This window comes from Micrasema longulum, unplaced genomic scaffold (assembly GCF_059751315.1).
Source record: "Micrasema longulum isolate JH-2025_06_02 unplaced genomic scaffold, ASM5975131v1 h1tg000894l, whole genome shotgun sequence".
Lineage (NCBI taxonomy): Eukaryota > Metazoa > Arthropoda > Insecta > Trichoptera > Brachycentridae > Micrasema > Micrasema longulum.
Window position 1 is genome coordinate 1 of NW_028278085.1, and position 59202 is coordinate 59202.

The 59202-nt window shown below is 33.9% G+C and overlaps 2 protein-coding genes across 2 annotated transcripts; one reads left to right on the forward strand and one right to left on the reverse strand.

Moving 5' to 3' along the window:
- Positions 1–8351: 8351 nt before the first annotated feature.
- Positions 8352–24743, forward strand: Pus10 (Pseudouridine synthase 10). Its single transcript, XM_088231586.1, has 9 exons — positions 8352–8631; positions 11026–11207; positions 11693–11802; positions 11940–12079; positions 15326–15555; positions 18072–18185; positions 21227–21442; positions 23101–23417; positions 24529–24743. Exons 1-9 carry the CDS (start codon positions 8515–8517, stop codon positions 24717–24719), a joined length of 1617 nt encoding a protein of 538 aa, XP_088087712.1. The 5' UTR covers positions 8352–8514; the 3' UTR covers positions 24720–24743.
- A 15178-nt stretch (positions 24744–39921) lies between these two features.
- On the reverse strand, positions 39922–58627 carry LOC148278321 (wee1-like protein kinase). Its single transcript, XM_088231582.1, has 11 exons — positions 58134–58627; positions 55034–55217; positions 53745–53868; positions 51573–51709; positions 49887–50104; positions 49572–49721; positions 47513–47712; positions 47262–47387; positions 44778–44905; positions 41342–41508; positions 39922–40583 (listed from the first exon to the last, which is right to left on the reverse strand). The coding sequence occupies exons 1-11, from the start codon at positions 58394–58396 to the stop codon at positions 40364–40366; spliced, it is 1917 nt and encodes a 638-aa protein (XP_088087708.1). The 5' UTR covers positions 58397–58627; the 3' UTR covers positions 39922–40363.
- Between the last annotated feature and the right edge of the window lie 575 nt (positions 58628–59202).

Below are 59202 nucleotides of genomic sequence, written 5' to 3' on the forward strand. Positions count from 1 at the left end.
AGATTCTTTAAACGAAACTTCCAGTAGCTACCGAAATTTAAACTTGTTCCAAGTAGCGTTTATTCAACGCTTTTCGCGCCGATGCGCGATGATGGACTTATTGTTAGGGATGCAACGTTCAGTTTTGCTAATAATCGAATATTTTATAACTGATTAATATTAACCGTTCTCTCCGGTCACGCAGACATTTTTCATCTCTCCCATACGAAATATAGAAATTCCTTATAAACAGTACGCCTTTTTAGTTAAACGATGTCAGTTGTTCATTATTATGGTTTGTACCTTCTACAACATTTTTATATACTTAAATGTATTTTTTTCTTTTTTTTTAAATTTATTTTGTTTAAAAATATATATATTTACTTTATTGTTATCACTAAATATATGCATTTTTTTAATATTTGCAACATCTAAATTCCAAACATTTCTCAAATTTTAAATTGCTTTTATTTTGATACCGGTAACCGGTACTGTGGAAAATTTATACTGACTGTTTTCACCATTTTAGTTTCTGTATATACTTTTTATTATGTAAAAAAAAACCCATGTAAATAAATAAAAAAAACAAATACATTTTTAGTTTATCCAAATTTTTGCAGACAAGAATTAACATAGGTGCGAAGGTTTTCAGTCAGTGTTATCAATATGTTTCTTTTTTGGCTGATACCGTGTGTGTTGACTTTGTTCCGACGTTTCGGCTATCATCGCAGGAGCTTTCTTCACACAGTTTACCCTGAAGATGTCTCTTGCAATGGTAGCCGAAACGTCAGAACAAATGCAACACACACGGTATCACAAAAAACACATATTAACGTATTACAACAGAGATAAATACCATTTTGGAGAAGATAATATAGAAGTCTAGACATCTAAAGAAGGTTAACAAATTACAACAGGGATGGAGAATACTTCCATATTCCCTTATTTAAATAAGGTAATATGGAAGTCTAGGCATTTACAGATCTGATGACCTGTCATTGGCTGGTTTAAGTGGCCACTTTACACACTGTGTAACATTCACCATTTTGCCTATTTTTGAATATCCATATTTCTTCAATTCTTCCATTTGTTGATTTTAGTGAAGTTAAAGAGCTGAAAGCATTATTGTTGTGAACATTTGGACAAAATCAAATATTGTAATGAGACCAACTGGTCCAAGTAGAAGTTTAAAAATTGAAAAATTGTTTTCAGGCGTTGCCTAGTATGTGAAATAATTCAGTCAGATGAATCTCTTTACAACTTATTAACTTATTCCTCTCCCCGATGGAGGCTGGAAATCATCGTTGCGATTTTTCCTTTGTTGACAGCTGCCCTGAACAAGGCCTGAGTGCTGCAATGGAACCAGTCGCGCAAGTTCTTAAGCAAAGAGATGCGCCTTCTACCTGCACTGCGTCTTCCTTCAATCCTTCTCTGTAGAATGACTTGTAAGATTTTATAGTTTTCGCCTCTCATCACATGCCCAAAGTACTCATTTTATTTTCTTTATAGTCTTCAGTACTTCTTTATCTTTTTCCATCCGTCGGAGAACATCATCGTTTCGGACTCTATCCACCCAGGAGATTTTTAATATCCTCCTGTAGCACCACATTTCAAAGGCTTCGATCCTCTTTGAAGTGTTTTAGGTGAGTGTCCACGTTTCGACGCCGTAAAAAAGTACTGAGAAGACGTAACATCGACCGATAATAATTTAATATAAATCAATGAGAAACTTCAGCCCTACGGGAAATTGGATACAAAAATGTTTTCTTACGCGGGGTAAAAATTAGAGCATTAAATTGTATTTCAAAGTATCTTGAAAATTTACGGAAAAAATAATAAAAAATATTTTGATAAAAACGCACTACTTTGAATGACGTCACTGGTTCATGTGAATCAACCTATGATCTGAGAGCTATGGAAGATTTCCGGTCTGCTTGTCGCTTCTGGACCAATGGGAAGAACTGAATGAGAATAAGCGGAAATGAACCTCTGATGTTACACGCGGAGTTATTTCAGAAATACAAAACTTTAAAAAATCGTAGCGCTGATAATACGACTTAGTTTAATAGTCTATTAACAAATAAAAAAAATTAAAAAACCACTGAACTTTGTCATTAGCTGGATAACAATCGAGAAGCCAATAATATATTAACAATCGAAGTATTCGAGTAAATATAATCGATTGGTTCTCAGCGCTGCTCTTTTGTTTGGTTCTGCTTTTAGGGAAATGAAGGACTTTAAACAAAAGGTCACAAACATATTATATTCCTAGAACTTCCGTCACAGTCCAGGTAATATCCCCGCGGAAATACGTTCGTCTAATATCTTTGTTTTATGTGTTCCAAGGCACTCTGAGGTTAAAGACTTCTATTTAAGTAGTTCTAAGGTCGAGAAAAGGGAGCAAGTATGTTCCTTACTCCGGTCAGATTTGGAATAAAGCGTAGATCGTTTTTGTTCTTGGGGGAAATAGACAAGGAGAAACTAGAAAAACTACGTTTCAACTAAAAATAAATCAGACTATTTTATTTTATTTATTTATTCATTCAAAATTACACTAGTTTAAATATCAATTATATTATTAAGGCTTTTTAGGCTATGCCCGTGTCAAGCCACAATAAATAACAATAAAAATTCATAGTAAAATTAATTAGATCAAATTATATTGACATAGAATAACAATCAAGGAAAAAAGATAAATGTAATAAATAATAAAATTCCAAAGAATACAATGCAAAAAAGATAATAGGAAATAATTTTAAAAATATAAATTATACAAATTAAGAATCACACATGGTCAAATATACAAAATAATAGTATCATTCACATCAACAAAATAATAGTAAAATACAGTAGTTAAAAAAAAACAAATAAGAGTATCATTGAAATCAACAGAAAAAGAATATATATTTTTATTTATTTATTTATTTAGTTCTATGTAACATAGTCTAATATATATTTACAACACAATATTTACATCTATACTTATTCTAACATTATTTATCACTAATATACACTTAGTATCCTAATTTATAATATTAACTGTTTCATATGTACATTTTCATTAATTAAATTCACTATTTACACTATAACTATATACTACCTAATATTTTTCGCATATATACTTTTTACATTTAATTTTAAATATATTTACATTAATTTCATTTTTTATGCTTTCTGGCATTTCTTCAAATAGTTTTATTCCCTCGTACATAAGGCAGTTCTGGGACATTGCTTTTGATTTCTTTTCCAGTCTTATATTTTTAGATCCTCTTGTTGCATAGTTATGAAAGAACTCATTATTTTTTAGTTTATTTTGAAAATATCTCGGAACTATTCCTTTAATAATTTTGTTTATTTCATTGGCAACATTGAATTTGATTCTTTGATCAATTGTCATAATATCTAGAAGTTGAATCATTTTCTGAACATTTGTTCGTCTCCCGCATCTTAATATTATCCTCATCGCTTTGTTTTGTATTATTTGGAGTCTCTTCAGATCTCCTTCATTACTTAAATATAAAATACTGGAGCAATAATCAATGTGGGGAACGATAATACTTTTAAATATCAGCAGAGAGGTTTTAATGTCTAATTTATATATAAAAACATAATGGAAATGATAATTGAGATATGTTTTCTAGAAACTCACTCAATACTTTAAAGAAATATTAGAAATAGGAGCAATAAATCATATGCCAAATAATAATACGTACTAAATAAATTATACAAAAATAAATAATGAGATATTAATCGATATTTCCTTTTTGAGAGATAAACGTTCATATATCGCGCCCACTAACGTAAGTATAATATTTATATTGTTAATAAATATTATTAAATATTTGTATCTAACCACTTAACGATTTTTCTATGTCTACCGGTTTCGAGACGTACCCGTCTCTTCGTCAGGACACCAACTAAACCAACATGCAAACCCACTATACACCTTCACCGAAGTTTTTGCACAAAAATAGCATGTTTGTTTAATTGGTGTCCTGACGATGAGACGGGAACGTCCCAAAACCGGTAGACATAGAAAAGTCGGTAAGTGGTTATACAGGGTGTTCTTTAAACCCTGTCACATCCAAAACGACGATGATCAGTATGGGCAAGAAGACATATTGGCATATTTTAAAAAATATTTAGAACGAAGAAAATTTGTTAAAATAAAATATTAAAAATAACAAATGGTTGCTTACTTCTGCAGGGGAGAAGCGAGGGGGCGCGGGCGCGTGGTTAACGGTGTGTCAGACTCCCCCTCCCCCCTCCTCGTTTCTCTCCTGCAGAAGTTAACAACCGTTCGCTTTTTTAAATATTTTTTAAATTTTATTCGTTCTAAAAATGTATTTTAATGTGCCAATATGTCTTCTTGCTCATACTGATCATCGTGGTTTCGGATGTGACAGGGTTTAAAGAACACCTTGTATACAAATATTTAAAAACATTTATTAAAATGTTTGACCACAAGGTTAATTATTTAAATATTAATAGTTAATAAGTTAAAAGTAACTTCAAAACGCCTAAGATTAGGCGTTTTTATTGTTAAACCTTACAATGAGTTCATTAGACTTTCCCTCACTAAACATCCAAAATTTACACATGATCCGAACGGGGGGACCAAACGACCCCAGCGCCTACTTGTATATGGCGTCAGGAGAATAAAGCGTCGGAAGTGTTTATGACCGTGCAATAATTTATTCATATTTTCGCGTACACATATTTTACTCATTCGTGTATTTTATTCATTTTTGTTAGTTTGCCGAATGCTTATGTACATAAAGTGAAATTGATCCTTGTGTTATTTTTTTGTTTAAATATATATTTTTTTAAAAAACTTTTTTAAAATTTAAAAACAAAAACAGGAAAATGCTTCTTTCTATTAATTTCTTCTTCTTCTTCCTAAGTGGAGCATGTGGACATCACAAGTTGCCTCCAGGAGACCCTATCCCCAGCCAGCACTCTCGCTTCTTCCCATGTCAATCCAGCGCCCCTTAATTCCGCCGAATAAAGTCTAAACATCGTCAGGACGGCGTGGTCCCGCAGGTTTAAAGAAGAGGCAACTAGGGTTTAGGTTCTCCTGAGGCATGCGCAGCACGTGTCCGAGCCAGGTCCACCGCCGTATCCTCAAGACGCTCGTTATAGGAGGCTGCTGCGTCCGTTCTCGGACTTCAATGTTAGTTATAAAAAAATATTATCACTATTAATTTCACGATTACAAAAAATAAACGGTAAATAGCTTTATTAATACTTGGTTATCGAATTAAAATCGGTCTATGGGGGATTCGAATCCCCCCCTTCGGTCCGGCTAGGTTAAAATAAATGTTGAATTAAATACGCAATTAAATAAAAGGCATAAATTTGGTAGGTAAGGTATCCAAAACAAAATACTTTTATTGGATTTAATTATACTTTTATTTTTTTAATATACAAGAGTGCACAATGTGTCACGTTTTGTTTTTCTAGGACATTATCAAACTAACTAACAAGACGAAGCGCGTCACATTTATACACTCTTATACAGGGTGTTTATTAAACCCTGTCACATCCGAAACCACGATGATCAATATGAGCAAGAAGACATATTGGCACATTAAAATATTTTTTTAGAACGAATAAAATTCTTAAAAATTAAATTTAAAAAAAAAATGTTGCTTACTTCTGCAGGAGAGAAACGAGGAGGAGGGGGAAGTATGATACACAGACAGCCGAGCTCCCCTTACTTCTCCCCTGCAGAAGTAAGCAACCATTTGTTTTTAAAAACTTTCTTTGGTCTAAATATTTTTTTAAAATGCTAATATGTCTTCTTGTCTATACTGATCATCGTGATTTTGGATGTGAAAGGATTTAGAGAACATCCTGTGTATTAAAAAAAAAAAGTAAAATTAAATCCAATAAAAGTATTTTATTTTGGATACCTTACCAAATTTTAACATGGAATTGCACCAATTATACGCGTACCGGTGTTATGGTAGGTATACATGAACCGGAGAAGTGACAAAAGGAAAAATCTAGGTGCCCCATATTAAGAAGTATCCGAATCACCCCGATATATGTTTCGCAATTTTAGGTAGTTTTTGTGTTCTGAGTTTTTTTAAATATTTGACCAGATCGGTTTATAAATTCTTTTTTAATTTCTGGAAGATTTTTTCTGTTTTTTTTTTTTTGTAAATTATTTATTTTAAACTGTGATTTTACGCATCAAATAATCAGCTTCGTAACATTAATACAAGCTACAAAAGTTTTGACCTAAAATGCAAAATTTTAATTCGAGCGAGTCAAACATGAACTTTCAACTTAAAATTAAAAATCTAAAAAATCAATTCCTTAGTTTTTTAAAAACTTAAAAACTGCGCTAGACTCTAAGCTTTTGTAATAATATAAATAAAAAAAAAATAATAGGCTGTTATTTGCTGAAATCAGCCTTCAAAGATACTGAGGTGGAAAATTCCTAACAATAATCATGTTAGAAAGTGTGTAAACAAACAAAAAATAACTGTTAGAGATAAAATGGCGACACAAGTAGCAGTAAACACAAGCTGAAAAGGACAGGAATTTTCCACCTTCCATTTTCCATTTTAAAAAGTTCAATAATCCGTAAGCACCATCCGTAATCATTAAGAATAGTCCAGAAACCGCGTGCGCGCATCAAACAGAAGGCGACTAAACTACTCTTAAAGGAGTAGTTTTACGTTTTGACTCCTTAGTTTCTTTGTAGACGTAGCTCAGTACGCAACTCCCGATTTGAATGAAACTATTCCGTGATGTGTCGTTTTAAAGTGTAGAAATACTGCTGGGATCATAAAGAAACAGGATGGGATCACATTTCATGTGTAAGTAGTAAATGCATAGTTAAGTAGGAAATGCATTACTTAAACAATGAATTATTTTTCCATCTGTCAGATTGTCAAAGAAATTTTTTTTTTAAATTTGTTAGTGTTGCCAGGGTAGTCAATTTTTTTACGCTACTTTACTCGTGTAATGAAATAACTAATGAAAATTAGACCTCTCGGATTAAACAACACCGTGGTGAACATTTGACCGACATTATCTTTAAAACATCAAATATTATTTGACATGACATAAAAATTTCCGTTTTAAGTCAAATAACATTTGTTTTATTCTTCAAGTTCAAAGTTCATTAATTAAATTACTCCTTATAATGACCCTTTATGTATCTACTATGTTGTGTCAATCAATGTTTCTGCGTGTACAATAAAATTTTAGAGAAATTAACAAATCGCTTTTTTTTTAAATAAAATTATCTTACATTTGTGTTATGATTATATTTTTCACGAGTTCACGCATGCGCGCGGTGAAAGTGGGGCAAAGGGAAAGGTTTTTTTAACACAGTCCGATGTATTCAAATATGATTCTACGCTCCTTCTGGACTATTCTGAATTAAATAATTATAGACCGTAGGGCTCGATGCTTCCAACCAACCAAAAAATAGACTGATGTAAGTTTGTCAAGGTTTTGTGAAAACGGTCAGTTTTTTATACTAGTTATACAGCTGATTATGTAATTGAAATTAACTTTACCATATAGTAAAGTTGATACAATAACATAGACGCACTAATATTTAGATTCGTGCAGTGTGCAAAACAGATATTATAAGCTTTACAAAAAAATTATAGAAGAGAACTTTGTTTTGGACGTGTAGAACGAATGAACAGCAAAATAATGTTCTTATTTTGCTGTACATACCCTTACGGGGAAACGGCGTGATATTCTGATTTCCGATAATTTTACGTGGTAATAGATATTTTTGCGAATCCGTGATGTTATTTTAATGGGTAGTTTTTCAACACAATATTTCATAATAATATTTGGGTGATTTGTACAGCGTCTTTTTTGTGAAAAATTACCTCAGGGGCGCTTTACAATTGTATACGTAAATTTATATTCTAACTAAGCTAATGTGACATATTGTATTTATTGATTTAAAATTGAGGGTATGATAAACTAAAGAAGAGAAATTTTAGTTTGGATCTGGACTGACTGGGACGGGACTGTCGATGATTCGTAAGTTTGAAGGCAATTAGTTCCAGGCAGAGAGGCCGGAAACGGCAAAAGCACAATTTCCGAATCTAGTGTTTGAGGAGCGCTGAATTTAAACAATCTTCCTCTGCCTGAATCAAATGCTGAGTCATCATCATGATATCATAGTCAATAGACTAGCCCCATAAGGGTAAGATTGTACCCCTAAAATATAATTTACTAAAACTTTGAATTGTATTTTAAAACGCATTTATTTTTACGATGAAGCCCATTACTCGTCAAATATGTAAAAGTGATGCTGAAATACGCGTTGCATTTATAATATTGTTATTTAAATACGATCGAGTACCTACCTAATCATCTCATTCTTTTTTAAACGCGCCCTTCATCGTGGGATGTCGGACGCGGACTTGATTATGTTTATGAACAGATTTCTACGTAAACGTCAAAAAGACGTCAAAGTCAAAAATCAAAATTACCTTAAATGAATATACAATTATTTTATTGTAACAGTTTTGTATATATGTTATAATCAAAATGATGGAAATAAACAAAATACTCTTAAGTATTGGCTGTTGTCACGCTTGTGTCCTGAGGTATATGGGATCAAAGAATTCAGAATTTTACGCCGACTCCGAAAATGCCTTTAAAAAGGTAAGGTTATGTTTGTATTTATAAAGCGTGCAATAATCAATCTTTCATGAAAGCATTCGAATGAAAGTATGAAGATTAGTTCAAATAATACTATTTATTTATAGCATATGTATTCAAATATTGTTACTCAATATTTCATCGATAAAATTATATATAATGTTTCTGGGCCGCAATTATGAACGGCTATCTTCATCGGTATGTACTGGGACGGTATAAACTAATATCGATATTTATGTATGAAAGTGTGTATATTTGTATGAAAATTCAAAGTATCTTCGTCGGTAACCGGTAATTGAACATGTTTAGAAAAAAAATTGTAAACATGTTCTATTTTTTACACAGGAAACTTAATTTTACTTTGTATATAAAATTAAAGATAAATTTTAACTTCCCATCGGAATACATACCCTGGTTGCGCCCAGGCGGATAAAGAAAATACAGTTACGTCTGTAAAATAAAACCTGAATCCTAGACTAGTGTTTTGACTGTAAGTACAGCAGTTCACAATTTTGAAACAATGAGATATTGGTGTTATTGGTCAATTCTGTGTTCTGCTAAAAACAGCCAGGCTGCTTTTACACAAAAAAACTGTAATAATCACCTTCTGAAAATGGTGTCAATCACAAAAACCGCATTCTCGTATCAGTAAAAATTAATGTATGCATTATTTATCATTTGTCAAAGTAAAAATTATTCCAACTGTTGTTTAGATTTGATTATTCACTCTTTTCATAAAGGTGATATTATCTCAGTTTTACTTTTCTGTGGCTGGCTGATTTCTGCATAGCTATTTTCAATTATCATACAAATATACACATTTTCATACATAAATATCGATTTTATTTTATACTGTGTCGATTATTATCATTATTATGGATAACTTATATAGCGTCATTTTCATAATAAAATACCTCAAGGGCGCTTTACATAGTGATTCTATTGTTAAATTAATTTAATTGAAACTTTTAAATTTGTAATTTAATTAAAACAATTTATTTTGTTGTCACATGCTACGGATTTATTCAAATGATTTAGAGAACAAGTGGGTTTTAAGTTTTTTCCGAAACATCACTTCACTTTCACAGCCTCGTACCTCTGCTGGGAGAGCATTCCATGCCATAGGGCCTGTGACCGCAAATGTGCGTTCACTAAATTTAGTGCGCTGACCCAGAACTAGCACCTGAAGCGTAAGGCTGATCACCTTATCTTCTTGTAACATGTCAGCATCGTTGGGTGCAGACAGGGGTATGATATGATGATGATGCATCGTAAAATTATTGTCCTGCTGAATTACAAGCATACTATTTATCAACAGATTCTTTTTCATATCAGATACCTACATTAATAATTTTAATCAAATATTTGTGTTTACATATTTTAAGTAATAAATTCACACCCCGCGAATAATAGCGTCACAATGCAAAAACTAATTTTTACATCAGGGCAGATAACTACACACCAGTGGCGAATGGTGATTTTATTTACAGGTAAGCTATAAAAAAATATTATATATTTGTACCTACATAGGAGGTACATAATATAATGTAAGTAATATATACTATTAATTGATATTTTTCTGTGGTTCTGTGTGATACAACAACTCTCATGCATGAAATCAACTCAAACAATGTAACTTCGTGATATATTATATTATATAGATATATTATCCATTACTGTTATATATAATTCATTAAAAATAAATAAAAAATACCACTATGAATTCAGTCGATATTACGTATTCAATTGAAATGTCAACTGGCCGCGTTGTTCTAGTAATTAATAGTGCTTAAAACGGCCGCATGGAGTGCTATATGTCCTGCAATATGACGCATGAAAGTAATTATGGTCCTATGTAAAAAGTACCATCTCAAAGAAAAATAGTCCTTAAGAAACAATGTTTGAAATACTGTTTTCCAAATCAAGAATCTTCAAATAATTTGTGTAATCTGCAAGTTTAATCTAGGAGAAAAAACCTGCACTGGGGTAAATACATTCAAAATATAGTATACTTATTTGTATGAAAAAATAAGCTGGAATAATCGGATAGTTTCTTGGCTCACGCAGGCGCTGGGCGCGCTTTATTAAAATTTATATTTATATTAGGATAAAAATACAAACGGTGGAAATGATTTAAAATAAATGGTAATTATTTGTTTGTTTTTCTGTAAATAAAGTTACAATAAAACATTATTATAGTTAGTCAAATATAATGCTAAGCTGTGCATAATCGCTTCTACACACGGTTCGCCCCTGCCACACACCCGCACTCTCAGTAAAATATAGTGACATGTGCCAATTTGTGTTCATTCTCGGACTGTGACACACGCTGACAAGTTAAGATACACCAGATGATGATGATTCCTGGTTATTTCAAATTAGTAATTTTTATTTTAGTTCGACGCAAGCGGCGACGATGACGTCGAAGCCGAGAGTAGTCAAGGTTGTGATGATGAGGAAACAGGTCCCGAACCAAAGCGCCGGAAGGCCAACCCTTGTGTTTGCTGCCTCGGACTGCTTCAGAAGAACACCTGGCCGGATATGTTGCAAGTCATCAAACAGATTGTCGAAGAAAAAAAGTATGAAATTAAATTTTATCTACGCAAGTGTCAGATTTGCTTTGGCAAAAAAACCCAGAGAGAACTTAAAATACACTTTGATGGACAGTATTCAAATCCGTTCATTAAATTGCTTTAAGATATCTATCTGACCTTATTCTTGCAGAAAGGGGTCAGTGCTAGTTCTTGCCCAGGTCTCTAAAGAGCCTGGCTGCTGTGCGGAGGGCGAGTGTTCTCATATTGCTTAATTTCCTTCTCTAATACCAAGTCCTTAAAATGGTGGAATATTCAGTAGGGGGCAAGTGCTCTCACATGCTCGGGTTCAACCAATGCTCCACTAAGGAAGCGGCTTCTTTTGCAACATAAACCATCACATTCACATAGAATGTGTATAGTAGTGGCGAGCAGTGATTTTTTTTTGGTAATCTGCAAAAAGTTATCATTTTTTAGGTTAACATCATTTATACCTTGGAGTTTAATATCCTTGATTTATACATAATTTGCAGTTACGACAGTGACAAGTTTGCTTGCGCTCTGACGTCCCCAACTTGTATATTCCTAAGGGAACACTCCATCAATTTGTTTTTGGAAGAAAGATTACCAAAATGGAAACCAGGTATATATTTTTGAACTCACCTTTTCATTAAATATTTATTTTCTCATCATGTCTTAACCTGTAATCTGGTGATCTTGGATTTGTGAAATGATACACAGTCATGTATGGTTTAATCTTATTTTGAACTGAAATTCTAGATAACATAACTTCACTCAAGGAGGCTTGGAAATGGTCCTTCGGTGTGAAGATGGCAGAAGCTATAAACAAGACAATGGACTCTGGAGCCGTCTGCCAGTACATGATCAAAGCTAACATGACTTATGATCAAGATAATGAAGTAATTTCATTCATTTAATTACCATTTAAATTTATTTCAACAGAGAAGGAAAACATTTTTGAGAAGGGAATATTTTATTTTATTTTATTTTATTTCATTGGAAAGCCAACAGACATTTATACATTTATAAGAATCAATTATACCATAAATACATATCATAAAGTCCAATTAGAGGCTTCCACATAATATTGTTATTGTAAATGTTGTCACATCAAAATTATACATAACATAAAATAACTAATCATACAAAACTTATAATATTACTAGAAATGTAAATGAATATTGGTCACACAGTTGCACAGTTGAATATGGAAGTCTAGGCATTTACAGGGCCTATGTCCTGTCATTGGCTGGTTTAAGTGGCCACTTTACACACTAACATTCAACAACAACAACAAACCATCACGCCCTTTCTCCGTAGGGGTAGGCAGAGAGGATAGAATCGAATCGGGTTGTGGTCCCGTGGCTAGTGTTGCGGACTCACGGACCAGAGGCCCGAGGTTCAAAGCCCACTCTACCCCAACTTGATTTCCATTTTCTAATAATGAGTTATTTACTCGTTGAAAATGGCCACCAAAATCGAAATATTTGTGTAAATTTTAAGAACGCTAATATTTCTTTTTTTTTTTTAAAAAGCCATCTTCAAGTATTTGATGGACTCGATCGTGCCATGTCTTTCTCGGTCTTCCTCGTTTTCTGCATCCATCAACATTCGCATTGTAAATATTTTTAGCCGTTCTTTTGTTGTCCATTTGCGGTACATGTCCAAACCAATGCAGAACTCCTGTCTTTATTTTGTTGATAATTCTTATCTCAGCCTTACATAATGTACAGCTATCGTACATAGTTTTACCACACATTCGCCTGAGAGATCGCATTTCGACAGCATTCAGCCTACTTTCATCCCTGTTTTACCAAATCCATACTTTGCACTCATACATCAGGGTCGGGACCAGGACTCTATTGTGAACTGCTAATTTTACCTCTTGCAAAAAACATTTCGTGGGTATACTGGCAAAAAACATTAACTCGAAAATATGCGAATTTGACTTAATGATGCAGTTTTGTAAAGTTTTTTTTTTTTTTTTTTATTTATTTATTTATTTAGTTCTATGTATTTACATAGTCTAATATATATTTACAACACAATATTTACATCTATACTTATTCTAACATTATTTATCACTATTATACACTTAAAATCCTAATTTATAATATTCACTGTTTCATATGTACATTTTCATTAATTATATTCACTATTTACACTATTTACTACCTAATATTTTTCACATATATACTTTTTACATTTAATTTTAAATATATTTACATTAATTTCATTTTTTATGCTTTCTGGCATTTCTTCAAACAGTTTTATTCCCTTGTACATAAGGCAGTTCTGGGACATTGCTTTTGATTTTTTTTCCAGTCTTATATTTTTAGATCCTCTTGTTGCATAGTTATGAAAGAACTCATTATTTTTTAGTTTATCTCGAAAATATCTCGGAACTATTCCTTTAATAATTTTGTTTATTTCATTGGCAACATTGAATTTGATTCTTTGATCAATTGTCATGATATCTAGAAGTTGAATCATTTTCTTAACATTTGTTCGTCTTCCACATCTTAATATTATCCTCATCGCTTTGTTTTGTATTATTTGGAGTCTTTTTAGATCTCCTTCATTACTTAAATATAAAATACTGGAGCAATAATCAATGTGGGGAACGATAATACTTTTAAATATCAGCAGAGAGGTTTTAATGTCTAATTTATTCCTTATCCTTCCTAACAGGGATACCTTCTTTGCGATTTTCTTACTCGTATAGTCTGCATTTTTTGAAAAAGATAATTTAGAGTCAATCCAAACTCCTAGATATTTTATGCTTTCAACATTCTCAAGAACTTCTCCATCTAATTCAACACTGTGATCACTGTTAAAACAGCGTTTCTTACCCATTATCATACATTTTGTTTTTCCTACATTTAGTTTTAGCTTATTTGCTTTAAGCCATTTGGAGACTGTTTTTAATTCTGCATTTATTTTCCTTATTGCTGAATCATATTCGTTATCAGCTACATAAATTAAGGTATCATCTGCAAAAAGTCGAACTTGGCAATCAGACAATTTTAAAGCTTTACAAACTGGCAAAATACACTAAGCCATATTAAATTTTATATATCTGTAGTTTTCAAAATAAATTTAAGGTTAAGTCGCATACTGGGTATTTTATTCAGGCTAAAAGCTTTAAATAACTTAATATTTACTTAATTCAAAATTAAGAAACTGAAAAATTAAAAACATGTTCTTAAGTGAGAACTTAACATCGTACTATATTTAAATAAGAAATAAAAGAGTAAAATTGGAACAAAACATAAATTTAAATTTATTTCAACAGAGAGGGAAAACATTTTTAAGAAGAGAATATGGAAGTCTAGGCATTTACAGGGCTTATGACCTGTCATTGGCTGGTTTAAGTGGCCACTTTACACACGGTGTAACATTCACCATTCTGCCCATGTTTGAACATCCACATTTCCTCAACTCTTCCATCTGTTGACTTTTGTTTAGTAACAGAGCTGAAACCAATATGAATAACTTCCTAGGGAGGAAATCCAGCCAGTCTGCAAGCATTTGGACATACTCAAACATCGTCAAAACTTAGATGCTTGATTTCTCAAAACAGGGATTTGAGAGTTAAAGCTTTTTGTCAGTATATCCACGATTTATTTGCCAATGTTGATTTAAGTGCACCGTTCACTCTACCCTCCTTTCAATCTTTCTCAGTCATTCCATCCCTCGCTAACATACTTCCCAGATACACAAATTCCTCTGACTGTTTTAGTATAACCCCATTCACAGTGATTTCACATTTAGTCATACTTTCATTTCTTTCAAAAACCATCACATTCGATTTATTGAAATTCGTCAGCAAAATCACTTCCCTTATTTTTTTTCTTTTTTAAAAAGTAATGTTTAGGTTATCAATTTTTCATTTCATTTATATGGTTTTAGTAAAAAAATTACACCGTTGAATTACCAATATGAATATAATTTTGACGCTGACTTAATAAAATTTGACACACACATAGTTGTGTTTGTCTAGTCTAAACTTATTTCTGAAAGTGCAGTGATCTTCCCGGGGTTAAATTTAAAGGAGGTAGCGTTTAACTTCGATTAATAACCTCTGAAATGGCGGTTATTGTTCATAGTGAATATTTTAAGTAGTATTTTAATTTTCTTTCCAGGAACTGGAGTCTCTCCGTCTCATGTGTCCCAAGATATTCGAGCAGCGAGAGCGCGCGCACAGAAAGTTCCGCGGAGAGGCATTCACCCGCAAGGGCGTGGAGGGCATGATAGGGTCTGTCTCCTCGGAGGTGTTCCGCCAGCACTTCTCCTGTCCCCCGGCGATACCAATATCCACTGCGCAATGTATCGGAGTTGAATGCTTACACCAGCCGATATACTTAGCCGGAAGGTGATTAATCTTTAAAATAGTAACAAGATTTTATGAATCGGTTGAAATATTTTGTTATTAAATAATTAATGCTTATTGGGAAGAGAAAAAGCATTTTATCAAAAATCAGAGATAAATCACCAATACAATAGAAAGTTTAGCAGTGTCGCATTTTGCGGAGTATGCGGTTAAAGAGTAATCCTAATATGTATTTTTATCTCACACTCTTTACGTCTCACTCTCGATAATACAGGTATATCTGGCAGCGAGAGAGACAATTTCACGTATCACACCCGCAAAGAGCACAGTTTCTAGTACTACTCCCAAATGCCAGTTAGTAGCTATCTGACTTTCGTCAGGGGCGGTTCCTTCGCCCGCGCTGCGAGCATGAACTTATGGTTTTTTCATGCTTTTAGCAATAAGCCCTAAAGAAATAATTACTCACTGTACATACTCACTCTTTAAACAAAATTCCTCAGTTGAGAGCTTGATGATTGAGCATATATTTTTTTATTAATCACAAGGTTATGAAACTGTAAGTTTTATGACATTATTCCCTTTTTCTAAATCAGTATGTTGGCCTCGTGGTGTAGTGGTCAGCGTGTTTGCCTACCACGCAAGAGGTCTTGGGTTTAATTCCCGACATGGTTGACATGATGTATTTATTTAAAAAAAGTGTATTTATACTAAAATATTTCATTGTCCCCTGGGCCGCGATTATAAAGGCTATCTTCATCGGTACATACTGAGACCGTATACTTACTTCTGTATCATTTGATCAAATCCAACCAATGAATGATCCCGAAAATTTAGTTCGCTTTCTTTACTTAATTGAAATTTTAAATAGTTCTCATTTATATTTTAAATAGGCTTCTGTAATAAAAAATGAACACTTCAAAGCGATTATTAACTCCAACAAATCCCAATTCAAGCAAAAAATGCTCGCTTGAACATGATTTTTATATGACTTTTGACAATTACCAAGACGGTATGCTTAACGATCGTCTGCATTTATCTATCGAGCGATTACAAAGCCAGTTTCTTTAACGGTTTAATGCCTCTACACGTGCACTCAGGAAAATAGTAAAACAGATGTGAAACATAAGACTGATCATCTTACCTTCATGTAACAAATATGATCAAGATACGCTGCGATTGGTGTACCAATGCAGTGTCTTATGCACCATTAGGTGCGGAAAGGGAATGGCGATGATGAGCTATTGAAACACATTAAAAATTGTACGTGGCCGAAATTGTTTGATAAGATGTTTTGGTCATATTGTCTGCTTAGAGGTAAAACTCATTATTTGCATAAATCATGTTTCTGAGATAATGAGGCTCAAAATATTTTTGTACATTTTCTTAAATATTTTAATTGTTTTATTTATGAATAAAAAAAAAATTTTTGGCAGATGTGGGAAATATTTGTCTTTAGATCTTTGTTAATGTTAACCTTATTTTAGTTTTGTTTTTGCTTTAAAATTTAAAATTATAATTAATGAATTTTACCTGTCAGGAAAAAAAGTGACCTTTGTCAATTAATGATATTGATTATTGAATGGTCAATGGCCCACTAGATAACTTATCCCTGTAGCTTTTTCTTTCTATCGCGCTGATATTTGAGAGAAAGCGATATACCCCCGCTCATCCCCACTTACCCCCCACCTGAAAGATGACGTTTAGTGGGCCATTGTCGGGAGGAAGCAATAGATACATCTTAAACCATTGACAAGTAAAATTCATTAAGTCATTTAGTGACTTTTACCTGCAAAATTTATATTGATTTCAACAAGTAAAAATCATAATTAATTTCAACAAGTAAAAATCATAATTAATTTTACTTTGCACAAAAATTGGAAATAATGTAATTAATGATTTTTGTGTGATTTTATTTTATTGTATGGCCGCTTTAGGCAGATAATGACTTTTACATATCATAGATTGAATGTAGATAATTAATTTTGTACGCTCAACTTATATTTGCTCAATATTGCAAATAATGAGTTTTACCTCTAAGAGTTTTAGTCCCAACACTTATGTATGGAAGTGAAACATGGAACTGGCAGAGGAAGGATGAAAGCCGAGTGAATGCGGTTGAAATGCGATCTCTTCGACGAATGTGTGGGAAATCAATGTATGACAGGGTTACGAATGATGAAATCAGGCGAGAGTGTAAATCTGAGTCAAGTATAATTGATAAGATTAAGAAAGGGTCCCTGAGATGGTTTGGTCACATAGAACGAATGGACGACGAAAGAATGGTAAAACAAGTATATATGGCGAAAATGAACAATAACGTGAGAGGAGGACGACCGAGGAAGACGTGGCATGATCAGATAAACCAAAATCTTAAGTCTGGTTGTGTCAGAAGCAGACAGAACCGAAGGGCATGTATGACAAGATGTATGAATGTGGAAGAAGCTGGGAATGTATGCCAGGATAGACGTGTGTGGCAGTCCTGGCAGAAATGGCGTGATGGTAGTAGTAGTAATAGTAGTACCTCTAAGCAGACGGTATGATGTAATTATTATTTCCAGATATTGCAAGTTCTCCCGAGAGTTGTGTCAGACCCCGTGGATCCTGGATGGAAAGAGAATGATGGAATCATCCGTGCAGGATATTATATTCAAGCCGGTAGCAGAACTCTACAAGTTAGTGCATAATGTACTTTTACCACGCAATTACCAAATTTAAGATATTGGTATTATTTTTTATGCGAATTTTACATTTAAGTCCCATATTACTAGTGTTGTAGATAAATCTAGTAAGATGCTTGGATTTATACTTTGAAACTCTGGATATATCAATACTACTACTGCAATTCGCACATTGTACGATACACTAGTCCGCAGCATACTATAGGTAGAATCAGTCGCGTGCACAGAGTTTTCAACTCGGGTAGGCAGTAGAAAAAAAGTATGTTTTATTTAGTATAAGTACCTAATCAATCTTACCAAGCAGTTTCCTTCACTAGTCACATTAGTTTGAATCACTATGCTGTAGGTAGTTAATATTGAAATTACCTAAGCTACATCAAATATCCAAATAAATGCTAAATTTATATGATATATTTCTTATTTTTAATATAATTTATATAATATATTGCTACAAAATCCTTCTTTCGAATATTTTTATATCTTCATTTATCACGGTTGCTACACTCGAAATTAAATCATTTTGGGCTCTGTTTGATATTCTCGTAAATGCACTACTAGATAATTGCAAGTGATTTTCCAAGATACCGACATATTTAGCTAGCAAATCAATAAGTTCCAAAAAATTACCTTTTTCATTTATTTTTTTTAAATGAACGCGAAACAAAAATACTCTCGATTGTATAATTTTATAACAGAAACCAATTTGAGGTTATTTATTCGACATGACTGTTTTTTATTAAATAATAATCGAAAAAAACGCTAGATGTCAGTAACGTATTCGTTTGTTCTTTCTAAAACAATGTACCTACCAACTTTCAAAAAGCACTGCCTACTAGCTTACACATACACGCGTAATTACAACTAAAATAAAACCCACACATACACATATCGTTTCCGCATCGCGTTATGCTCATATGGAAAAAAAGGCATTTGTAGTTCATGCTTCTCCCGACCCAGGCCGATAGCGGCGCGCTGATCGATACAATATATTACTTAACCGAATTATCTCTGGCGCGTTTTTCAAATTTTAAACATAGTTGCTAATATTTTTTACATTATTTTTTGCTGTTATTTTAATGAAATTCTAGTAGGGTAGGCACTGCTTATATGCCTTTATGGAACGCACGCCACTGGGTAGAATACTGTTCCATCCTTTGTGACCCCTTTGAATAAAACCACGTCCTTGAAATAGAGGAGGTTCAAAAGTAATTTTTACAATACTTATATCTTAAAGAAAATAATAATTATCCATCATTACTTCTAGCACGGATGCTGGATTACAACACCCTCAAATCTCACCATAAAATTTTCCTTGAGAAACATTTCTATAAGCTGATTTCTGGAAGTATATATAAGCCAAATATACTGAAAGAGATCAGTTTGTATGTTCCCAATAATTATACTAGAGCGAGATCTCACACACTGCTTTACACACCCAGAAGCACGCACACTAATGCAAGTCAGAATTCACTCATTAATAGGGCGATTCTGGGGATAATATTAATCTATTTTTCTGTACATATCGGCAGTTTAGCAGCTATCTGCTTTCTATTCATTAATTTCTAACTTATATTTACTGTCTGCATTACTTAATGAGTTAAACATCCCGTACCTCTATCACAACACGGGCTATCTCTTCGTTCTAGTAACGAGAGAACCCTTTTAATACCCTTTCATCGCTCTAATTTTCTTGCCTCCTCTTTCACAGTAATAGCTGCTCGACTGTGGAAAATAATCTACCCACTAATGTTAGAAATGCCCCTTCTTTATTTACATTTAAGTCAAGATTGAAATGTCACTATCTAAATAATTAAGTTGTTCCTTTATCTCTCTTATTTCTTTCCAATCCCCTCTTCTCTCTTCATAGAGTAGTGTTAATTTTTTTATTTTGTTAATCTTTGTTTTTAATTTTGTATAAAATTGTAAGATTCAATATGTCCATGTACTTGTAATTTTCTCAAATTGAATGGTTTGGGTAGGTAGGAAGATATTGCCTTGTTATGTTGATGTTAGAGAGATCGCCCCCTACCTAATAGCCCATTACTTTAAAGACCTGGGGTGCTATTCTGTAACGCTCTCGCAGCCATAGAAAATACTTTATCTCGTGTATTTTGTATGTAAATATTTTATTTTATTTTATTTGGGAAACCATCAGTTCCACATACATATTTATAATAAACAAACAAACAGATATAGTGTACAAACTCAGAACTAATAACAGATTTCCACAAAGTATACAAAGTTAGTAAAGAAAATATATTACATATTAAATAAATACATATAAGTTTATACATATAAAAATGTTATTTTCATGTACTCGTCAATATTTTTCAATAATCAAAGATTCATTTTTTATTTTTTAAAAACAGTAAGTTATTGTAAATTGGATGGGATTAGGACAAGGATGCTTGAAGAGAGGATAAGGAGGGGAAGGGAGATGTACATATTTATTATTATAATGTCTACCAAGTTACATAATGCATTTTAAGTGTAAATTTTAAATCTGACAGAGTGATGTTTGTGTAATCTATATCTTTAAATTTTGTATTGTACACTGAAAAAGTCCTACGAAAAAAAGCATTTTTAACATACGATGTTTTACTTATTGGTACATGAAACAGGTGGTACCGTCTACAAATCCTGGCTGGCACATGTATTGTTATTAAACTAAGTAGTTCTGTACAGTCAACTATTCCTGTCAAAGTGCACAGACTCTGCGGTATTGTAGAGAAGTGATTCCATGGTAGGTGGAGGCAGTGAGAGTTGATATATAAGAAATACCGGTTTTGTATTTTAGATACTTTATAAATGCGAGATAAATGGTTTTTCTACGGCTGCGAGAGCGTTTGGAATACCAGCCCTGGGTTTGGAGTGAGAAAACTAACTTACAGGGACCCATCACAATAGATCTATTCATGTCATATAGCTTCGACTCCATCTACAAGAATAATACTTTTGTTATTTTTCACTTATTTTTTATTTTTTTAAATAATGTTAAAAGCCTCTTATTGTTGTCATAATGCACAATATTTCAGAATACCTATAGAGGAGGCGACGACCAGGCTCAAGTTCCTTTCATCGGGTCGCGAAGACGTCGATGTTCGCTGTCTCGGACTGGGACGACCATTCGCCGTGGAGATAGCGGACCCTAAAGGGGCCAGGCTGGACTCGGGCTGCCTGAGGGCCCTGACTAGAGTCATGAACAGTGACAAATCTACCATACAAGTCAGAGACCTTCAAATAGTCTCCAAGTAAATATTTTTTTACTAGTCAAGGATATAATATTGTCGTTGCGCCAGCAATATAATATATTGAGTAAAAATTTTAGGAGATAATTTAAACAACGTACCTTTTACAATATTTGAGTTTGTCCAAATGTTTGTAGACAAAATACTGGATTTCACCCCCTCAGGAGTCATTCAGATTAACAAATTACAACAGGGTCCAAGAAGAAGTTTAAAAATTGGAAAATTGTTCTCAGGCGTTGCCTAGTATGTGAAATAATTCATTCAGATGAATCTCTTCACAACAATAAAGGTTTCAACTCTTTAACTTCACTAAAACCAACAAATGGAATAATTGAAGAAATATGGATGTTCAAACAACCGAGAGGGAAAACATTTTTGAGAAGGGAATATGACCTGTCATTGGCTGGTTTAAGTGGCCACTTTAAACACTGTGTAACATTCACCATTCTGCCTATGTTTGACCATCCACATTTCCTCAACTCTTCCATCTGTTGACTTTTGTGAAATGAGGAAATGTGGATGTCTGATTTCATATATTTATGTTGATTTATATGCCAAGCATTGTATAAAAAAAATGTATTGACTTGCCAGATACAAATGATTTTTTGTGTGTCAATATAAATCACTCCTCATATGTTACTACAAAGTTATGTCGGCAAAAGTGACTGTCATTCTAATAAAGCTATATTTTAAGGACTATAACTCATGCTCAAACTCTCAGCATAAGAATAATTACCTCTCTCTAGTCCAAGAATCCACGCTACTTTTCGAAGCGAGCGATCTTGGACTGATTCAATGTGCTTTATGTGATCCACACATAATGGAATGGTTTTATTTGACTTTTTCATGCAAACTCTTTTGTCCATTTTGACAAAAATCCAACAGTTATTCAAATTCAAACTTTATTTATTTATTTATGCTTTATTAAATCTTAAGAACTAATATAAACTTTTAATAACAATACATTTTTTTTAATCAAAATTTCTCAATTACATATTTTTTCAAATAAATTTTAAATATTTCAATTTTTTCTATTTCCTTTATTTCTTCAGGTAACTCATTGTACAGCTTCAATCCCTGTGATCAATCCAATGAGTTTTGAGATTCTGTTTTTTTCCTCATTGGTAATCTTATCTTTTTTTTACCCCTTGTTTCATATGTATGACATAGTTGGTTAAATTTTATTATTGTTTTTATTTTATTCATCGCCTTAATTATTTTATGTATAAAAATTGCCACATTATATTTAATTTGTTGCTTTACTGTGAGCGAGCCAATTTCTTTGTGCATTCTTTCTACATTAGAATATATAATTTTGTTTAGTATAATCCTCATTGCCTTATTTTGAAGAATTTGTATATTTTGAATTTCTCCTTCATTACATAAAAAAAGAATGAAGAACAGTAATTTATGTGTGGACATATTATTATTTTATATATAAGAACACTACTCTTTACATCTACATATTACATTTCGCAATCTTCCCATAATTTATTTTTTTTGTTACATATTGAGAATGTGTTTTGAATGCAATTTTTTTTCATGTTTTATGCAACTAACTGACCCTAAGTTCGACAGATCATGCTTGGCACTGAACTAAAAAACTTTCTGAAAAAACAAATATATACCCGCTGTCATTATTCTAACAAAAATTGTTGCAGGGAAGAACTGTCCGTCCTGAAAAAGGGAGAAGAAACCAAAACCAAGACATACCTCGCCCTCTGCGTCAAACTAGAACCGGAAATAACCGAAAACGTCGATTCAAAGTCCCAAAATGGCGCCAGTGCAAATGGCGGCGATGTCCAATCATACGTCAGCCGAATCACGCAAGAGGACCTGGACAAAATGGACACCTTTACTAATGATGAGACCGGAGGCATTAAAATCAAACAAAAGACCCCACTCAGGGTTTTACACCGAAGACCCTTGCTGCTTAGAGAAAGGAAGATATTGAAGGTTGAAGCAAACTTTGTTAAAGGTAAAAACATGTTTTTTACAAAGGAATTACTGTGATATTGGTACCAAAATAGGATTGAAGTAACAAATAAATAATAAAATTAATATTTGAAGCACTCACTTTGCGATTTTCCATTTTAAATAATTGAAATACGTATTTAGTCTGTAAAATCACTCAAATAAATTTTATATACCGACCAGTTTCAGAACACTGCCCCTTTCTCAAGGCGTAAAAATAAATTAAAACTAAACATTTACAGGGCTTATGACCTGTCTTACAGTTCAGTTCAGTGCCGAAAATCAGCGTTTATTATAGTAAATAATACAATATGTTATGTTGGCAAAACAGTGAAAAAGGGTACAATTAATTAAAATTAGATACAAGTACAATTATGTAACATTAAATTTAAATTAAATTATAAGCAAACATGTTAGATAATGTCTCTCCTCACTAGGTGTGGTAAATACCTGTTTTGAGGTAGGCAGCATTTATTTATTTTTATATAATACAGCATATTTAGTTTTCGTAATGTGTAGGGATAATAGGCTGGTTTTAGTGGCCCCTTTACACACTGTTACATTTGGCATTCTGCTTATGTTTAAGCATCCGCATTTCTCAGCTCCTCTATCTGTTGAATATTGTGAAGTAAAATAGTGGCTGACTGAACTATTTCACCTACCAAAATTAGTAATACGCATTAGACTCCCGTCTGATGGCAAAACGATGCATCTATAGTTGCATCGTTTTGCCGTAATACGACTCAAAATATTCTACTCTCTGAGATCTGTCTTATGGTAATTATGATTATTTTTTATAAAGCTTCCTAGCCAATTGGCCACTTGGTGTAACTATGGAAAAGTTCTGATTTAATTGCCATAAAACATTTTAAAAGCGATTATCTCAGTTCGACCTTTTTTGAGATGCATCGTTGTGCCATAAAACAGGAGTAGTGTTTCCCTCCACTGAAATCTTCCATTCCATTCCATCTTCATCAAAGACGAAAGATTCATTCCATTAGTAAAGACAAAATTGTAAGGTCAGGGAAACCAGACCTTACAATTTTAATACAGTTTTTTTTTTAGTTGTTTTATATCTTTTCCAATTATATAATTCCATTATTTGATTTTTTCAGATAAGCCAAACCTTTTTACTGTGGAGTTGACAACCGAAGCGGGAACTTACATTAAAGAATTTGTCCACGGCGATTTCGGCAGAACCACGCCGAGTTTGACCAACATTCTGGGATTTAAAGTGGACATACTGGCTCTCGATGTTCAGTCAGTAAATTTAGACTGGCCTAAGAAAATCGAATACATGACGTGACTTGAATAAATACTTTTCTCAGAACAATGTTTGTCATTTGAGGAAATGCGCATTAGGAATACAAAACCTGTGGTTTCCTCTGAAAACTTAACTCCTGGGCCCGTATTACAAACAAACAACAAACCATTTTTCCGTAGGGATAGGCAGAGAGGACAGAATGCCACATCACCCTGTCTTTACATACAGACCTCGCTTCCTCTACACTCATACATCTTCTCATGAATGCACGCCGATCATTCCTACTCTTGACATGTCCATCTTCAAGAATTTGATGGACTCGATCGTGCCATGTCTTTTCAATTCAATTAATTTATTTTAAATATAACATATTCATTACAAACATATATTCAATACGTATGTATAATAATAAAAAAGAAAAAAAAATACAGGAAAGAGACTCGTGTCAAAGTAGTAGGAGAATCCTGCTCCGGAAAACCCCTTCGGATACATGGAACAGATCAATATCCAGAGCGATGTTGTTCAGCATAGCGGTAGCCCTTCCAACAGGCATAACCATTGGCAGGTTAGTCCTGAATATCGGAATATGAAACAATCTATGCTGACGCTGTCTTAGGTAATTATCAATTATCAGGAACATACAAACCAATGCTCATCATAATATCAGAATTATCGATCATACCGCGCAACAATCGATAACAATGTGTAGTCAAATACACATTCCTTCTAGTCTCTAAACTGTTGTAGCCGAGCATACCCCGGAGAAACTCGGTCAGGTAGAGCCGAGGATAATACCCGCACTCTCTCATGTAGAGATATCTCAGAAACTTCTTTTGGATTTTCTCTATCATAAGAGAGTACCTCAGTTCCCCCCAAATCATCGAGCCACTCTCGAGTCTACTTCGCACCGAGGAGTTGTAAAGAGTTCTCAGTACGCGGGTATTTTCGAAACCCCTGGCAGTATGCAGAACAAATCCTAACATCTTCAATGCATTACCACTGATTGTCTCTATGTGTTCATGACATGTCAGAGTGCTCACAAATCTAACGCCCAGATCCTTAACATTCGATGTTCGTTCTTTCTCGGTCTTCCTCGTTTTCTGCATCCATCAACATTCGCATCGTAGATCCTTTTGGCCGTTCTTTCGCTGTCCATTCACTCTACATGTCCAAACCAACACAGCACCCCTTTCTCAATTCTGTCGATAATGCTTGTCTCAGCATTACATACTGCACGGATCTTGGCATTTGTGCACGTAAATAGATTTACTACACAGAGATTGCATTTTGACAGCATTTGACCTACTTTCATCCCTGTTTTTCCAGTCAAGGCTATTATAGGTAAGGCCAAATAATACTGTAACTAGCATATACAAAAATTAAGAAAATAGCACTTTCAAAATGTGTGAGGGTAAATGGGTCATTCACATCATGGTTTAACATTCTTTAAGGAGTCAAACAGGGACGTGTAATATCACCATGGTTGTTCAACATATACATCGATAACTGTATGAAAGAACTGAAAGATTTAAGAATGGGAGCAAAAATGAGTGGTATAACTGTTAACTATTTTCTATATGCGGATGATGCCGTGCTTCTTGCTAGCAGCAAAGGAGACCCGCAATTCTTTGTAACAAAAGTCTACGATGTATGCAAGAAAAGCGATTTGCTTATGAATGTTGATAAATCGAAAGTGATGGTTTTCGAAAGGGATGAAAATATAACTAAATGTGAGATCAGGATGAACGGAGATATTGTGAATCAGGTAGAAGAGTATGTGTATCTGGGAAGTATGTTTACTAGGGATGGAAAGACTGAGAAGGATATTGAGAGGAGGGTGAGTGCCGGGAACAGGGTGAACTGTACACTGAAATCTACTTTGGCAAACAAATGTTTATCGCAGGAGGCAAAACTAGCAGTTCACAATGAAGTTCTGGTGCTAACTCTAATTAATGTATGGGAGCAAAGTATGGAATTGGAAAAAACAATGACGAAAGTAGGTTAAATGCTGTCGAAATGCGATCCTTCAGGCGAATGTGTGGTAAAATGATGTATGATATGTGCACAAATGTCGAGATCCGTGAACTATGTAATGCTGAGACATGCATTATCAACAGAATCAATAAAGGGGTGATGCGTCAGTTTGGACATGTAGAGCGAATGGACAGCGAAAGAACGGCTTAAAGGATTTACGATGCAAATGTTGATGGATGCAGAAAACGAGGAAGACCGAGAAAGACATGGCACGATTAAGTCCATCAAATACTTGAAGATCAACATGTCAAGAGTGGGAATAATCGGCGTGTCCACGAGAAGATGTATGAATGTAGAGGAAGCCAGGTCTGTATGCAAAGACGGAGTGATATGGCGTTATATCCTCTCTGCCTACGGCGTGATGGTTTGTTTGTTTATATTTTTTTAAAAAAACAAATATTTTTATTTAGTTAACTTTATTTGCCAATAAATAAATATGTTGTAATACCACCTATTGTAGCTTCAGTAACACATGCATTTCACATAACATTTTATAAAAGTCAACTGTCAGAAGACATAATACATCAATTTTGCTCAAGGAATCTAGATCTGGCTGTTTTCTACAAAATGTATATTTAAGTTGTGTGGTCAGCCAGACTATAACAATGATTAAAACTGGTCAGATACATAATTTAATTATGTTTTGTGTTATAAAAAAAACAATGTATGCATTAATTATTATTTATCAAAGTAAAAAAACATTCTAACGGTTGTGTAGATTGGACTATTCACCCATTTCACAAAAGTGCTATTATCTTAGTTTTACTTTTCTATGGCTGGCTGCTTTATGCCCAATTATGTTCAATTTTAACTCCTGTATCCTCAATACAACGTTATTTGAATTTATGAAATGATTAGCGAGCTCTGAAAATCATTACTATTTAAACATGTCGCATTTTTAGGACGAAAACCACAACTAAAAAAATCAACTTTTTGGGAAACTGCAAAAGAAGAATGTAAATTGCGACGCCTTCGTATTCTTTCATATTTTTCAAAGTAAGCCCCAAATTTTGAGTTGAAAATTACACCAAAGGCATTCAGCTATGAAAAAGTAGCGTAATAAAAATAAATTATTAAAAGACATTTATTTAATGAGTCATTATTAGATTAAAAAAAACAAACAAATGCACTTTGATAATTAAGATGACATAATTTTTATTTTCGGATCAGGTCACCAAAGACATGTTTTTATTTATTCACGAAATGAAATAAACTTAAATAAGTCACTAAGATTATTGGTAAGTCGGTACGAAACAATCACAAAGCTAAATTGGTCGTTATATTTTTAAAAATAAAGTAAAGTTGCCATTTGTATCGGAATAAAATTTACTCAACCAGCTTTCGGTCACTATATGTTTGTCTGCATTGCATCCTTCACACAGCAGTACAAACACATACACTAATAGCATCGCTTCCGTACACGGAACCTAAATTCTCCGAGTAACAAAGAGACCGATGTAACGGTTTTGTCCTTTTCCCACCCGAATGTTGCATTTTTTTTTATGTAGAAAGATGGATAATGTTCATTGAAGTCGTTTTATGATCTTAACTCATTTTAAGGTTTTTTTGAGTCAAGTCATTTTCTACTTTTATGCTAATTTTAAAGTTAAGCCACATTCTCCCAATATACCTCGATGGACACTTGTTGGTTGTTTTTTTGTGTACTACGTTGAAAGTGTATTTGAGTATTTTCATGTTATTGTAGTGAGTGTCCTGATGAAGAGACAGGTACATGCCATTAGTCGTGTTATTTTTTTTACATACATTAATGTAAATTAAATTAGTATTTAGCATAGTGGGGCGATTGTGGATTAAAAAAAACATTTGCTTGTAAATAAAACGATGTAGGTACATATTTTTTTATTTAATAAAAAACTGTTAGGTGGATGTCCTCGTAACTCGAAATGCATCACAAAATAGTTGTTTTTTGAACTTTTTAGTTCAAAAACGTTACATTATTATAGATAATTCACCCATAGAATTCAAATTTTAATATTTTTATCTGTTTGTTTAGTAATCAATTAACTTAGCGCTAGTATTTTTACGTTTTTAAATCAACAAACTTAAAAAATATCAATTTCACAGCATAATTTCACTAAAATCTACTTAAGCCTAGGGAGTATACAATGGAATGATGAAAAGATTTTAACATGTTAAAAAGAAAATTAAACAAATTATTATAATGCTATGACGTATATTAGTTACATTTAATACTATACATTATTTATATAATAATAATTATGATAATTTTGGAACATTGATATGGTTAGTTTTAAAAAAAAAAACATGATTAAATAAAGAGGATTTAAATGCCGTACAAGACAATTATTGTATTTTTTTAAATAAAAAAATATAAAATCACTCCGCTATTTACAAAATCACAACCCTCTGTTTCTTACAGAATTTTGTAGAGAAAAGTGAACATTATGTGTAGGGGAGGTTTTCTGAATACATTCAGTTGATTTATTTAACTTATGCACCGGAACCCCTTTACACGGAAAACGGTCAGAGATTCAGCAAACAGATTCACAATGCAGAATGCAAAACTGAACTCTGAAGAGATATTTATTTAGTGTCAAAATCACAAATGCAAAACTGAATTCTGAACAAATATTTATCAAGTGCCAAATTCAAACAGTCTGCGATTCTGAACAGATTCACAGTGCAGAATGCAAAACTGAATTCTGGACAGATATTTATCAAGTGCCAAAATCAATCAGTCCGTGATTCTGAACAGATTCACAGTGCAGACTGCAAAACTGAACTCTGAACAGATATTTATTGAGTGCCAAAATCGTGAATGCAAAACTGGATTCTGACTGGTCTTCTGGCATAACTTAAGTTCATTTAAAAATACTGTCATCTTAAACATAACATATGAAAAAAGGATGTATCTTTTACTAATTCCAAAAAAATGCCAACATAAAAAAGAGCTTAAACTCCACTAAACATGATTTTAATCAATATTTTGTTATTCAACAACCTACAAAATTCTTATAAATATTACATTAAAAATAAAACACTTACAAGTGACATTTTACGCACTATCAATATTGGTTTTGTTGACTAAATTCTTTCGAAGAAATGCTAAATTTTTTGGTGCATACAATGTTTTAATTAACAAGCCTTATTTGAGAAAATTCAGAATTTTCATAATACAACTTTTGCTTCAATAACATCAAAACTGAATTCTGAACAGATATTTATTTAGTGTCAAAATCACAAATGCAAAACTGAATTCTGAACAGGTATTTATTTACAGTGCAGATATTACAAATCTGTACCAAATTTAGTCCGCCTTGCAGTCTGTGAGGTCTGAGGTTCGATTCCCGCCGCGTTTGTCATGGAATATTGATTCAAAAAGATGTTTTTACACTGCAATGTTTTATGGTCCCTGGACTTACATCCGAAGCATAAGACAGATCATCTTGTGCCCTATAGGGCACAAGATGCGCACTGAGCACTGAATAATTTAAAAAATTGCTATTGGTGACATCAATGTCGGCACAAGCAGAAAACCTGAATTTATGTGTACCTGTAGAAAAATCCAAATAAGATAACTTGTCTGATTACATAATAAGCTAACAGGGGAATGAACCAATTGTCACCTAATCTTTTAGTTTGTCACCAAAGTATGACAAAATAGAGATGCGGTGTGTTTATTATATTCTGACTGATTTTAAAACTACTTGAATATGAATCAATTATATTATATAGTATCAGTCATGGCATTTATTTGCAATATGAATTCAATCGCTTTCTAGAAAGGGCATATGTGACATAAATAAAACAGGCAGCTAAGTAGAATCCTACCGACATCAATAAAGCATATAGCTCTTTTATGACGGGACTACATCGGAGCGCGCGCAAACTGGTTGGGAATGGTAGTGGAGGAAGTCGGCTAACGAATGCCGGATCTCAGTCTTCTCTGGCCATCCGGAGAGTGAGGACAGGCGTTTCCGCAGAAGTAGTTTCGGTACCTTGTACAAAAGTCAAAATGCAGCGCTCGATAGAGCAAAGGATGGCGATTAGTTTTGCGTCGCGGAAACTGTTCAAATGATCAAGACAGCCTTAAAAGAAGATGCTCTGTGGATTGGCAAAAGGTCGGCGTCCCTTCGCCCTAAGAAGGCCAGGATGAGCAGGTCCAAAATCAAGACGACGCTCATTGCGTTTATTCCCAGATATTTAATGTAGTCGAGTTTGTACCACCTGGTACAACTGCGAAAACTAAATTTTACATCAAAGTGCCATCTTCAGTGTTATGTAGAAAAAATTATGTGTTTTTCTGAGTAGTTTGTAATGTGCCATTTTGTTGCTTGTTGTATATAGTGTAGAGAACCATGTTGAGTTCTCTGTTTGTGTTATTTGGGCGCCGTAAATGATTTGTTTCTGAAAAAATTAAATCGTCGTGATATCACAAACCGTGGAGATTTAGGATTAAAATGGACCGAATTACACCCCACATAAAAACTTTGCAACCTACAAGCCCAAGGATCGCACTAATTCTCTTTCGAGTAGTAATGTAACATATTATTTATTTATGAAAATTAAATAAAAATAGTATATATTGCATACGTGCATTTTACATTTTCTGAATTTGTTAGGTAAATAAATAATTGGTACGGGTTGGCGTGCAGATTCTTAAATCATTTCAACCCCACTTCAGTGGGGCATGGTACAAATAAGATTAGGGGTAGACTGTCAGCTATAAGTTACAGGGGAATCCTTCAGTATTTTGGACACCGCCAGGAGAGAACCGGACAGCCTCGAAAAGCTCGGAGTGGAGGGAAGAAAATCCGGAGCTTGCTCACCTACCGTTGGAGCGACTTAATAAAATCTACACTGGGGTCTTTTTTCAGTGACTGATGCTCTTGACGACATGGAGACAGACCACAAAAAATGTATAAGAGAGAAAGTGATTTATTCAAACCTGCAAAATAGATGCCTAGAAAGTAATTAATTATTTTTCAATCATTACTCAATTTAAGTTCAAACTTCCTGTTTACAAAAAATTTTACATACTTAAAATATTGTCTATTCCGGGGTTTCTCAAACAATGTTTCGTGGAACACCAGCGGTGCTATTCTGAACCGCCCTCGCGGCCGTAGAAAACACTTTATCCTCACATATTTTCTATGTAAATACGCAAAATAAAAGTTTTTTCTGCGGCCGCAAGAGGGTTTAGAATATAACCCCAGTGTTCCACGCAACCTGAGTAGGTGCTCCGCAAAAAATTGGAGCAGTTCTATAGAAACATCTCTTATGCAATATTTTCCCAAAATTAGTAAGGATGACTCCAGGGTTCAGAATCCATTTTCTGTGACAGACAACAAAGGCTGAAGCGCGAGTGATAGTGAGATTTAATCAGTGACTCGAAAGTGAGTAATATGAAACAAAAATACAAAGATTTAATAACATCAGGACGAGTTTGTTAAAAGAGTACACCGACATGTCAAAACAAGCTATCGCTGTTTTACTTTAGTTTTCTAGAACTTACGTACGCAAAGTGGGATTTTCTTATTTTGATGCATCAAAGTCAAAGTGCAGAAATAGGCTCGATGCCACAAAAGATATATGTAAGAATTCAACTCATCGAGTGTGTGATATCAGAAAGATTTGCAATTTAAAAACTCAAAATCATCCAGTCATCACGAGTTTTATTCACTCATATTATTGTGTGAATTGTTATAATTACTAAAGAAATGTTTTGATAACATTTTTTATTTTTACAATAAATGTTTTCTTGCGCGCGGTAAAAATTGGAGTATTAAATTGTACGGCAAAGTTTCCTGTAAATGTACGAAAAAATAATTAAAAAAACATTTTGATGAAAACAAACTACTTTGAACGACGTCACTGGTTCATAAGAATCAATCAATGATGAGAGAGTTATGGAAGCTCTCCAGTTTGCTTGCCGTGAGTGGACCAATGGGCGGAACTGATCGAAAATAAGCGGAAGAGAACTTCTGACGTCACATGCGGAGTTATTTCAGAAACACAAAACTTTAAAAATCATAGCGCTGGTAATACGATATATAAAAATTGAAAACAAAATTTTTGGCTAAGTTTAATAGGCTATTAACAAACATTTTTTTTTTAAACCACCGAACTTTCTCATTAGTTAACCTAAAAATAAGCTAAGCGCTCCATTAAAATTTTCAGATTTGCAAAGTGATAAAAAAACCTTGGGAAACCCTGGTCCATTCAATAACATTTGCATTGGTTTAAAAAATATTCGCACACAACAGATGAATTTTTAAGGCACTTTTTGATGTAATTATTTTTATTAGCAAACTTCATAGGATTTTGAATTAAACTTAACATGGATTTAACTTTTAAAACATAGAATTTAATACTAGAGTACTCAAATAGAGACTATTTACAAAAATAAGACATTATTAAATAGAAATAGTATTTCAAACTTATCCTACATTTTAGTTATATTGAAGATCACCAGAAAATCCTTAAATATGTATTTATTTTTAATATGTAGATAATTTAAATTTAAAATACATTATTTTAGTCATTGGAAGCAGTTTACAAATAAGCTTGAAAGGGACCCGATTGGGAAAAAAATGTCTGGAATCAAAACACGATAACCCTCTACGCCACGAGGCTATCACTACTGGAAAATTAAGATTTTTTGATATATATGTATTTTAATTAATTTATTAAAAATTAAACAAAAGATTTTTACGTTTTTTTTTTCTATTCTCTTTGTGGTTTTGGATAAATGTTTTTTTATGTATTTAAAATTAGCATATTTGAGAATTATTATTACTGATTTTTAAGTGCTACAATTATTTATAAAATAAATTAAAATGCTATAATTGATGGTGCAAATTAAAATAGGGATAAAATTAGTGGATTTTACTACAATTTAGCAAATAACAAACTAAATTCACACAAATTACACTCAAATTAGTGGATGTTATGCACTTAACATGTAGCTTTTGAATTAGTGGATTTAAATCATAAATTAGTATATATTAACACTAAAATATGTTGATTTTATACACTTAATAAGTGGATTCCAGCACCTAAAATATTAGCTTTCCAGCACTGAAAATAGTGGCTTTCTGGCACTTAAATTAGTGGATTTTAAAAACCACAAATTAGTAGATATTAAACAATCAAATTAATAGATTTCCTACGCTTAAAAAAGTGGCTTTTCAACACTTAAAATAGCGTCTATCCAGAACTTAAATTAGCGGGTTGTTTTAAAAAATAATTTAATTTATGGGTTGTATTGTACTAAATTACTGCTTTAATACTCAAATTGGTGACGTAAAAAACACTTATTAGTGAGTTTAAACACTAAAATTAGTAGGCAAAAAAATATGGTGGTACGTACGTAAAGCAAAAAACAAATATTTTTAACAAATGGTTTTTACAGCAGCAAAATTAATGCTTTTGAAGTACATACCTACTGAATTTCGTAGCCATAAAAATGTTTCAGGGGGTACATTTAAATAGTTTGTGGTTAAATTTGAGTTAAAAAGTGTTAATATAGGGGTTGTAAATATTATTTTAAAGGTTTCTGTTTTTGAAATTACTAATATTAATCTTTTAGTATTAAAATTAGTAAATTGCAAAACAGAAAAAAAAGATATGTTGAAATTTGTGGTCTTTTATAGCATGTTCGTTTTGTCGGTTATAATATTAGTTCTGATTTAATACAGAATTTTCTAGCAAGCCGTGGCATAAAATTAATAATTGCGCAGTAATGAAATTGTAAAATTATAATGCTTACAAAATACTAAATTAGTATTTGTAAACAGAAAAATAAGTCAACTAAAAAAAAAACATTTTAATAATTCCAAAGCAGGACGTAATTCAATTTGCATATAATATTTTTATATGTATGTTAAATGATTATCATTTCATGTGACAGAATTGCTTACAGATATTTTAATTAGATTCACTATTATTTATTGACAGTAATAATTATTCTCGATGGAATTTCATTAATGTCTCAGAATTTCTATTCATTTTCAATTTTATTTGGCATTTCAAACAAGCACCACGAAGCGCACACAGCACTCAGCTAACCTATAATCAATATACCAGAGTAAGAACTTCACACGCGCGCAAAATTGCAATCGCACCGTTGCGATGGCAAGAAATACAAACGGAGCCTACTTCCCAAATATACCTTAAAAACTGAATATTAGGCCTATAACTTAAAAACCGGAATTTGACACTAGATACCAACACTTTTGTATGTGCTGTAGCAAATCATCGACATGCGTGTCATTTTGAAGCTCTATTCATAAGCTGTCAAAATCAGTCAGCAGTGCAATTTGATTTGCTTGTTATATTTCATCATATTTTTTTCAATCATAAAAAAATTTGAAAATAGGCAAAAAAAACAGTTTTCCAGTAACTTTTTTGCAAAGAAAACTGCAGTCAAAAGTCATCGTTTGCTCGTGGAATTGTATGGCAAACGTGCTCTTGCGAAATCAATGCTGTGAGTGGTTTCAACGCTTTAAAAGTGGCGATTTTGATATCAAGACAAAGAGCGGCCTGGACAGCCGAAAAAGTTTGAATATGAAGACCAGAAGGGAGTTGTGTATTGTGAGCTTCCAAAACCGGGAGAAACCATTACTGGAGAGCTGTAGCGACAACAATCGGTTAGTTTAAAGAGAGAATTGAAGGAAAAACGGCCAGAGCGGGAGACCAGACACAAGACATTGATTTTCCAACATGACAATGCTCGACCACGTGTTGCTCAACCCGTTAAAAGATATTCGGAAAATAGCGGATGGGAAGTTCTCGCTCACCCGTCATATAGTCCAGACTCGGCGCCTTCTGATTTCCATTTGTTTCGGTCGATGCAGAATGCACATTCCGGAATACGCTTCACTTCAGTCGGAGGCATAAAAAATTGACTTGATTCGTTCTTTGATTCAAAATATGACCGGTTTTTTTGGGATGGCACCACAAATTGGGGAGATGTTGTAACTTCCGATGGACAATACTTTGAATAACAGAATTGCACAAGATTTTCTTTGTTAAATGCTCAAATTTCCAAAAAAAAATCCGGTTTTTAAGTTATGGACCTTATATACATATTCTTGATTATAGATCATTTTTATTACACAGATTTTTTTATTTTACTTGAAAGAAATGATTCTTAATAACTCAAAAACCTTGAGTCCAAAACGGACCCATCTGGTCCCGAGTGACCCAATATAGTCCACTGTACTGCGAGAAGAAAAGCACAAAAAACCACAGATTTATATGAGGATAACATACCTATATTTTACATATACAATTCTATATAAAAATCTATGAAATTTAAAAGATTCTAAAGAAAACACGCTTAAAAATAAATGCTACAAAATATTCTGTATACATTTTTATAATCGTGGATGGCTGTTTCGGACGCTGTCAAAATGCGATCACGCGTTTTGAAATAAGAAAAGGGGCGAAACAGCTATCACGAATGTTAAAAAATATATATTTACAAATGTCTCATACAATACTTTTGAGGAAGAAAAAGAAAAAGTTATATATACACGTAAATGAATAAATATCACAAGTTTTAATATTTTCTTTCCGACAGTATTTTAAAAAATTCGGTGATTTTTAAAATTCTTTTCATCAAGATAATGCCAATCAAAATAGAGCAGCATATTTTTTGTTGAAACGCTCTTTGCAAAATTGCGCATTATGTATCTTAACAGAAATGACAGGTTATAAGCCCTGTAAATGCCTAGACTTCTATAATAGATTAAACATCTGTTGAATATTTAAAATTGTTACAACAGAGAGGGAAAACATTTGTTCTACATGTCCAAACTAGCGCAGAGCTCCTTTCTTGCTTTTGTCGATAATGCTCGTCTCAGCCTTACGTAATGTACAGATCTCAACATTTGTGCATCTATCGTACGTAGTTTTATCACACATTTCTGAGAGATCGCATTTCGACAGCATTCAGCCTACTTGCATCCCTGTGTTTCCGAGTCCACACTTCGCTCCCATACATCAGTCGGGAATCCATTGTGAACTGCTAATTTTGTCTCTTACGACAAACATTCATTTGCCAAGGTTGATTCACGTGCACCGTTCACTCTGTTCCCGGCACTCACCCTCCTTTCAATATCTTTCTCGGTCATTCCATCCCTAGTAAACATACTTCTTAGATACACAAATTCCTCTACTTGTTTTAGTATAACTCCATTCAGTGATTTCACATTTAGTCACACTTTCATTTCTTTTAAAAACAATCACATTCAATTTATCGACATTCATCAGCAAATCGCTTCCCTCGCATACATCGTAGTTCCTCTTTGTTGTTAGCAAGAAGCACAGCATCATCAGCATACAAGAGTAGTCTCAATGGGTCCAAAAATGGACTAGATTTGTTTCAGAAAAGTTAAAATGTGCCGACAACTAACTTTTGTTTAAATAGATTTATGGTGATTGGTCAAAATTTTTGCGGACAAGGCCGGATTCCGCTCCCTACGAAAGTATCAAGAATGACATATATCGCAACAGAGAGGGAAAACACAAAGGGAATATGGAAGTCGGGGCATTTACAGGGGTTATGACCTGGCATTGGCTGATTTAAGTGGCCACTTAACACGTCGTGTAACATTCACCATTCTGCCTACGTTTAAACATCCATATATCTTAAATTCTTTTGAATTAAAGAGCTAATTCTCTTCTGGAAATTGTTCTTCATCGCGGTCGTAATATGATCTATCAATAATATTCCATATTGTGATGGCAACTACGCGAACTTTTGTACGTTAAAAAACATCAACTTATTAAAGACATGCGATTGTTTTTATTTTAAGGACCCTTATTTATAAATTTAAGGCTAAATTCTCCGTGTCGTAATCGACAGAAAACAGTTCTGCGTGTGTAAAAGAACCAGAATCCTGGACGAGAGCTTTCGCCTCGTAGTGTAGTGATCGGCGCGTCCGCTTCCCGAGCTCAAGGTCCCGGGTCGACATGAAATTTTGATTGAAAGGTGATTCTTCGCCGCAATATTTCATTTTCCTCTACTGGCGCCTGAAGCGTAAGGCTGATCGCCTTGCCTTCTATGCAACAAAAGTGATCCAAATACGCTGCAATAGGAATATTAATTAAGCATGACAAATGCCGATTCCATCAACATCATTTCCTTTCCACGCCTAACGGTGTATAGGGCACTATATTGGTGCACCAATAGCGGCGTATCTCGATCGTTTTTGTAACATGAATGTAAGATGATCAGGCATACGCTTCAAGTACCAGTCAAAACTGAAATATTCCAATTCCATTAAAACTGTGGCTTGAATCTAGATGGGCCAATGTCAGATTTCATCATTTTTTGTCACCAGTTTGTAGAGGATCGATGTCAATTAAATTATATTGAACTATTTTATACACACATGCATGTGTTGTAATGTTTTTTCTAAATATTTATCATCAAAGACGTCAAGCAGTTCATTATGGTAAATAATTACCGTCCCGTAACATTAGAATTTACAACATTGGCCTTTGTAGATCCGAGCCACAGAAATATTTCATTTCAACTGTGTCGGAAATCGATCCCGAGAACTCTCAGGTCAGGCAAACGTGCTGACCGTTACACTTTTAAACTATTAAATAGGCTATCCCGAAAAGTTTTAATGAAGACGTTTTTACATCGACCGATTAATACACGGATGCGCCCTGAGCCCCCAAAAATGATGACACTTAACTGGTGCCCAAATGCTCGGTGACGCACAATGCGTATTCAGTCGTTCTTCGACCGCCCGCCGGATGTGACCTTTAGAATCAAACCAAAATGCCTGCTTGTGTCATGTAAAAACCTCCCGGATAAATATTGTAAAAATAATTATGTCATTTTTCATTGGTAATTATTTTTTCATGAGTGATTAACAAAGCTTAAAATAATTAATATTCCAATGAAAATATTTTTTTTGAAAATGTCAAACCATGCCTAGAGGCGCGATTGTGAAGCTCTTCTTACTTACAGGGGTGCATTGATACGAATACATTTTAAAAATATAACAAATGGGAATGAATATTATTTTAAAATAAAAATGGGAATCCTCCAATTTTTGGCAGCTAAAAATAAACGAACTCAGTAACTATGGGAATGTTTTCGTGTCGCTACTTTTAAAAGTAGGGCGCTTTACTCTAAAGGGCGCGGCGCGTCTATGTATTAATTGATCTATGCGTTTTTGACACGTCGTTGGCTGATGAACTCACAAAGTACAGATTCAAGGTAGAGACTGTGTCACTATGTTTCTCTCTTGCCAGACGGCGGTTTCAGATTACATAATGGACTCGGTGATTTTTTGGTGCAAGTGTTGATAAATATCATCAGATACTGCAATACCGCGTAACTATCAAATGAATTTTTGGGAATAGGATCTCAGAATGCATTCTGTTTATACATACAATCTGTGTACAATCTACTTCCATTGTCCTTAAGGACAATTAGTAAGTACTCTCAATATAAAATTGCTATTAAGAAATGGACAGTGGAGGTGGGTTGTGCACGGATCGATGAGTGGATCGAGCCAAATAGGTAAAAAAGTGTTTCCTGATTATGAAATTTTGTAGGCAAGTTTAAATTAATTTACAATGTTTTTTATGATTATTTTAGTTTATTTTGCTTATTATGTTTACGATGATAATTATAGTCCTTAAAATATAGCTTGATTAGAATGACAGCTGTCAAAGTAATTTCATTAGTGATGGGAAATTACTGATCACTAATCAAATCGATTTTATCAGCTATTTCGTGCAATCATGAAACTCTGTTTCCAAAAATTGATATAAAAACGCAAAAACAAGCCTATTATAGTGTGTTTCACACAATTATTCAACAAAAAATGAGACATTTATACTTTTTTCATGAACAACATCAAATGAATTATTTTTTTATTCGATCAATTTAAATTGATCAATTTGTCCCATCTCTAATGTTTTTGCAAAATGATGTAACCTTGTAAGAAAGTCGTTAATAATTAGGTTTATTTTATTTTTTTTAGTTTTAATGCTGATTTTGTATATTTATGATTATTTATATGCCAAGCATTGTATTAAAAAAAAAAATAAACACGCCAGATACGAATGATTTTTTGTGTGGCAATATAAATAACTCCTTTGACGTTACTACAAAGTTATGTCGTCACTTTTTCTGACAAATGTCATTCTAATCAAGCTATATTTTAAGGACTATAGGTTAATTAGATTAATTAAGTTTTTATTTTTTTATTATGTTAACTATGTTAAATAACCAATTTAAGGCATGTTTCATTATACTTATAGGACACCCAGTGAGGGAAAAATATTTTGTATAAAAAAAATTATACAAAATTGTAAAAGTATAAATAAATAAATATATGATTTTAACCAACCAAAAATAGCGCAGGATTATCAGAAAAACTATCATTATTGAGAGTAAAAATAGCAATTTAAAAACTAGCGGCTATTATTTCCTATAAGGAATTTATTTCTGTAAAATATTATTGTAAAAAAAACAGGCTACGCGGTATTGAAGTTTAACGGATGATATAGAACGTAATGACATGGAGTCACTCTACCATAAATCTGCACTTAACTTAGTTAGTCTGCGTAGCTGCCACCGATCTTATTTGTACAGAAAACCCCGCGATTCTCTGTCCGTGCTCGTGTGGACTTTTCTAGAACTGCACGTTGCTGGCGGAGCGGCCGAACTTGAACGAGCGCGTCTGCCTGCGGAAGGGGAAGGAGGGGCGATGCGCGGCGTCCAGCGCAACCTTGGGGCTCTTCTGCGAGCCGGGGCGGCCCTTGAAGGCCCGCCCCGAGCCGGCCAGGGTGAGGATCTGCTCCTTGCCGGTGCCCAGCGCGAGGGTCACGTTGGGGGCGATGGATTTTATGCACCTGGAAAAGCAACACAGACGTTTGAGATTTTTGCCAAATTTCATTATTTACATTTTGAAAAATTTATTGATCTTATTCTTGTTTCAATATCCGTTTATTTTTAGTTCTCAATGGGAATCGAACCCGGAACTTTCCGTTTGTGAGTCAAGCATCATGACCACTACACCAGGGAGACAGACTATCGTGCGAAAAAAGCGTCAGACTTTCTTTTGCATTTTTTTGTGTTTAAAAATCAATATTAGCATTTTTATAATTTACCCAAATATTTCAATTTTGATGGCCATTTTCAACGAGTTGTAAATAACTCACTATTAGAAAATGGAAATCAAGTTGGGGTAAAGTCGGGCCTCTGATCTGTGAGTCCGCAACACTAGCCACGGGACAACAACCCGATTTGATATTATGAAGGTTATTTAAGGCTTCCAGGTTTGAAAAAAATTAAAATATGTATAACTAACTCACGTATCAAATGATATACTTTTGTACTTATGACAAAAAAAATTGTTTTAGATTATTGACATTTAAAATTGTCATTTATACTTTGTAATGAAAAAAAATGCTCGCTTGCATGAGTGAATCCGAAGAAAGACATGTCTTAGATGAGAAATAATAGGTATGTATGAGATTTTTTTATTAATTAAATAAAAAACTATAATTGGCTGTTTTGTAAAACTGCTACATGTCGCTAAGAAACGTTTGGCTTTCCACTGTCGATGTGTAAAGAGAACCATATGTATTTATAATAATCCTTGTCGAACCTTGAGGCCTCCTGCAGCTGGTTCTCCAGCATCTCGTACTTAAACTTGAAGGCGTCCAGCTCCCTGCGCAGCTGGGCGTTGGTCTTCTGCCGCTCGGGACAGAGCAGTTGGTTCCTCAGGAGCTGCGAGGCGCTCGGCCGGTTGGAGGGTATAGGGTCGATCATCCTCTGCAAGAGAAACGTGTAAAATACAATTTTATATTCCCTGCTGGATTCGGGACAGCAGTGCCACCCGGCACCTCAAGCAAGCATGGTAGGCATATTCCAACATCCACATTTTATTTATTATTTTATTTGAAAAATAAATGATAATAATAATATTATGAACTAAAATGGTTATCTGTAAGAAGGAGACTTAAATTTAATATGTTGATATTTATATATAAATTTTTTCACGATAAATTACCAAAATATTTTAAGGATAAAGTTGTCTTAAACAAAAATTGTCATGAATATGCTACTAGACAAAAGGATAAAATAAGACTACCATTATTGAAAAGAGCTGAGTCGCAAAATTGTTTGATGTATAAGGGTTTAAAAATGTATGATGAGATGCCTGAATGTATGAAGAATGAAAAGTGTCTGAAAGAATTTAAAAATAAATTTATAAGTTACTGTAAGGAAATGTAAATATATATAGATGATGTAAATGTACATAATAGTTTATATTAGTTTTAATATAAGCTAACTTAAGAAATAAATAAAATAAAAAAATTAAAATTAAAATTTTTAACCCATACGGATTATTACATTAATTTTTAAAAAATAGTATATAATTTTTTATTTCTACTCTGTTTTTGATAATAATATTTTTACATCTTTTGAAAAGTTTGTCAGAGTCTTGTTTAGTTTTGTCTGGTAGTTTATTGCATAATTTCAGTCCCTGATTTATTAGTCTCGATTGTCCTTGTCTCATTTTGGAATGTTGTATGTGATACCTGGTCTCCATATTATGATGTTCACATCAAGAATATTGAATCAGTTCAGCATCGATTTTTGAGAAAGATAGGCTGGAGGTTGGGCTTATCCAGAGACCAATATACGTATAATGAGTAAGAAAAAGTTAGAGAACTCACAAATCTAGGAAATGAGGATCTATAGTCTTTAAAATTTAGCTTGATTAAAATGACAGCTGCCAAACTAATGTCAATAGTGATGGGAAATTACTGATCGCTGATCATGTACTGATCAAATCGATTTTATCAGATTTTTCATGCAAACATGAAACTCTGTTTCCGAAAATTGATATAAAAACGCAAAAACAAGCCTACTATAGTGTGTCTAAGACAATTATTCACCAAAAAATGAGACAATTATACTTTTTTCATGAACAACATCAAATGAATTATTTTTTTATTCGATGTCCCATTTATTTAAAATAAAACACTTTGTAAATTTACTTAAGTTTTTAATACATTTTTTTTTTTGCACCACAACAGGCCAGGAGACCTAATTACAGTGGTGAATTACATCACAGAGCACCCAGGCTTGAGAAAAATCACATTTTAATTTTTGAGTTCTCACCGGGAATCGAACCCGGAACCTTCCGTGCGTGAGTCAAGCGTCTTTACCACTACACCACGGAGGCCGCCATTAAAACACGTCTAGTTTCGGGTAATAAGTAATATAAAGTTTAGTTTATATTTACACCTGTGGATGGGTAATACTGATTACCCGAAACTAGTCGTGTTTTAATGTATTAAACTCTTGTGTGGTAAATTTACAAAGTGTTTTATTTTAAATAAATTCAAAATGTTTTTCCACAAAGTAAATAAATGCTGAAACTATAAATAATATAATTTGTCCCATATCTAACGTTTTTGCAAAATTATGTAACCTTGTAAGAACGTCATTGATAATTAGGTTTATTTTAGTTTTAAAGCTGATTTTATACATTTATGTTGATTTATATGTCAAGCATTGTATTAAAAAAATAAATGAACATGCCAGATACTAATGATTTTTCGTGTGTCAATATAAATCACTCCTTATACTACAACTGTCATTCTAATCAAGCTATATTTCAAGGGCTACAGAGCACATCTATTCTGTGATAAGTCACAGCGACTTATCACAATAAGTAGTATCTTCCATGATTGGATTGGAGTGGATTCTGGGCTTACTGCTATGCAGATGATACACAGATTTATTTTTATTGCAAACCAGGCGAGAGAAGTATGCTTGTCAATTTAATTGATGGATGCATTGAGAAAATAGGAAACTGGATGGCTGAAAACAGACTAACATTAAACCTATCAAAAACTGAACAACTATGGGTGGCTTCAGCCAGACAGAATTTGATCCAGGATACGGCCCTACACAATGTAGGGAGTACCACTTTACCCACCGTTAAACTACTGGGAGTTTTACTCAATTCTGACCTTTCTCTTGACGCTCAAATTAGTAGAACGATAAGTTCATGCTTTTACCAGCTGAGACAGATTAAATGCATACGCAAAAATTTGCCAGTTGATGCCGCCCGTCAATTAATAAATGCGTTTGTAGTGTCTAGAGTCGATTATTGTAATGGTATCTATGCAGGTCTACCAATGAACAAAATGACTCGCCTACAATCTGTATCGAATGCTGCAGCGAGACTTATTTTCCGAATCTCTAAGTTCAGTCATATCACTCCACTACTTCGGGAACTACACTGGCTACGTTTTCCACAGAGGGTGGAATACAAACTCTGTTGGCTTATGTATAAGTCACTGCACAACTCTGCTCCGAAATATCTAAGGGAACTATGCTTTCCAGATGAACTAGCTGACAGGCGTCTCACGCTTAGATCAGCTACGTCTACGGCGAGAGGAAAAGTTATTATACCTCTGCGCAAACGGCGCACTAAATTTAGTGAACGCATTTGCGGTCGCAGGCCCTATGGCATGGAGTGCTCTCCCAGCAGAGGTGCGAGGCTGTGAGAGTGAAGTGATGTTTCGGAAAAAACTTAAAACCCACTTGTTCTCTATAAATCATATGAATAAATCCGTAGCATGTGACAACAAAATAAATTGTTTTAATTAAATTACAAATTGAAAAGCTTCAATTAAATTTATATCTTTATATAATCACTATGTAAAGCGCCCTTGAGGTATTATATTACGAAAATGGCGCTATATAAGTTATCCATAATAATAATAATAATAATAATAGTACAGGTATTAGGGACAATAAATAACAGGACATAAAATGGCGTGACCTCTTCAAGTGAAACGGAAGGTCTACTGATGTCTATCAATAATTCGGCTTCTCTTGAATGAGTTTTTTGTGGTTGTTTCTTCATTGAGTTCCTATAAAGGTCCACGCTGATATTCCCTCCAGTTTCTCAACACTACTCGGATAAAAATAGTCGGAAAACAAAATCTACGCTAAATTATAAGCGAGAGAAGGTCAATAATACTGCAACCCCCAGATAAACAATTTTTAAAAAGTCCTACCTTGATGAGTTGGTTCAGCTCCCGGCTGACTCCGGGAAGATCCGAAATGTTCCCGTTGCGGATCTGGTGCCACTGTTCTCCGTTTTTAGGAAGAGGGCCACCACCGCCGGCCTCATATATCGTCAGTCCTGAGACAATCAACCCCCATCATTGCATAATTTATTTTATATTGTATTAGTCACTTTTATTCGTGTAATAATTAAAGACACGAGTGGATGATGGTGTTATGTAGCAAATTTTAAACGATGTACTTTTTACATAAATGATGATTTTATGTACAACCCTTTCATATAAAGCCAACTATACCACTAAAAAGTAGCAGAAAACTGATTTTGAGAACGAATGAAGGTGTTATTTTATCAATTTTAATTTTAATTCCTAATTTTAACTTTTAATTTTAACTTTTAATTTAAGCTTTAAACTTTAATTTTAATTTAAACTTTTAATTTTAACTTTTACTTTTGATTTCAACTCTTAATTTATACTTATTCATACATATGTACATCTACTACCTGCATCTAATTAATTATTGTTGGTTGTGAATTTTTACATAGAAATTTAAATGTTCATGGAAGCAGAGAGAGAGGGGATGAAAGTAGAGTTGGAGCCATACAATGTCTTCTCCCTTTTACTACTACTACTACTACTACCATCACGCCATTTCCCCGTATGGGTAGGCAGAGAGAATGGACCGCCACACACGTCTATCCTGGCATACACTCCTAGCCTCTTCCACATTCATACATCTTGTCATACATGCCCTTCGGTTCTGTCTGCTTTTGACATGACCAGACTTAAGATTTTGGTTTATCTGATCATGCCACGTCTTCCTTGGTCGTCCTCGTCTAACGTTGCCGTTCATTTTTGCCATATATACTTGTTTTACCATTCTCTCGTCGTCCATTCGTTCTACGTGACCAAACCATCTCAGAGACCCTTTCTTAATCTTATCAATTATACTTGTCTCAGATTTACACTCTCGCCTGATTTCATCATTCGTAACCCTGTCATACATTGATTTCCCACACATTCGTCTAAGAGATCGCATTTCAACCGCGTTCACTCGGCTTTCATCCTTCCTCTGCCAGTTCCATGTTTCACTTCCATACATAAGTGTTGGGACTAAAACTCCGTTGTGCACTGCCAGTTTAGCTTCGATTGCCATATTTTTATTATTTAATATTCATTATTTACTTTTTTAGAATTCAATTATTTTTCCCCTCTCCTCCTGCATTCATAATAAATTAGTGTGAAATCTGTAATTGGTCTTACTTTTTTAAATTGTTTTTTTGTACCTTGTTTTATATAAAGACTGTATGATTTCCTTTATAAATAAATAAATAATAGGGAAATATCACGTACTACAAATATACTGTTAAAAACATGTAAAATGGATTTAGAAAAATTCATTGTATTTTCAAAATCATTATGGATATTGTGGAGAAATGTTATCGTACATAATTTTTTCAAAATGAAATTGTAAAAAAATGTCTAAACGCGACATGTTTGGCTTTGACAATTTGCAATTTGCTTTGACTTCGAAGGGATGCCAATCTGAGAAATTAAAGATGTACTTGATTTGAAAATTATTTTAAAAAATATATTTTAAAAAATTCATTAGGATTTTTTTAAAGTTCACCATGAGGAACGTTCCTCTGAAGTTTCGCAGTCTGGCCCTGAAGCACTGTGTATATATAAAATATATATATATATATTGTAACTACATAGTTTAGGTCCGTAAATAAATAAATAAAGTAATGGCGACTGCAATTATATTTTTAGATAACAAAATATTTTATATTTTCAATATCACCAAAGTCCCGATGACGTTCTTAGTCTGTTCTGCTGTTAACCCTCCCTCCTCGGTGATGTATAGCTAGTAGTACACATTGCGTCTAATAACTATAATATATTTTTAAATATAATAAATATTGGGTTTAGATTTTCAGTATTCCCAATATACATTTACGTATCGACTGAAATAATTTGTTATTATATAATAAGTACTTATTAGGCACAAAAAAGCATTTTATCGGAAATCTGGAATAAATTACAAATATCATCAAAAGTATAAGTCACGTAGTCCAGTACTATATAGGTACTCAGTAACTCTCGGGAAGTTGACGCGGGTGCACGTTTCGCCCGAGTCGTCAGTGATACCCAGTGGTTTTTTCATGTTTTCAGCAGTTTGATTTGAAATATTATCATTTTTCAATTAAATTGTGGTTTATTAAAGCCATTCCCTATAAATATTTTATTTTTCCCTTTTTAAATCTCTTATTTTATTAATGTGTAGTGACTACACAGCACCGTAACTCGAGGGTGTTTTTAGGACAGTAAAGCTAGGGTTTCCTAAGGCTAGGTGTTGATAACACATTGTTTTCCTAGGAAACCACTTTCTAGTCACCGTTCACTACGGCCGTTAAGATACAAGTACCGCTGTCCAAGGAAACCCTAGCTTTAGGTAAAGGTTAAGCAACTCACCGAGTGCGAATATGTCGGCCTTGCTAAGATTGCTGAGGTCTTCCTGCAGCACCTCATTGGAGAGGTATCGGCAGTCTCCCTCCTCATGCCGTGGTAAAGACATGCAGGTCACGTGCCCCAAGTCACCTTCGAAAATTAAAAATATTTATCAATGAACAATCGAATGTTTGTATTGTCATGTGCAAACATTTTTTTAATGGAATTTTGAGCAGTGCAAAATTTCGCCGCTGAGAACGGGCGGGGCGACTTACCGATTTTGTAGACGATACCGGGACTGGGCGGCGATTCGTCATCGTCGAATCTGTCATCAATCGCGTCGTAGTTGGTCTCCCCGCGTCGCACTCTTTCCAACACGTCCCCCGACGAGTCCGGGGCCCCCCCTGGCTCGTGGGACAGGAATATGTTGCCCGGCTTGATGTCCATGTGGACCAGAGATTTAGAGTGGATATACCTGGGAATTATCAAATGTATGTTAAACACGTTGCAGACACTTTTTTCTCCATCCATCCATCCATTATGGATACGTGGTGTAGCTTTCTTATTTTAAAAAATATTTTACTACCAATTAGTGACCGACGGAAACAAGATTTTCAGCCAAAACTGAATTTTGGCTTCAGTTCTAATTTTGGCCAAAATCGAAATTTATTTAAATAAGTTAAGTTCCTTCAAAACGCCCAAAATAAGGCATGTTTATTGTTAAAACTTACGAGTTCGTTACAATAAGTGTTTTATAAAATACACAATAAATAAATTGATATTGAATAAATAAATTGGCTGAGCCGAAACCTGAAAAAAAAAGCGGGCCGCCGATGCTGGGCATTTTATGTACTTACACAGTCCCACTCCTCGCCTTATGGTTTTCAAAAATATTACAACTTGCCCACCACATACCGCACACCGCATCTGAGGACATAAGTCTCCTTGGCGGTGCCCGCATACACGGAAAATTTGCTCGTTGTCAAACGAGAAAAGCTGCCCGAAGGAGCTCTCTGAAATCTGGTAGCCTTAGCATCTTTGTGCTGAAAGAAAGTAATCCAGAAGTACATAATATGTACTTCATTGGATTGAGAAGAGAGGGAAGTGAATTCTTCACTGACTGGGATTAAATTGATTGGACATGATCAATTCGCCGAAATAATTACTGAACTTTTTAAAAGCTTTGAAATTCTTTTTAGAAGCCACCAGATCTGTATATCCGACAGGACCTATAACGAGGCCACGGATAGTAGTGAGAAGCTCCATTCGGTAATCATAGAGAAGGGGAAAGGGACAAGACCACAGGATGTGTTCAGAAGATTGGTTAGGATATCCGCAGCAGCACGAAGGGGAGTCAATAATATTAAAAACAAATAATTAATCAAAAATATTACAATTCAACCAAATCAGCTCAAAGCCTATCTCCAAACTGACAAATAAATAAATATATATTTAGAATTATTTCGGCACGCTGACGCTGATTGTGTGAATAGAAATTTCCACAGAGACAGGCGACTAGAGCGTTCTGAAATATTTCAAGATTATGAAAGAATTTAAATGAAAGGCGCACGGAGCATGACAGAAATGGCATTTTTACCTAAATTCTGCATTTATTTCTAGGGGGTTGAAAGCAATGAAAGCATCCACCCCTTTTCCAAAACTTTTCATAAAGACTTGTCTTTCTTCAGTTTCGCATATCACTATCAATTTTTTAAAAACTAATTAAGCGAAAATTTAATATTTCTTTACAATCAAACTGCGGAGATAACAAAACAAAGAAACTTTAAAAGCTTTCATTGTACCCCTCACTGCAGTATTGTCAATTTGTGATCAATCAAATACAGATGTTCAGCACAATCACCTTTTTCTAATTTTTCTAATTTCTAGGGGATTAAAAATATTTCAATTTGAGTTTTAGTCACTGCATGTATACCTTAGATCAGTAATGGCCAAACCGTGGCGCATTGAACGATCAGACGTAAATTAATTAATTGAATTCCGTGAGTGAGGTATTCATTTTCCTCTCATAAGCAAAGCAGTTTATCCTATCTCTATTTTACAACCCCAAACTTGAACGTAATAAGGTTAAAAAAAGTTCGAGTTGTATGGCGCATCTGACCTTGTATGTGAAAACATTGGCGCATGGTATACAACATGCTGGCCACCGCTGCCTTAGATGTTTACCTAACCATCCGTATAGAATGAACAGTTCAATCATCAATAATATCGCTTCTGTTGGAATGATGCGAAATGATGGTTCTATTATTTGACCATCAATACTCTTCTTAAAAAAGCCTTTGGTTTTGAAGACAGTGTGGGCATTTATCTACTTACTTCAATCCATCGGCGACGTGGGCCAGTAAGACGAGAAGCTGAGACTCCCCTAGAGCCCCCCGATCCTCCAGGACATCCTGTAGGGAGCCCCCGTCACAATACTCGTTCTGGATTAACATGTGGTTGTTTTCCGCCCAGGCCGAGTAGTATCTGCAAATACATACATTATATTTTTTTTAATAATGTACTCTAATGAATTTCTCGCATCTTGCTAAGGATTGCTTTCTAGGTGACAAAGAGACGGATACTTGGATTGTGAGAGGGCGGGAGACTGACCATGCGGTGCGTGTAAGTGTGACAGAGTGCGCGTGTTACCTGACGACGTGCTGGTGCTTGCCCAGCACGGCGTGCGCGTACACCTCGTTGAGCGCCGTCTTCTCGCCCACGCTGCCGGCCACCGGGCGCAGGGACCTCTTGACGGCGTACACGCAGCCGTCCAGCCGGTTCACGCAGCGGTGCACGCTCCCAAACTGCCCCTGCCCTAGGAGACACTGCTCCAGGAACTCTTCGTGATAGCGGGATATATTCGATTCCTGCGGGGAAAAGTTCAATTTTAAAACTGCTATCATACGGAGAAAGGCCTTAGCTACCTTTTTTCAGTAAAAAATGAGTTAAGTAAAGAGATTTTAAATCAGCAAGAAAAGATGAACACTTGTTTATATGTAACAACATCCTAATCGGTTTTTTTTTAATAAAAAGGCGCGATTTTGCTAAATTAATGTACTCTGCTGTAAAGTAATCCATATTTTTTTACCAAAATGAAAGGGAAACCCTATTTTCCAAAAATATTACTATACGACATAGATACATATTTTTGTATTATAACATATATGTGTTGTCACCAGTCGATGGGAGGAGTGGTAATGAAAAGCGGACTGTATAATGAAAAACTAATATCATTCAGTTTTGTACAAAATTGGAATATTAAAATAAAGGAAAGGAGCACGGGAATGGACCTACGTTTGATGTGATAAGGATGTTCTTCAATATTGGCGCACTGGATGATGAAAGTTCAATATGAATTATATTTAACTACAGTAAAAGCTTGTTTTTACGCTCCTCAATTTTATGTTTTCCCGTTTTTTACACTGAAATATTTAGGTCCCATTTTTTTCCATACACTCTCATTAAAATATTCCCCAATCAATGTTTTTTACGCTTTTCATAACCCCGGTTTTACATCGAAAAATTTTCATAACTAAGCCGCGTGAATGGAGAGTAAAATCGAGGTAAATAAAAAAAATGTGTAAATTACTGTCTCAAACTAAATTCAATGTAGGTGCAGGGTAATTGGCCATTTTGTTTAAGTGTTTAATTTAGACATTTTACTAAATGGCGACATGCAGTTGACGCATGTCAAATAAAAATAATAACAAAGACATTTGATTAAAAAAATACATACTCGAGAGTTTTATAAAACTAAAAGAAAACGACGGTGGAAAGGAAAACATCCTAAGCGACATGTAGCATCTTTGCAGAAAAGCCAATTAAAGTTATTTTTAAATTAATACAAATTTAAGATTTAAGATTTTTATTAATTAAAAAAAAAACTTTCATTGGCTTCTCTGTGAAGTTGGCTACATGCTGCTTAGGAACTTTTCCTTTCTGGCGTCGATAATTACTTTTCAACCAACAGATTACACCTCTTGAAATTCAGACTAAACTCAGCAAAATTTTCTTTCTTTCAATTTCAAGACGATTCCAAGAATTCTTATGAAATGTGACGTAGTGTAAACATTTTGTTTGTAAAGTTCCAAATCTAAATGTTATATTTCTTCTAACTTGATGTTAGATAGGTATCATAAGTATGGGTTAAGGGAAGGATGGAAAAGAACGATAATCAGCCGGGAATAATATCAATAAATACTGTTTTATACTAAACAAAAAGTGCTCTGCCAAAACTATAGTTATATACTATAGTGTTTTTTTAATAGAATAAATGTGTAACACTAATAACCAAGTTAATAATTTATCATGAAGTGATACTAAGTGGATGCATACCCTCAGCTTCTTGCAGGGCTGTTCCAGGATATCGGAGTCCGCAGAAACGTCCAGACTAGATAACGTGTTAAGGGAGTAGTTGGGGGAGGTAATGGAAGTCTTGGAGAGCGTCCTCTTCTTCTTGTTAAGCAGCATTCCTAAAAGGGAATAAAGTTTATTTATTAATTACCCAAATCATTAAAATAAATATGAATAACATTATGAATTGATTCATTTTTTTTTTTTAAAGCCAATCAACAGGCTTAACTAAGCCCTTATAGATTGGCATTAATAAGTAATACTTAATCTAAACAGTCTTAAAATCTACTTAAATTTACAAAAGGTGTGGCATAATCTAGGCGGAAATGGCAAGTGAGACATTGCGAGTCAAGAGAGACAACACCGCTTGCTTCTTGAATGCCTGCCCTTGCTGTAGGAACACATCGACAGTACCGTTTAATGAGATTTCGTTCACTGTTCTGAGGATCCTCGGCAAAGGGGAAAAGAATCCGATGTTAGTTTTATAATTTCCCACAGCAAAGACAGGATTGGTACGCAAGTTACGGCGAGGTACATTAAAGTTTATCTGAGCAAGGATATCATGGGCATTCATACAGTGAGAATATCAAACCAGCCAAAATCATTCTGATTTCTCTAGACGATCATAATAGTTAATTATAAAAGTATTTGATCCGATTCTAAATATTAATAATTTTAAACATTTACGTTATACCGATTCAATCCGCGTTATATGAATATTATAATTAGGAGACCATATTTTAAAATTAAATTCAAGCAAACTACGAACAAATGATTTATACAGTGTAATTGCAATTTTCGGGCTTTTGAATGGCTTTTATATTCGCAAAATAAATCCACAGATTTTGGACGCTTTCTTTGAAATGTGGTCAATTACAATTGTATTTATTTTTGGACACATTTCAATTTATATAATATGTAACGGACATTTTTCCATCAGGCGAATATGGTTGATACAATCCCATTAATTGAGATTTAAAAAATAAGAAAACGTTTTTTTTTAATTTTATGTCTTTCATAACTCGAATACCAGGTTTTAGATATGGAATCCTTATCTTGTTAAGGATACCAACTTGTTGGAAAGAGTCCAAAGACGAGCTACAAAGCCATCACCCAGCCTGAAACGGCTGTCGTATGTGCAGAAACTGGAAACTCTGATGCAGGAACGGCGAGAAAGGGGTGATTTGGTAGGCATATAAAATACTCGACAGTCACTATAGCTGCCCAAATTTGAACCCTATGTTCCAACTAAAACAAGATGCTCAACTTTGATGCCACAGTCTCAGGCTGGAGAAAACCAGATTCGACCTAAACAACTGAGCAATGGGGTTGTTGATGGTTGGAATAAGCTGCCACAAGAGCTGGTCTCAACGTCTAGTCTCAAAAACGAAAATGGACTAGATTTGTTCTGGAAAATTTAGAATATGTCAACAACTACAGGCCGTAAAATATAGCTTGATTAAAATCACAGCTGCCAAACTAATGTGACTAGTGATGGGAAAGTACTGATCACTGACCATGTACCGATCAAATCGATTTAATCAGTTTTTTCAAGCAAACATGAAACACTATTTCCGAAAATTGATATAAAAACGCAAAAACAAGCCTATTATAGTGTGTTTAAGACAATTATCCACCAAAAAATAAGACGTTTTTTCATGAACAACATCAAATGAATTATTTTTTTATTCAATCGATTAACATTGACCAATTTGTCCCCTCTCTAACATTTTTGCAAAATAATGTAACTTTATAAGAACATCATTAATAATTAGGTGTTTTTGAGTTTTTTTTAGTTTAAAGCTGATTTTACAATTATGTTGATTTATATGTCAAGCATTGTATAAAAAAAATAAATTAACATGCCAGATACTAATGATTTTTGTGTGTCAATATAAATCACTCCTTAGACATTATTACAAAGTTATGTCGTCACTTTTACTGACAACTGTCATTCTAATCAAGCTTTACAGGTGTTCTTTAAACCCTGTCACATCAGAAACCTATGACTTAAGCACTATAACTTTTGTTAAAATAGATTGAGGCATATCAGCTGAGGGCCAAGACGCAAAATACCTTTTTTCAGGACTTTTGGTTAAAAAGTTACAATAGATATTAAGTAAAATGAGGAATCCCTTCATATAGAGTCATTACCATCGGGAGTGAAGGGATTGATATTGGCTTCCTGGCAGAGCCGAAAGCTCGTGTTGATCGAGCTGTCTTCATCAGCTGGGCGGACGCCCTCACTGATCTGCACTGGTGGGGGGTCCACTTTAAACTGGAAACATTAAGCATTCGTATTACAAGATTATGAAACTGGAATTATGCATTCACTGTTCTTAAAAAATTTTGGATTTTAGTAAGATTTTAACTTTGAGCTGTTTAAATACTATAAAAATTAGTGTTTCTAATGGTCATACCTTGAGGAACCCAAAAACATTCCACGTAGAATTCATTCCAGCCTTTAGAATCATTTTGAAAAAAAACAGATATACGAGGGTAAAGTCGATGGTAAATGAAATGAAATTATTAACATATAAACAAATAATATTTTACAATACAATGATATTTGTTCATAAAATTATAAACTCTAATAAAAAAACAGAATTTTGGAAAAAAATTGATCGGAACCATCATGAACACGATCACAATACTAGAGAAAAGAACAAAATTAGACTTCCATTTAGGAAAAAGGCAAAGTCACAAAATTCAATTTTATTTAAAGCAATTAAAAAGTATTACGAAATGGAAAAATATATTTATGAAGAAAAAAACATATCAAAATTTAAAATAATGGCCAAGACATATGTGATAAACAATTTATAAATTAAATATATTTGCAATGTTATTATTAGAACACACATAACAAAATGTATGATATGTGTGCCCTACTTTAAGATTTAAATAAATAAATAGATTCATTTAAGAATAATTTGTCCTTCACTCCAGCGTCAAGAATGTGCAGATTATACAACACCATTGAAAACGTAGAGATCGACATTTTTGACGCTGGATTGTTTAGGTTTAAGAAATGTATACAAAATGCGTTTTTATATTGATATATTAATTTTGTACATTTCTTTTTGATGGATTACATTGCTGGTTTTGTTTTGATGCATATTTTGTTAATTGTAGCACTGATTAAAAACACCATTTATTTTTATTTTTTTGCAATTTATATTGTATCCTAAAAATATTAATATATATATTTTTGAAATATCAAATTATTGTAAGACGTCACTCCCCATAATGTACACTAGAATTGTTTTTTTCTTTTACGTAATGGGAAACATTAATGTAAATATATGTTTTGAATTTATATAAAAATTGTATTTAGTAGCAATACTGTATACTGTATACTTGCAATCATTGCAACCGTTGATGATGAGGTTCCTGCGTACTATTACAGGGGGCTATCTAGCAAGGATTAGGTTCGAGCTTACTATCACAGGGGGCTGCAGGAAAGCGGGGCCCAGCGGGGGCCGGTGGTAGAGGTGGTGGGGGGCCCGAGGGGGCGGGGCGTGGACAGCCCGCGCCGCCTGCGTCCGGGAGACCATGCGGGGTTGCTGCGTCGGAGTGGAACATTTCTGCAGGATGGTCTTCGGAGTGGCAGGTGTGTCGAATAACCTGAAATTATCATAAAATGTTAATACTTTTTTCCGCATGCTTATTTCATTCTGATAACAGCCACACAACGGCACGATTCTTTAATGCGTTTATGTGGCCAAAAAAGCAAAAACATCACAAACAAGAGCTAGGGATATTGAAAGGGGGTTAAATGCCGGCAACAGGATGAACGGTGCACTAAGACCAACCTAGTAAAAGGGCAAAAGTAGCAGTTCACTATGGAGTCCTGGTGCCGACTCCTATGTATGGGAGTAAGGTATAGAATTGAAAAAATGTGGAAGTAGTCAATAGGCTGAACATTTGGAGCAGTGGTTCTGAACCTTTTTGAAGTCAGGGAGCACTTTTAACTGTAAGGAAAATTTGCGGTACACCAAAACTAAAGATTCGAAAAACATACAAAGATAACTTTTATTAAAAATAAAACTGATTATTTTATTACAGACAAGTTAAAAATTACATTAATTTAAAAAATACATAAAAACATAAATACTCCAATGAAACTTTTTGCGGCGAAAATTATTTAATGTGACACCTGAGCTTTTACAAATTTCAGCAATATTAGATCTAATATTTGATATAGCTACTCTCATTTCTTCATCCAAATTGCTTAGTCTTTTGCGTTTTTTCGTTTTAATATTGGTTAATGTCGAGAAACCTAGCTCACACAAATATGAGGTTGAAAATTATAATAAAAATTTTAGTGCCCTTGTGGAGAGAGCTGAGTATTCGTCTTGAACAAAAATCCAAAATTCTTCCAGAGTTATATCGGAGAATTTTATTTTTAGAGTACGATCTGTTGATAGAGTAATTCATTGTTCTTCTTGATATGAAAATTCACAATTTGATGTATCCCTGGAAGTTTCAATTGCCGCAAATGGATTTTGTATCCAGTCATAATTTTCTATATTCATTGAAGGAATTGACATTGACAAACATAAGGGACATCAAGACAAGATCTGGACTGTTTATTTAGTGCTCGTTTAAACCATTGTAAAAATCTCGATGAACAGTACAATATAGGTAATTATATATAACAGTAATTATCGGAATATGAAATTTTACTTGTCCCAGTTATGATGGAACATCGATTATACTATTCAGTATGCCAAACATATATATGAAATCAATATTAATTCTACGTTTTTGTAGACTAGAAATATTTAACATTGCCTCTATATCGGCATAAGAATAATTATCTCTTTCTAGTCCAAGCATCCACGCTACTTTTCAACAATTGACCTAGAATGGAGACCAGACCACTATTCTAGGAGGCATATTCTACAAGAGGGCGAACAGTTGAGCAATAAAGAGTTTTGATTGTACGGACATTAGTAAAATCAGAGGATATTCTGTTAATGAAGCCAATAAATTTCAGTGATTTATTTACTGTATTATCTTTATGCTCGTAGCCACTTTATAGTCCAAAACAGCTCCTAAATCTCTGATGGACTTTATGTAATTTTAATTGAATATTGTAAGAGCCCTATTTTGTAATGTACATATAAATGGAGTATCTTAATTCATACATATAGAAATAATTAAAATAATAAGGTAAAATTAGGTAAATATAAAAATAACACATAAGTATACATAATACCCAGAGAATAATATGTTTAAAAAGTAAGAGAATCCTGTAACGAAAAACTCCCTCAGAGATGTGAAAAATGTCAAAGTCCAAAGTAATATTGTTCAACATAGAGATAGCCCTTCCAACAGGCATAGCCATCGGCAGGTTGGTCCTGTACATTAAATTGTGAAGCAGTCTATTTTGACGCAGTCTAAGGTAATTATCTGGAACATAAAAGCTTATGCTCCGCATAATTTCAGGTTGTCAATAATACCGCACAACCATCTAAAGAAATGAGTAGTTAAATACGCATTCCTTCTGGTCTTCAAACTGCTGTAACCGAGCATACCCTGGAGGAACTCAGTGGGATAAAGCCATGGATAATATCCGCACTCCATTATGTAGAGAAACTGAAGAAATTTCTTCTGGACCCTCTCCACCATAAGAGAGTACTTCAACTCCCACGGTTCCCAAGTCATCGAGCCACCCTCGATTCTACTTTGCACCAACCCGTTATAAAGAATTCTCAGTACTCGTGTACTACCAAAAGCCCTGGCAGTACGCAAGACGAATTCTAACATTTTCAACGAACTACTACAAACTATGTCACATCTCAGCTCTCCGGCTATACCTATGCAAAAATCTTGTCGATCGGTCGCTCCGCTGCGACGTGAAGGAAACACAAACAGACAAACACACTTTTGCATTTATAATACTAGTATAGATTATTGAGATACGCTGCGTTTGGTGTACCAATGCAGTGCCCTATGCACTACACGCTACAGGGTGCGTACAAGTGAATGATGATGATTTTTTAGGTTCTTGTAAACAAGAAAACCTGATGACGTCACTAAATAATAAAAATAACAACATCGCAATGAAAACTTTTACTATGTAACAGTTGTAAACATTTAAACTACAGAAACTAACTCTAAAGCGACATTTTGAAGTTACCTAAGCGCTTAGGATTATAATAGCAAAATTATTTACAATTTAGCAATGCGGCAGCCATATTGAATGCTTCAAACAGGTGATTTTTAATTACCTACTACTTGTCAACACAAGTTAATTTTTGTCATGAAACAAATGAGAAACACGAATCAAAGTTTACTTTTAGTTCATATAATATATCAGACGAACAAACGGGGGCGAAAATATCATAAATCAATCGGGTACAAATAAAAATCAGGTCACTGATGTTTTGACACTTGTTACTTCAAACATAGAAGAGTCAACATAATACTGATCACACTAGAGCTCAAAGTTATTTTGGGGTGCTGAACCGTTTGATTATTGGTTTAGGAAAAGGTTTCTTGTGTAATATTGTAAATAAACCCTATTTTACTTACCGTAGAGCTCTAACCCTTTTGTACGGAGGGCTTAAACTAGAGTTTTTGACCGGCGAAACGTTCGGAGGCGTATCGATGTCTTCATCTTGAGAAAAGTCGAGCTTCCGAGGATGCGGGGGCCCCTTCACAGGGCTCAAACAGTCATTAGAACTGTTTAATGAATCTGACATGTCATAACCTGAACTTTCCGTCGATAAATCCGGGTGATTCCACGTATAATTGGAATCGCACGCGTCAAAATTTAACTTCTGTGCGCAACTCATCGTTCAAACACATTTAAAACACTAAAAAACTACACTTCTGCGTGCTATTAACACTTAAACTTCTATAAATAACACGTTCACTTCAAACCCGAAAACAAAGCACACTTTCGTAAAGTATACGTTATGGCGGTGACGCACTGCTTCCATCATCCGAACCATTCATTTTACAATATTTTTGTGACGCAGCACCTGGTTCGAGTTTAGACCAATCACGAAGCTCCTTTCTTTTATGATTTTAATTCCCAGCGTCGCATTGGTCACAGTGTAACTAAAAGACTCAAGTTGAACACAGTTTGACATCTCATTTCATAAAATAACTTTTTAATTTATTTGATATCGCATTTGATAAACTGCATTATTAATCAAATAATTAAATAACGGAAATAACGCATTGCAATACACAGTTTTTTTTGTATTTATAGACTATTAATTGTTTAAATTTGTCTTTTGACTCGACTTTATTCATGAATATTTTGCGACCTTCACTTTTAACGGTTGATATAATAGGATGAAAAGAGATGAAAATCCGTTACCGGATATAGCGCGTAGTCTGTAAATTTAAAATTATAATACGCATGTTTCAACAAGTTTCTCCGCGAATATTTTTTTAAGACATACTATTGATAATAAATAAATACTGTCATCAAATAGATATTTAACAATTTAAAAAAAATACAGCATCACATTTTCACGGTTATAAGTTATTATCATATATTATGTATAGTTATAAATTTTGTTTGATTTTTAAGATGTTTAAAAATAATGGATAACTTTAATAAAATAACTTTTTTTGTAAATATGATTGT

What these genes read in the sequence shown, in the direction of transcription:
- Pus10 (XM_088231586.1), top strand. Translation starts at nt 8,515, where the DNA reads ATGATGGAAATAAACAAAATACTCTTAAGTATTGGCTGTTGTCACGCT. An exon ending in CTTATGATCAAGATAATGAA is followed by an intron (nt 12,080 to 15,325) that starts GTAATTTCATTC and finishes TTTTCTTTCCAG; the next exon opens with GAACTGGAGTCTCTCCGTCT. An exon ending in CCGGTAGCAGAACTCTACAA is followed by an intron (nt 18,186 to 21,226) that starts GTTAGTGCATAA and finishes ACAATATTTCAG; the next exon opens with AATACCTATAGAGGAGGCGA.
- LOC148278321 (XM_088231582.1), bottom strand. Translation starts at nt 58,396, where the DNA reads ATGAGTTGCGCACAGAAGTTAAATTTTGACGCGTGCGATTCCAATTAT. An exon ending in CGGTATCGTCTACAAAATCG is followed by an intron (nt 47,388 to 47,512) that starts GTAAGTCGCCCC and finishes TAATTTTCGAAG; the next exon opens with GTGACTTGGGGCACGTGACC. An exon ending in CAGCTGCAGGAGGCCTCAAG is followed by an intron (nt 40,584 to 41,341) that starts GTTCGACAAGGA and finishes TTGCTTTTCCAG; the next exon opens with GTGCATAAAATCCATCGCCC.